This window comes from Henckelia pumila, chromosome 3, assembly GCF_033568475.1.
Source record: "Henckelia pumila isolate YLH828 chromosome 3, ASM3356847v2, whole genome shotgun sequence".
NCBI classification, from domain to species: domain Eukaryota; kingdom Viridiplantae; phylum Streptophyta; class Magnoliopsida; order Lamiales; family Gesneriaceae; genus Henckelia; species Henckelia pumila.
The window spans coordinates 145,849,675-145,921,763 of record NC_133122.1 but is presented as its reverse complement, the minus strand read 5'-3'; the positions used below and the strand labels follow the sequence as shown (position 1 = coordinate 145,921,763).

At 35.6% G+C, this 72,089-nt stretch overlaps 3 protein-coding genes across 5 annotated transcripts; 1 reads left to right on the top strand and 2 right to left on the bottom strand.

Annotated features, from left to right (window-relative positions):
• The first annotated feature begins 11,021 nt into the window (after window positions 1–11,021).
• Window positions 11,022–12,865, top strand: LOC140892609 (pEARLI1-like lipid transfer protein 1). Its single transcript, XM_073301552.1, has 2 exons — window positions 11,022–11,627; window positions 12,668–12,865. The coding sequence occupies exon 1, from the start codon at window positions 11,074–11,076 to the stop codon at window positions 11,614–11,616; it is 543 nt and encodes a 180-aa protein (XP_073157653.1). The 5' UTR covers window positions 11,022–11,073; the 3' UTR covers window positions 11,617–11,627; window positions 12,668–12,865.
• A 4,801-nt stretch (window positions 12,866–17,666) lies between these two features.
• LOC140887129 (uncharacterized) lies at window positions 17,667–36,254 on the bottom strand. Of its 3 annotated transcripts, none has more exons than XM_073294185.1 (16): window positions 35,960–36,254; window positions 34,966–35,033; window positions 33,942–34,097; window positions 33,686–33,853; window positions 32,028–32,178; window positions 31,345–31,419; window positions 30,036–30,316; window positions 29,819–29,962; window positions 26,246–26,380; window positions 25,951–26,049; window positions 22,432–22,488; window positions 20,809–21,013; window positions 19,080–19,198; window positions 18,694–18,762; window positions 18,302–18,400; window positions 17,667–18,226 (listed from the first exon to the last, which is right to left on the bottom strand). In XM_073294185.1, the coding sequence occupies exons 1-16, from the start codon at window positions 36,081–36,083 to the stop codon at window positions 17,987–17,989; spliced, it is 2,190 nt and encodes a 729-aa protein (XP_073150286.1). In that variant the 5' UTR covers window positions 36,084–36,254; the 3' UTR covers window positions 17,667–17,986. The 3 variants fall into 3 exon arrangements, with proteins under 3 accessions (XP_073150286.1, XP_073150287.1, XP_073150285.1); XM_073294184.1 differs by having other exon boundaries at window positions 17,668–18,226; window positions 30,036–30,311; window positions 31,340–31,419; XM_073294186.1 differs by lacking the exons at window positions 25,951–26,049; window positions 26,246–26,380 and having other exon boundaries at window positions 30,036–30,311; window positions 31,340–31,419.
• Window positions 36,255–53,939: 17,685 nt separating this feature from the next.
• On the bottom strand, window positions 53,940–61,942 carry LOC140892521 (probable sucrose-phosphate synthase 1). The gene is made up of 13 exons (XM_073301443.1): window positions 61,617–61,942; window positions 61,421–61,510; window positions 60,042–60,283; window positions 59,790–59,853; window positions 58,914–59,612; window positions 58,328–58,441; window positions 58,042–58,173; window positions 57,785–57,961; window positions 56,714–56,767; window positions 56,570–56,632; window positions 55,540–56,466; window positions 55,206–55,333; window positions 53,940–54,567 (listed from the first exon to the last, which is right to left on the bottom strand). The coding sequence occupies exons 1-13, from the start codon at window positions 61,797–61,799 to the stop codon at window positions 54,288–54,290; spliced, it is 3,153 nt and encodes a 1,050-aa protein (XP_073157544.1). The 5' UTR covers window positions 61,800–61,942; the 3' UTR covers window positions 53,940–54,287.
• Window positions 61,943–72,089: the final 10,147 nt, after the last annotated feature.

The window sequence follows — 72,089 nt, the reverse complement described above, 5'->3', positions numbered from 1 at the left end:
CCTTCAGAGCCGATACAAGTGGCATCAGAGGTCGCGCACCCTCACCATAAAAGTACCAGCTATCACCCTCATCCGGATGAAACTGTACCAGACGCTGATAACAATCCACAATAGCGTGATGCAAAGTCAGCATATATATTCCCAAAATACAATCAAAATTGGCCATCGTTAATATCATCAGATTAGCCGATAACACATTACCCTCAAACTCTAGAAGGCAATCCATCACTAGACGCTTAGTTACTACCTCCTGATCCAGCGGAGTAGATACAACTAAATTCTTATCTAATGATACATAAGGTAATCTATGTCTCTTAACAAAACGACTAGAAATAAAGGAATGCGACGCTCTAGTATCAATTAAGACAAGTGCAGGAATACCACATAACAGAAAGGTACATGCCAACATGCGATCGCTTCCCTCCGTAGCCTGCTCCTGAGACAGAGCAAATACCTGCCCTTGAGTCTGTGGACGGTAACCAGAAGAACTCTGTGGTGCTGTCTGCTGACGTGGAAAAGTAGAAGCTTGAGATCCAACCTATGATCTCGATCCACTAGCAGAACCCATATGCTGAAGACAATCTCTCCGCAGATGTCCCTGCTCACCACAAATATAACAAGCACCAGTAGCCTTCCGACACGAAGCCGCAGGATGCTTCCCACCACAATGGCTGCAAAATTCCTCCTTCTTCTTCTTCTTCCCGAAACGGAAAGTACCTCATGAACCACGAGAACCAGATGAAGTAGTAGGAGTAGAAGAATACATAGGTCCAGATTGCACAAAATATTGAGCCCTAGGCCCAAGAGATCCACTAGGTTGTCCTGGCATCATCAACAGTGCCCGCCTATTACTATTCTTCACTTGACGGCAACGGTTCACCAAAGTCTCATAAGATGTCGGATTATCACATACGATAACTTGTGAGTAGATATCTTGATTCATGCCTTGCAGAAAGATATCATACTTGGACGCATCACTGTCATTGATATGAGGACTAAAAGGTAGCAAATCAAGAAATCGTTGCTGATATTGATCAATAGTCATTGATCCTTGCCTCAGAGTCAGCAACTCCATAGATCGTGCCTGACGAACAGCTGGAGGAAAATATAGTTTCTGAAACTACTGACAGAAATCCCCCCAAGTCACCTGTCCTCTCTCAGTACGTGCCTGAGTAGCCTTGGCATCCCACCATAAGCGTGCTCTATCTTCTAGAACAAATTCTAGAACATCCAGCTTCTGCTCCTCAGTGCACTCGAAAGCTCGAAAAGCACTCTCGAGTTTAGACATCCAACCAATTGCCTGTTCAGGATTCTCACCTCCCAACAAGGGTTTCGGTTCTACTTGCATGAACTTATTGATAGAGTAACGACGTCTACCCTCATGAGGACGATGTCGATCATCCTGATGGCGATGGTGACGATGATGATGACCACCTCCCTGGCCAACACTACCATGACTCTCATCAGCCATATCCTGAAAAGAATTGCACATTAAAATCTCAAATGCGCAATAATTACTTAAGACTAGAGTAAATCCCAAGTACTAATTCCCAAAATCTATGCATTCTCTGATACCAAAAATGTAGTGACCCTGCATGGAATCACCTACTAACTGGCAACTAATAGCATGCATTAAACTTAATACAGCAAAATTCTTAAACAGATTAAAAACGTGCGGAAATATAATCCATACTTTACATAACAGCTTAGTAAAACATATCCAATCTTAAATCTGTAGTGATACAACCATATTGAAATGCTTAAAATAAACTGTCTAAAACATTTATACAGCTAAACAAATCATGATGTATAAAATCCCCTGAAAAGCTCTGGCTCCCTAATCCTGCCTCGAGCTACCGGCTCCGTCCATCCTGCGACTTGCCCCGTGGAATGTGTGTTCAAGATAACAACTAGGACGTGAGAGCTAACGCCCAGTACATAAACATGAGTAAACATATGTATATGATGCATGCAACATGATGACTGGTAAAGGATCATCTGAAAAGTCGTGCTCAGTACCGGCGCCACATGAGTACTGCCACCGCACGGATCAATCTCTGGGTGCAACCACACTCGTCTAGTACACCAGAGTAGTCAGACATACATGTCCACGCTGTCGCGGTACTCTCAGTGACAGACTATCGAGTATAGATATGAGCGGCTCTATAATCAGGTATAACAAGATATAGGCTCAACGTGTATGTGCACATGATATATGAATATAGAAAGTGGTAAAACATACATCATGCCACATAATAATGCCAAATAAATGCAACATATAAACATGTATACTCGCTGGCAATCTCAGTCAATGTGTATGTACCTAACACCGAAGTCTGAACTAAGCTGGAAAAAGACAACCCCTAGCTGTCCTAGGTCAACTCCCGACCCAACCTGGCCTCTTGGTCCAACCCCGAGCTACTCCTTCCCGAGCAGAAATATGAAGTGAGATGGAAGTGATGTGTAAATAACCGAACTACCAGCTCCTATTTATAGATTTTGAACTGGGATAGGTGTCACTGAAATGCACGAGACCTTGACATCTGGAAGGACACTAAGCATCGCATCACTTGAATGCTTGACACCTCGCCTAACAGCTCGGCTTATACATGCACTGATTTTGGTTAAGACACGTGTTCATTCCCGACCTGAACATAATGTGCTCTTCCCATGACCGAACACTACCTTGGCCTTGCACTTCACTTTTTTGAGCACCCTAGGACCCGACCCGAGCCATGTTTTTCCTTGACCGAGCCCCTCGTGTCCGAACCCTCCCTTGGTTCACCATGACCGACCCGAGCCCCAAGGAAACATCCGAGCTCAAACCAAGCTCCATGCCCGAGCTAAATCCACCTCCACGCCCGAGCCCTAGCTCAATGCCACACACACACGGCCAAGCTCTTGATGCTCAACCATGTCCGACCCGAGCCACTCATGACCGACCCGAGCCCATGGTCAAATCCATCAAACCCTAGCTCATTCTCATACCATGTGTTCTTGATCTTGACTTGTTTAATTAGTAACCCTTAATCATGTTTAACATATTATTATCTTAAAATGGAACCTGGGTTACTACAGAACCTCTTCGTCCGGTTCTGGATCCGACCCGGAACCGGATCCGGAATCGGTCAAAAATTAAAAAAAAAATTGACAACGACTACAAATTGTAGCCGTTGGCAATTGTACCATCAGTAGCCGTTCAATGGCTACTAATGGTTTAATTGCACTTTAGGGGGCCAATTAAAAAAAATTATTTTTTAAACCCTAAAATTAACTATAAATAGTAGATAGTTTTTATCATTTTGACACAATAATTTGCTCTCAATTCTCTACTCTACTTGCTCTATAATTATATCTCAAATATATACTTATTTAAATTATAATTTCTTTATAATTATATCTCAAATATATATTTATTTAAATTCTAATTTCTCTACAATCAATGGCATCATCTTCAAACCGTGGTGTGGTCGTGGCGGTGAACGTGTCTTTGTTCTTGGTCAAGATTTTGCCTATATACCCGACTTTTATGAAGTCGAACCTGGGCAGGAGGAGGAAGAAGCAATGCAAATCCCTAATTTAGATGTTGGGACACCATCGTCCGCTCGGGAAAGCAACACGATGTCAACAAGTACGACGACAAGCCGAGCAAAACGAAGTAAAATTTGGGATCACTTTGATATCGAACAACAAGGTACGAACAACTCTTTTTCCGTATGTAAAATTTGTAAAACCAAATATTCTTACAAAACTGGTGGTGGTTTCGGTGGTACCGGTACTTTGAAAAAACATTTAGTCAAGGTAAATAAACTTGACCCGGATACTCTACAACCATTTGGTAGAGAACCAACTCAACAACAAATTAATCTTTTAAGTGGTAGAGCTTTTACGATTACTAAAGATATTTCTCAAAAAGTCGTTGTTAAATTTGTTACAAAATGTTGTCAACCTTTCATACTAGCCGAACAAGAAGGTTTTGTTGAATTTACTAGTACTATTCAACCGGGTTTTCATAATATTTCTAGGCACACACTTAAAAAATATTGTTTCGATATGTATAAGGAATATAAGGAAACACTAAAATTGCATCTTTCAAATATTTCGTGTAGAGTTAGTTTGACGACTGATATTTGAACTAATGTGAAATTTGAATCTTATCTTGTTGTTATATGTCATTGGATTGATGAAACTTGGTGTATGCAAAAAAGAATTTTATCACTAGATTATTTAGAATCGTCACACAATGGATACACTATAGCTAGATATGTTTGTAATGTTGCTAAGAATTATGGAATACAAAATAAAATAATTTCAATTACATTAGATAATGCGAGTGCTAATAATCTTTCAATAAGATACATAAAAGATTCATTAAAACCGATTTTAGATGGAAAACTGCTTCATGTTAGATGTGCTTGTCATGTTATTAACTTATGTGTTAAATGTGCATTGGATGATCGTTTGTGTAATGTAATAGAAAAATTCAAAACATGTGGAAAATTATTACGTGAAAGAAGATATGGACGTGATTGGAAAAAACTAGTTGAATCAAATGGGATTAGATTTAAAAAAATTTCTGCACCGGTTGAGACTCGATGAAATTCTTTATATCATTTGCTTCAAACTTTATTACGTTTTAAAGATTTAGTTACTCCATACTATAATAATATTGCTGTAGATGCTTTAATATTGATTGATGATGATTGGAAAATTTTGAGTCATTGTGTTTCTTTGTTAGAAATTTTTAAAAAAGCAACCGAAAAATTTTCTGGCATTCATTACCCTACTTCTCCCATGTTTTTGCCTTTGATTTTCAATATGATTTTTAAATTTATGGAACATCGTGATCATTCATTTATGAATGATTTTATTTCTAATATGGAAGATAAATTTTTTAAATATTGGGAGAATATCCCAATTTCGCATGGTTTAGCAACACTACTTGATCCAAGTCAAAGCTAAGGTGGGTTGGACATATTTTTTGAATATTTCTCTAAATTTCTTGGGAAGAATGTTGACGATCAAAAGAAGTCAATAACACATTCTCTCCAAGATTTGTTTGATTTGTATGCTAGAGAACAGGATGAACCGAGTGCACAGTCGGATGAGAGACCAATGGAGATAGGCAAAAGTGGAGCAATTAACTTCTTCCAAAGTTTGAAAAGACAAAAGTTGAAGGAAAAAGCGACAACAACTAATTACAATGAATCCAAATTTATCTGAGCCAGTATATTGAGACTAACGAGAGTTTTGATGTTCTAGATTGGTAGAAAGTAAATTCTCAGCTTTATCCAGTGCTAGCGGCAATTGCGCGAGATGTCCTAGTCATTCAAAGTTCTAGTGTTGCTTCCGAATCGGCATTTTCAGTATGTGGAAGAATCATTGGTGATCAAAGAACCAATTTAAAGCCAGAAACACTTAGTATGTTGACATGTCTCCAAGATTGGTTTGCAGCAGAAAAAAAGAATAGGACCGCTGGAGCATTCGACGAGTTTCAAAGTTCAAGCTCCGACGAAGATCCGGAATATTCAAAGTATATTTTAGTTAATCGTGATAAATTTTAGATGTTAAATTATGTAATTCGAAATTTAAATTACTTTGAAAATGAATAAATTTGTGTTTAAAAATTCAAAATGCGTATATAACTGATAGAACCCAAAAAGCTGGAGGCAGAAGTTTTCACGCCTAGGCGTGAAATGGTTTATTTTAGAAGATGGAAACAGAGCTTTTCACGCTATGGCTTAAGATTTCCTACGCCATGGCGTAAACCGATGATTTTGAAGAAGTGAGAACAGAGATTTTCACGTCATGGCGTGACTTTTCTTACGCCTAGGCGCGAGTCGCTGAGTCAAAAAAGAGAAATTTTGGTCGATTAAGTGGGAAGGAAAGTTGAAATTCATGGACTCTTGGAGATATATAATGATCGATTTTTAGGTTAGAAGGGGACTTTTGGCATATTGCTTGGTGACTGCAACATCACAAACAAGAGAGACGAAGCTGAAAGCGGGGGAGATGATTTAGAAACAAATATATATATTTTTAAAAAAAATACAAACCGGCTGGAACCGATCCAGAACCGGACCGGAACCCATAAAAATGGGTTCTGGTTTGAATTGGTTCCAAGCTTTTAGCTTGGAACCGTACCGGTTCAGACCGGTTCCGGGACCAGACGGATCGGAACCGGAACCGTACCGGTTCATGACCGGTTCCGGGACCAGACGAACCGGAACCGGCCGGAACCGGACCGAAATCGGACCGTCGGGACCGTTGAGCATGCCTCTTGGTGATGGATGGCTTACGCGCGATGTATTTGCTTGAATCGTTGGAAGAACAATGTTGGATCCATATCCTCCAACTAGTGGTCGATGAAGTACAATCATAGTATCATTCACCTCTTCTTTTTAGTTATTTCTTCGGATTTCTCTTCAAATTTTGGCTTGCAAACTATGTCATGACAATCTTCTTCAGATTCAAATTTAATTAAGAGTCAAGTTATTCTGTCTTTGGACTCTATATATATGACGAAGCGTGTTTTCATTCTCCAAATCAAGTAGCACAAGGTTTCTTATGTCACTAGCACAGCTCATATAAACTGATCTCTTTCGGTTGAAGGAAAAAAAATTACGCTTAATATGAATAAGCAAGTGAATGAAAAATCTGATAATTTCTCAAATGATCTTTGATATCTTATTTTTAATTAATGTTTTTTAAGTCTGAAATGACATATTGTTTCAACATTAATATATGAGTTGTCTCTTGGACCAAACAATCTGCAGAAACCATCAAAAGAAACATTTGAATGAAAAGATATTAGAAAATCCACTAAAAGTTCCCTTAATTTTGTGAAAACAGTACAAATGACGCCTCCGTGCAGCCTAATATGTCTGGGAAAATCTCGGTCATAAGCTGAAGCATAGGGGCACTCGATATTGAGCGCACCAGGGCGCTACAACGTCTCTCGTCGCCTAGAATTTCCAGGCAACATTTTGGCACGAGTCTTCCTCCGATGCTTTCATTTCGAATTTTTTTTTTTTTTTGCTTAATTTTAATTCATTAGCCTTAAAATTAATTTCCAACAGTTACATTGCATACTAGCTCCTAAGGTTATCATGATTCATGCTTAAAGGATCACGTTTAAGCTTATAAATGTCTGATTTATTCAGAAAATGAAATATAAATATCTACTTTAAAATTTGGGGAAAATGAAAAAAGAAAAAAGAGATCCACCAGATTTCCCAAGTCCATGTCCACATGATCCATCAACTTGCTGAAACCAGTTAAAAGTCTGTGATATATATTATTGGACGAGAATGTGTCGTTGATTTCATGTCCTAAAAATCTTTTCAATGGTCGTATATATTTTAGACGTACACTTACCAGCACAATATTAAAACAAGATATCGTGGTAACATATCTATATATTAACCAATAGGAGCCACGCATTTTTTTTAAATATATTAATTTTTAACTTTTTTATATGTGTATGCATGCATATATATATACGCACCGGTTAGTACCAAATTGTGTGGCTTCAAATCGCCGCGGCTTCTCTGCGGTGCTTTGTGGCTCATCATCTCTCACATTATATATATCCATTAATATTATTAATTTTCTCCGGAAGTTTCTAAAGCGTTTGATAATCTAAGTAATCAAAATTTCATCCTAGTACAATAACTTTTTTTTTTCTTGTGCTTGTAGTTTAATTTAATCCAATTGCTAAGATGATATAAGAAATTGTTAGAGGTCAATACCATAATTTTTTTTGAAAAAAAAAACCCATACTAAATACATTAAGATCAAAATTTGACTACTTTAGTTAAGAAACTAATTAAACAAACTTACGGACCAATTTCATTATTTTTCCTATATATTGCATCTAAAAATTTCATAGTTCTATATATTTGGATTAGCTTTGCCTTTATGATATTTTTATGGGAGTGACAAGAGCCTCTCATTTGATCTGTCTTTGGAATTGGGCCCAATGCATACTTCAGTCCAATCGTCTGAGTTACGTAAAAGCTTATTATTATTATTATTATTATTATTATTATTATTATTATTAAACATTTAATATATTATCTAAATTTCTTATATATATATATATATTTGTGTGTGTGTGTGCATGCGTGAGTTTTGATACGATGAACGCTCATCGTATATGTGAACTTATATGACATCAGCTGGGTGGCGTTCACCGTATTGTATATATAGAATGTTCACAGTATCAAAACTATATATATATATATGTATGCATGTATATATACATATATGTGTATAGTGTGTGTGTCTATATATGCGTGTGAAAAAAATATTAATTAATATTTAAAAAATTATGCGAAAGGATATATCACTGCTCTCACCTATGCATGTAATTTAGTTTAACATATTTCACAAAAATACTTGTTAGACTGTTTCACACGATAATATTAATTTTTTAAATCAAAAATATTATTTTTCACTTTAAAAATAGATTTAAGACGACCCATCTTATAAATATAAATATACAAAATTATCTCGTAAGACTAACTCGACATATTTTTATACAGTATAAGATAAACTGAATGTGTCAAATATAGTAATTCTCAACCCATTTCTCTCCTTAAAAAAAATAAAATTCTCAACCCATTTCTCCAAATTTGTAGTTGGCACCATAAAGGTAAATAAGTATTTACATTTTTTTAACAAAAAAAAACAAATTAAATAGTGTTTTAATTTCGAAGAAAAATGAGTGGTGCATGCATGTATATATATATAACAAGTGAATAAGAATTTAATCAATTAAAGAAAAAACATAAAAGGGAAGAGGGACAAAAAAAATGGAAGGGGGGCCTATGGCAGCAGAGATGATGAGGCAAAAATTCACGGATGGCACAACCTTACAAAATAATCCAGCATCGAATTCACGAGACTAACTTCAGAAACAATTATCAGTTAAATTATATATAGCGTAAAAATCATAACGTATGATAAGGAATATTCACAAAAAAAAAAAAAAAAAAAAGATTTATAATTAAATTTAAATAATATTTTATAAATGGAGTACTGGTGAGAAGAGGTAAATAACTTGGGGCACTCGTGATCCACCTTGACATTTGCACTGCTATAACTAAACACCGTGAGACTGATCGAAAGGTGATGTTTCATTTATTTGTATTATTGTACATATTAAAATATTGGAATTACAACATTACCACTTAATTATATTTTTTTTTTTGTAAAACGATAAATATTTAATCATAGATGATACTTATAAAATCTTATGCCTTAGGCTTTAAAACGTGAAAAAATAGCAGTTTTTATTTTAAGGCCATTATTTATAAAGCATTGTCTGCTTTAACGTAATGATAAATGTATCACCATTATTAGGAAAAACTGAAAATTTGGTTTTGTATGTTTGTCACTTTACGATTTTGATCCTCTATGTTTCCATATTTTTAGTTTTAGTCCTGCATGTTCTGATTTTTGGCAATTTCGGTCCTTTTTATTCAAAAATGCTTACGTGGCACTGTACACGTCAGCTCCACATCAGCACTGAATTGGTGTCACGCCGGAAAAAAGACTAAAATTGCCAAAAAAAAATAAAGATTACGGACTAAAACTGAAATCTGAAAATATAAAAAACTGAAATCGCAAAATAACAAACATATAGGACCAAAAAAACAATTTTTCCCCATTATTATGTAACTTACAAAGACAAAAAAAAATTATTTCTTCAACTCTGATTCGTGATAAATTAACTATCTCGACTAAAAATATATATAATTTGAAGTAATATTTAATTATTTATTTGACTAATTCTCTGAATAAACAGATATTCATTACAGTTTGCAAATTAAACTACTTGTACTGCTCTCACGTCTACATGACTATATCGATCTCTCAATTCCCTCGAAGTCTCTCGTCTCTTCACTCCATTTGATGCAACCATTCAAATTTCATGCATGAAAAAATATACAATATATATTGTAAATTAATTCAATATTGTTAAGTAATTTCTTGAATCCGAGATCATATTGAATAACAAAAAAAACAATTTTGATCAGATCATCTCGAAAGACAATTTTGTAAAACGAATTTCTAATTCGATAAAAATTATTATGTTTGTGTCAAAAGTATTAATTTTTTTTATAAATATGAATCGTGACATTATCTGGCAAGACACATACACAAAGGCATCCAATAATAGCTTAAACTTTTTCAAAGAAGAAAAAGAAGAAGAAAACACAAACAAGAAATCGTGAAACATGGAAGCTGACAAGTATACAACGACACCCATTCACGTGTTCTCTCTCTTTTTATTTTCTCTTTTTTTTTCACCATTTTATATTTTAAACCATAAATTGATTTTTACCAGCAAATTAATATATGCTCAGTATATTAAAAATAATATTAAGTAAGAATTATATATATATATATATATATACAATGTTTTAAAAAAACGCTAGGCGGTAGGCGGGCGGCGACCCACCGCCTAGCGCCTAGCCGCCTAGCCGATTTTTATTTTTAAACCTAAATAATAAATAATTTGAAATATTCATTAGTTTTACTATAAAATATAAATTTTATGTCTTATATTTTTCAGTTTTTGTACGAAACTATTATAAAATTTTATTAATAATAATAATAATAATAGTAACAACAACAACAATTACATAGATATTAATAGATATCAAGTTTTCATATGTAATATGAGATTTAATTTTTTGCTCGACTTTTTTTTTGCGCTTCTTCTTTCTTTTCGTGTTTGTTTCTCTCTTCGCCACTCTCTCTTTTAGTTTTTTATTTATTTTTTTTTAAAAAAAATAGTAACTGCCTAAGCGGATTTTTGTCAGCCTAGCTAGGTGACGTTTTGTCAGCTTAGGCGGCTTGGGCGATGCCTAGGCGGATAGCGTCTAGAAACATAGCCTAGCAAAAACGCTGAGCAACAGCCTAGCGCCTAAGCGTCGCTTTTTAGAACACTATATATATATAATAAAAATTGTTGTCCAAACATGGGACGAGGATCTATAAAAGACAGCACAGATTGTGTAGTCCTTTGCGCCATTCACAATAATATTCTCTCAAAATTCAATCATGGAGTCCTCCTCCGCCACTCTCCTCCTCCTTCTCCTAACACTCTCCGTGCTCTCCATTTCCTCCTCCGGCGCCGCCACCTTCGAACCCGAATGCGGCTCCTGCTCCAAGCCCCATCCCACCGTCAAGCCACCCACCACCGTGCCGTTGCCGCCGGTGACTCTTCCACCCGTCACCCTCCCTCCGGTGACCGTTCCCAACGTGCCACTGTTGCCGCCCGCCATAGTTCCTCCGGTGCTCACCCCGCCGAAAGGGACACCGTGCGCGCCACCGTCTCCTCCCGCCAGTTGCCCGATCGACACGCTGAAGCTGGGTGCCTGCGTGGATCTTCTGGGTGGTCTGGTGCATGCGGTGGTGGGGGATCCGGCGGTGCACGAGTGTTGCCCGGTGCTGTCGGGGCTGGTTGAGCTGGAAGCGGCGGCGTGCTTGTGCACAACTCTCAAGATTAAAGCCCTTAATCTCAACATTTACGTTCCCATTGCTCTTCAAGTGTTGGCCACCTGCGGCAAGACTCCGCCGCCTGGCTACACTTGCTCTATCTAGCTTCTTCATGCGTAAGTACATGCATGCATGCATCGTTAATTTCCTAACTCACACTACTATATTCATTAATTATTATTATTATTATTATTATTATTATTATTATTCGATTTTCTGTGTACACACCGTGGTTAATATGGCTCGGGCTAAGCTACATCGGGTGATCTTCACCCGGTGCAGCATCTGCCCTTGATTGGGCACTTGGGCTCACAATAAAATGGGCCAGGGTGCCCAATATTGTGGGCCCAGGTGCCCAATCAAGGGCAGATGATGCACCGGGTGAAGATCACCCGGTGCATCATAGCATCTCTCAGTTAATATATATTAGGTTTGTTCTAATTGTCGTCATCGCGGGAGCTGATGTGGCTTTTATATATATATATATATATAAAACATCACATCGCTAATGTAAATAAAAAAGGGTGGGTGTCCAATATATCAAAACATGTAAAAAAAAAAAAAAAAAAAAACTAAAAAAACAAGAGTTCACGCGAGTCAAGAATTAGGTATAAGAGATAGCGCACTACGTAACATACACGAAAATCCTAAATTTTATATATAAACATCGTGCGAAAGGTAAAATAATTAAAAAAAAAAATTAGCGCATATTCGTAGATTTTACAATTATTATGAAACTTATTTCATCTGATCATAAAGTTCTATTTTTCTAATATATATATATATATATTTAACTTTAAAATATTTTTTTTCCACCTGATTACTCTTTTGACAAAAATATATTGATCGAATCCTTCAATAAATAATTAAAGAAAAAATCTTGATTGTTTACTGATTCCACTTATATTTTTTTGTCAGCAGGAATTTAACTCAATCCAATTGTATTATTTTGACCCGAATTGTATTTTTTAAAAAATATTTCGAAATCAAAAATATTGTTGATATATTTTCGTTGGAGGAAATAATTGATTGTTAATTTAGATATTTTAAACCGTGTCAAACTTTACATGATATATTCACAACTAATAGCAGACATTTATGATACTTATTATATATACACTTTTTTTTAATTAAAAAATTATTTTTATTCATGCAGGTGTACGTTGATTCCACGAATTCAAGTGGACGTACGAGGATATAAGTCAAGCTAATTGTTTGGGTTTAATTCGTTTCTTCTCCCTTTTTTTGTCAATTTGTATTTACTGGAATTGTTATCAATTGTGTATCACTGTTGAACACCATTTCATTGTGTAAAATTATCTTTTGAATGCAATTTTAAAGATGTTTTGTTTCCTATATATATATATATATATATATATATATATATATATTAAGGATTATCTCAAGGGTTTATAACTCACTCTTTGTTAGTTTTATTATTCAATGTGGGACAATTGTAACAATTATGTTATTTATCGATCCATGAGACGATTCGAATCGATCCATATACAGAATAAAAAGTAATATTTTTGTTATAAAAAGTAATATTTTTTTATGGATCAAATCAAACGAGAGATTCGTCTTACAATATTAACCTGTGAAAGTCACGAGAGTTTTTATGATTATACTAATGTGCTAGCTACATCGAATCGATTAATTAATATATAAGCAGGAATTTTATTTTCTTTAATTTCTCGACATTAACTAATAAAAAAAAATACAACAACTATTCACGACGCAAATTAAATGGAATGACAATTATTTTTCAAAAAAAAAAAATGGACTGATTATTCAATTTTTACGGTTCAAGATACCGTTATTTATATGATAGAAAATCATAAAAGCACATATATATACGTTTCAAAAAAAAATCGCATATATATAATTAACCTGAAAATTGAATGTGGCATATACAACAAATTAAATTAAATAGTAAATACAAATGCTCATAAGCGTTTGGCATAAGTTTACGACCAAATATCATATGGCAAAATCATACTAATTATATAATAAATTACCTTCAACGACACAAATTAACAAAACTTAAATGAGATCGAAAAATCGAATTAAAGTTAAAGTTGAAATGTGGCCTCCAATAATTATTACCGTCGCATTCGGGTAATTGTACGTGTGCTTGTTGGAGTATTCAGTAATTCTAGTATTTAGTATGGGTCATCACTCATATGGGTGACTCATGGTTTCTAATAATAAAACAAAATTTGTTATGAAAAATCTCTTTAATTTTATTTTTTTTATGAAAAATCTCTTTTATAAAAAAGTTCGTATGCAAAGAGTTTTCAGAAATATTCCAAAAATAAATTGTACGTTATAAAAACACTAGGTTTTGTTTGATTATGTTTTTTGGTTTTTTGGAGGTTTAGTAATAATAAGTTTTCTAAAAAATGTTGGGGGAAATGAAACCATATGTTTGTCTGGTAAATGATTGATTTTGTAATATTATAATACTGTATTTATAAATTTTTATAAACTTAACGTTCCTTTGGACAAGTATATTTATAAAAAAAAAATTACAAAAATATTTTTTAAAAAAAATAACTTTTTTTAAGAATAAAAATTCGTCCGAACAACTGTTTTATAAAAATATTTGTATCATTAAAAGGTAGTATACTTTATTTTAAATAATTTCTTTCATTTCTAAAAACATTAAAAAACATATCTTAATTATTCTTCAAAAACTATACTTAAATAACACTTTTTTAAAAATTATACTTGATTAACACTTAAATATTAAAATTAACATGATGGATGCCATTTTAGCAATTCAGATACTCAATCCACATGGTACGATTATTTTGTAATCCGATCTTGACTGGAATCTCCGGTTCCTCTCATTTCGACATATGAAAAATCGACAAATAGGGACTCGTCATCTTGCGAGTTAAGTTTAAGTCCGAGTCTAACTTCGAATAATTGTGCATGCCTTACCATATTCGTTTATGGATATTGTATCGTCACTATTTGAAGATGTTTTTATAGAAGGTTGTGGTTTATCCATAATAATAATAATAAAATAAAATCCACAAATTCCCCATTTTGACACCTTTATTCATGAAAAACGAAAGATAACGAAACAAAATTTCAACAATATGCATGAAGATAAAAAATAATCCAACATAATTACACATCATATAAAAATAAACAACATAAAATTCTATTTCATATTAAATATCACCATCTACTAAAGATCACTAGCTTATATAAATATCATCATCTGCACCATGTTAAAAAATTGACTAGAACCTAACTCACCTCAAAAGCTAGCTTAAGAGGTGAGAGTTGCCCTTGTCTATATTAAGAGCTCCCAGAAACTTTATCCTACTGATGTGGGACAATATTTCAACACACCCTCCACAAGCCCAGAAATGAACATCTGGAGTGTGGAGATATTAACTGGCGACCTAACTATAGGCAACCCAATAATGGGCAGTCCAACACACACGAAAGGTCTGGGCTCTGCTATCATATTAAAAAATGAGACTTGGATCTAACTCACTTCAAAACAGGGGGGATCTAGGATTTCAGCCACGGGGAGGCCGCTTACAAAATATAGACAAAATATTAAAAGATAAAAAGATAAAAAAAAAAAATTACACTGCTTTTAACAAATATATTTTTCGCTAAAAGAGACGTTCCATAAAATTTTCAATGATATCATCAATACATTCGAGAGAAAATCATCATTTATTTTGCTTTGAAGCCTAGTTTTGACGATATTCATAGTTGAATGACAGTTCTGTTGAAGCTGTAGAAACTGAAAGAATTGCACAAACACTATCACCCTAAAAACAAGGTCGTGTGTAGTAGTTTTTTTAGTCTTTACCAACTATTGACACAATAAATAAAATCTAGACAGTTGATCAAGACAATATTACAAATGTTAAATTCTAATATATCAAATTTTAGCAACAGATGTAATTTTAATTGAGTAGAAAAAAAATTTCAAAAAAAAATAATCTAAGTATAACAATGAAAATCTGAATGAATGTGATATTTTGTTTGCTACTAGCTAATGTTTTTCAATCCAACAAGAAAATTTTTATTAATTAATAGTTTGCATGAATCCCAACAAAATCTAGACAAAATCATCTTTCATTCGCTACTCGTCTTTTGCTTTTAATTTCTAAAATTTGATACAGCACTCATCCGACTCAATTTTTAATTTGGAGAGTGGAAAATATTAATATATTATAATTAAAAAATTTCACGTAAAGAAGATTGATCGAAATATATATATATATATATATATATATATAAATTATAAAAAAATCATTGAAATGAGAACGCAACTAATAATTATTAAAAAAATTTAATTTCATCCAAAACATTAACCGAACAAAATCAAAAAAAACTCAACCAAACAAAGTTAGCAGAAAACATGTATAAAGACCGAAAATACCCACAATTAGCATGCAAAAAAAATCTTTTGGGAATTTAGAAAACTTGGTGTAGCCGTGCAAGCAGGTGAGACTTTTCCAAACCTCTTAATTAAAAAGAAAGAAATTAGAAGAGTATGACTTTTTACTTTTCAAAATGAACTGTCCTTTTATTTATATTAGTTTGAAATTTTTTTATTATATATATATAAACTTAGAGGAAAGCATATGTATTTTTTATTCACGGTGAATTTCCATTTTATTTTTATTTTTATTAGTTTGAAATTTTTTATTTTATATAATTTCAGAAAAAATTTAGAAGAAGAAAATTAGAAGAATAGGGGTTTACACTTTTTATTTATTAGTTTGAATGAATAGACCATTTTATTTTTATTTTTATTTGTATTAGTTTGCAAATTTTTATTTTATACTAGTGAAAAATGCACATCCTTTGTATGTGTAAAATAGAGATTTTTTTATATGTAATTTTTTTAAAAAAACAAAAAATGGAGTGAGTGGGAGGTTTAGTGGGATAGTGGATAAGAAAGGGTAATTACGGAATAAGAAAATTTTATACTAGCGTATTTGCACACCCGTTGTGTGCGATGAAAAAATTGATTTTTTTTATTAAAATTAATTTTAGAAAAAAAATCTAATAAATTTATGAGAACAAAAAATGAATTTTTCTTGAGTTAAATATTAGACATAAGTTTATTAAAAATAGTTAAAAGATCATGAATTATATATTTATATTAGTTATTTCCCACCATTTTTTTCCAAATAATTTGAAATTCAAATTAAGGGCATACCAAGAGATCATGTTGGTTTTTCTAAGGTCTTCTCACTTAATAAATAGGTATAGATAATAGTATAGATATATTGAAAAAAATAATTTACATATTTTAATAAAAAAAATGGGAAAAGGGGAAAAAAATTTGGTACAACAAGATTCGAACATGAGCACTTCAAGGCTCAAGCCTAAAACACGGTAGGCTACCATTAAGCCACATGTAACATTCATTCAATTTCGGGGACCAAGAATTTATATAATACAGTTTCACAAAATATATACATAAATCCTAAAACAAATATCAAAATTTTTGGGGAACCATGGCCCACCTTCGGCCTATGGTGGGGTCGCCACTGCCTCAAAAGCTAGCTCAAGAAGAAAGTTTTGTCCTTGTCTGTATATTAAATTCTCATACTATTTACCCAACCGATTTGAAACAAACTAAACTTACCAACAGAGATCACTAGTGTATAAACAGAAAATGCCATTTTTTAAAAAAAAAACTTGAGATTTCTCTCATCAAAAACAAAACCAAAACCAAAAATCTTAGTTAACAAAGTATCACCATTGAATATCAAAATTTTAGCTCATTCAGAAACTATTTCAACACCAGGCGGAATAATTAAAACACGTACAAATGATTTTTCTTTTTTTCTTTTTTCTTTTTTGGGTTACAGCTAGTCTGAATAGGCCTCGTTCCAAATTCGAGATCGTCATATTAGATGAGCTATAAGCCGCACACTTAAGTAGTGTTTGAGAGAACTTTTTAAAAGCACTTCTCAGCTTTTCCGTTAACAAAAATTTGAAATTTTGTAAAATTTTATTAACGAAAAGCTGAGAAGTGCTTCCTAGAAGCTCTCTCAAACACTACCTTACATTCGCACAACGATATCTTATATCCAACAAAATTACAAAATTTCACCAAGCAAACCAAGGGAATGAAGCACCAAATAAAAAATAATCCATTGCAAGTTATAATCTGTACACCAGGTACTTGAGATTCCGGACTCTTGTGTAACTTGGAAGAGCATTGATATCAAGCTTCCATTTGCTATTACGTACCATAAAAGGCTAAAAGCTCTATGATTATATCATATAATGTACATGATCGTATACAATTTTGAACAATCGAAATCACACCATTATATTATATTTATACCTTATTTTTTTGGTGGGGGGGGAAGGGCTTAAAGGAGGAAAATTCAATGATGAGATTATAAATATTCTATGTTACAGAAAGAGAAGGGAATAAATAAAATATCAAAATTGTTGAGGTCATCGAGGGATTCCATCAAGACCTCTTCACAGAAGCAACAGCAAAATGTGGATGGTGGATAAACTCAAAGGAAATTCTAAGGGATGGGTCAAGAGTCCCTAACCGGCAAAGAAGGCTAAGTGCAACATCATTATGTTCGGCCACCTGCTGTAGCCGGCGAAGTTCGGCCATTCTCTCTGGATCACCAGCAAAATTTGCCTGTAGTTCTTTTGCAATCTTCTGTGCGTCCTTGAAGCAATTATGCATTGCCAGAGTCTGCCAATTGCAATGAAAATATCACATACAAAGCTATGAACGGCAGTGGATCGCTGATCCATCATAAATACTTACAGAGAAATGAACGTGATCTGTAGTTTCTCTGAACGAAAAGTAAGAGGCGTGATTAGGAAGGGAAGCCTTCTGTAATAGCTCAAAGTGTTGGATAAATATCTGCGATGATTATGAATGACATGCAAATGCAGTCGGTTATTCTTTCACTATCCAAAACACAAACAAGTGACTAATACCACATGAAACTACAGGCCTTGAAAAAGTATAAATCCTCCTGTCATTTCAATTAAAAAAATCTGTTTTAGGTATTTTGTAAGATGAGTTTTTTTTTTAAAAAAAAAAAAAGATGTCTTTTTATAGTCAATCTTTTGATAACAGGTCAACAGAAAGCTTGGCATTTTTCTTATATGAAGAATATGCCGCAAAATTTTAAATGAAAAGGACAATGATACCTCTTGCTCGCTATTGAAAGGACCCGCACAAGGAAAGACTGTGTGCTGATTCCTTGAAGAAGCAAGCATCTGAAAGTCATTAAAAAGTTAGGACTTCCGGTCTTGGACAAAAAAGTTCGAGCTATATTCAAATTGGCCTAATTAATTATTCACAAATTCGTGCTCAATTCAAAATCTCCGGTATTTTCATAAAACTAATCCAATGCAGGCACCATCCTTCCTCATATCAATTTTGAAATTGAGCTTCAATCACACGATAAATATAAACGTCAAAGTTGTAAAGGATGGCAACTGCTCTCCATCCGTAGGCATCAAAATGGCAGATGGCCACACGTTCGCGTTACAGGATGAGAACACGTTCCAGAAATCAATTATGCAATAATTACCATCATAAGACCTTGGGCGACATAGATGTAACACTGAAGTAATAAGACTGGAGGTGGAATCTGATATTCCTTTCCTGTCTCCTTCATCAAATCTTTCTTCTTCTTTGCTTTCCGTCGAGCTGCATCAAAAGCAGAAGGTTTGATCATATGTCATTCCAACCATGCGAAATGCATACTGAAAGCAGCAAAGAAAATTATACATCATGAAACAATTTCTGCAAAAGGTATAAAAGTGGAAGGGGAAGTTCAGTGCCACATCAAAGTCATCATAGCATATCTCCAGTCACGTGCATGGGCATTCAAGTTCGAAACAATCAAATAGGAATTTTTCATATGGTACAAATTGACTAGCCCCCTGCACTCCCACAAGTAGGTGAATTTAGAGAGAGATTGTCTTTGGAAACCAATTTAAGGAAAGAATCACAATAAATAGACACAATTCAGTGATTCAGTGCGTGAGGTAAAAATAAAACTTCTATCCACCGGCTTAAAGAGAGAAGCAGCAAAAGTGAATAATACAAAAGCTGCATAGATCTTGGAAATTAATTTTCCAGCATCAAAAATTCAGTAAAAAAGTACAACGCATAGTTTTTTCATTGATAGGAAACAAAATATATGCTCATGGTCCTTTTGCGAAGAGCTTTAACCCCACTATTTTTCAGGGTTCTATAATTCGACCTAGACGCCAGCCGACTAGCACTTTCCGGCCGACCGCACTGAAATAGTCGGCCAGCCTAGGCGTCCTTACGCAGCCGTAGGTGACGACTAATCAGTCCGGGCAGCCTTAGGCGCCGAGGAAGGCTTTCAGCCCTAGGCCCTAAATTAACGTCTAACAAGAAAACCTATTTGTTGGCCTGTCCTAACACCAAACTTCATCTTCAACTGGGGTGTATGTGTTAACACAATACAATTGATAATGCCAGATTAATGTTTCAATTTCTGCTTGATCCGTGGAATCCGAATAGTCCCCGCCTAAGCGGCCTGGGCACTGGTCTGTCGTCCGACTAGCGCCTAGCGAATTTTAGAACCTTGCTATTTTTGCTGCAATTTGTAGAACATATAAAATGAATGCCACAACTTTGACACATAATCGCTTGTAATGAAACAAGCGAATGCCAAACTAGTTAAGATGAATTGCATTGCATGTTGATTCAAAGTTGCAAAATGATATGTGACTCTACTGTCTAGATGATAATACGTATAACTTGGGATACAAAAGCTGTACTCCAACTCAATCATATTTTTCTATTTTGTATCACTTAATAAGTTAGAGAGCAATCCCTATAATAGCTTGTTTTTGACATTTCAAACAAAAATCTCAAATATCTTTATTTCCAAAAAACCAAATAGAATTTCATTGATTATCCTGTATATATTGCTGATGCATTCCTCGCCCTTTCAAGACTAGGTTTGCTTATTCCGTAAATTGCTGATGCATTCCTTATCCTTTCAAGAATAGGTTTGCTTACCGTATTTCCTCTGGATGAAATTTGGAATCAATTTTTTTTTTTTTTGAAAAAAACATCTGAAAATTTTGCATTAAGATTGTTTTTAATGCAGTTGGAAAAGGAAAAAGAACAAGAAGACAGCACCATGAAGCATGACATAGGTCACCTGCAGATAGCATGAGTTCAAATGCAAATGCCACTCCCCCACCCACAAATACTTTAATAAATAAACAACGGATAGTTTCAAAAAAACCAAAAAAAAAAAAACAACGGACACTCACCAGAGTCATTTCCCAGCATCATTTTGAGATGTGTTTTCTCAGCAAGTTTGATCAGGATAACATTAATGTACCAATACACCATGCAATATTCATTCGGAGAATATAGCTCCAACTCAAAGCCAAGCATGAGGAAACGCAAAGCTATCCAATATGTTTGCTCCTCCACCCAAATGAGAATGTGTTTGCATATCTTGAGACACACGTCCTGGAGGAAGTAAAAATGAGAGATTTAGAGATGAGAATGCACATGCATATCAAAATAGCATAAAATAAAAATGTCACAGAGCGACCATACACTGGTGCGGATAATAACAATGTTCATAGAGTTTTAAGATGTTCATTCAGCAATTTTGAAAAATAGGAGATTTCTTTCCACAGCCCAACCATATGTAGTGCAGTGGAAGAAGTAGCTGGTAAAAAGTTTGACAATAATCAATTATTCCAGGAACACCAAACATCATCAGCACATAACAGAATGGATTATTTGGCTAACAATTAAAAAAATCGCCTTATACAGTAACACTCACTAATATTTATATCAGATCCTAAATAGAAAATATCAAGAGAACATGTGAAGACAGATGCAGCTAGCAGCTAATCCTACCTAATAGACACAAACAAGAACATGGTTGAAAAATTGGATTTCGGACTGGGCCTAGAACAGAATTGATTAGCATGATTCGGTGTATAATTAATTCAGAACTCCAGCTCACATCAAATGTTAAGCCGTTCGGTCTTAAATTTATACAAGAATACCAATTCTTAGGAGTTAGATACAACGGTTACTTCAAATGTTGGTATTTCACGTGTGTTCCATCTTCCGCGAATTAGCATCACCTTTGACCGACTTTTTTGGACTTCTATAGTCTATACCACAAATATAGAAAGGCAGGTCGATTACATATACACACACACAGTACTTCCGAATTTATATTCCAAGATTACATATAGACGACGGACGTTTTGTATTGTTCCCATTCTTATAAAGTGACTCGTGGCCTCTCACCACATTCATTATGAAGTCTATCCAGTAATAGAACATGAATGTGGTAAAGATCAATCTATCATAATTCATCAATAGCCATTAAACAACTTCTTTGGAAAATCCATGACAAGAGAATTGAAGACACCGCAACAAGGTATTGCCACCAAAAATCAACCACAAAATTTTGCAACATATGCTCCAGTACCACTTTTGTGAGGGCATGTTAGGAATCAGCAAAGAAATCATAAATAATTATGTCCTTTACAAGTGTACAAGTAACACGAATGTAGAGATCAGTCTTGGTTATGCACATGGAGAATCATTTACAGTATATTTAAGAAAGAAGCCTCTTAATAATAAACCCCATTTATCTTGAGTCACCAATGAAACTATCTGCCACAATACTTTTTTTTTATAAGAAACTTTATTTATTATATACGAGAATAAAATCTGACAAAAGGCGGACAAGATATCCGCTAATTACAAAAGAAATTAACGACTCCCTAATCATATCAACAAAAAAACAAAAGACCAATCCCTTAATAAATCCGAGATTGCTATCTGCCACAATACTCAATAGGGCTGCGAGAAAGTGGCATGTGACTAAAGATAAGATGGCATGAGATGAGACCATTAACCTGATCAATTGAAGTGCTTGCTATATCCCCAAACTTCTCTCTGAAAGCCAATTCAAGCTGTTTAGCAAACATCAGTTAAAACTTAAATCAGAAAGGTTATTAGTTGAAGCGAAGAAAGTGAAGTTTAAAACAAATACATCTGATCTATCATATCATCCAAAGAGGAAAACATTAATTTTATACCAAATTCAAGGTGCAAACAGTTAAATTGTTGTTTTGAAGATGAAATGCTTAACACAATTATGCGGAGCTCACCGCTCAAACTTAACTCCGTTGGGACCACTTTTTTGGCTTAGTATGAAATATAAAATTAGTCCCTCGACCATAGAATGAGTGAACATTTTTGTACAATATTTAAGGAACTTGGATTACCTCCTCATTTATAACATTATCTTTTTTTAAATTTGTTCCCAAAATTTTGGGATCTTAGCTGTAAAAATAAGGAAATTGGATACTCCATCTAAAATATATAAATTGTTGGAACTCTAATCATGCATTAATAAGTAAGAAATCCTCTTTTTCATTTGATTCATAGTGTCAGCCAGGATTTCCTCCAAATATAATTCAGTAACTTGCAATTTTCAAATGGCATGACGGGCAACATCTATGACTCAGATTGGTTCCAACCCAATTATCTCTTGTTCCACCTCATTCCTAGAATCCATCAAATAGCATCACAATACATAGGTTGTTATTAGGAGATAATTGATAATGGTACCTGGTTACATCACTGGTGATTACAAGGACAGGAAAGATGGGATATTTGACAAAATCAACACCAATTCGTAAAATGAGTGCATCTAAAGCACCTAGGAAGAAGCAGGCTCGATCTCAATGGCTCGGCCAATCAATTTGTGGAGCCAGAGACAGGACAGTTATGTCCTCTTTTATGAAATAATACCAAAAAATGTAGATGTGAAAAAGGCATTTATTCTGATTCTAACAATATCTAACAAAGCTTTGAGGTCCATTCTCCCATCAGAAATATCAACAAGGTAACACATTTGCCGTAGAATACTTCAAAACTCTATACTAAATATGGCAAAAAGTTTCATACGAAGACCTGGAAATTCCCAAAATCGTGGCATTGCGTACATCAAAATACTGGATAAAGTTGGAATTTTCAACTTCATACAAGAGTGTGTGAGTGCATTCTTGGCACAGAACCTCATCCAGAGAATTTGCAGAAGTTGGTTGATAAGAATCTCCCTGCAACTAACATCTAAAACCAAGTTTTTGAATCACAACACACAGGTATTAGGTTAAAGGTGTGAGCTCTCTAAATCAATAATTGTTTACTCCATGAGACATCGAGCTACAATACAAACTCCAAAATCCCAGCCTATTAAGCTCATGATTAGACTCTCAAAAGGATCTTCTTGAAAATTAAGAAAAGGATGATTGGAGAAAATCTCCTTTAGGAAAACCATGTTTCACTCATTTCCACACTCTGATCAAACGTCTCAACTACAAAGAAAGGCACTTAAATCACACCTCAATGGTTAAAAAATACAGGGATCTTATTGTTATGTAGATGATATTATAGAAGATGTGGACTTCAGATTGAGAACCCAAAAGAAGAAATCTCTATCTGAATTTAAAGAGAGAAACATGGGAAACATTAAATACATCTTCGGCATTGAAATAGCAAGAAACATAAAGAGAATTTTCATCTCATAAACAAAGTATGCTCTTAATTTTCTCAAGGACATTGGTAAGCTTGAAAGTTGATCAGATGGAATGCCATAAAATTGGAAGTGAAAGCAGAAATATATGACCTAATCCTCTAGTGGAAATGATCAATCGAAATACTTGATTTCTTTGGACCAACTATTGATTGAGGAAGGGACTTGGCCGTACATGACTCCCTTTCAGTGTTCTAAATGGCGGTCGAGGCGGCCGCCTAGGTACCGCCTAGGCGGTAGGCGGCCCTCGACCGCCCCGCCTTAGTCTAAGGCGGTCTCTGCAGGCGGTCTGAGGCCATCCGGCGGCGGAGGCAGGCAAGCAGGCGGTTGAGGCGGGCAAGAAGGCGGCTGAGGCGGTCAATGATTTTAAAATTCCAATCAACTATCAAAGTCAAATAATTTTAAAAACCAGTCAAAGTCAATCAATTTTAAAAATCTTAGATATAATAAAAACAACTCTCACTCTTTTTTGTATTTACTTTTGGTTTCAAATGTCCTCCACCACCTGCCACCACCTGCCTCAAACCGCCTCCATCCGCCCTCCGCCGCTGCAGCCATCTGCCACCACCTTAATTATCTTGTTAGTTTACATTTATATATTTATTTGCACTTTGTCTAGATTGTATATATTGTATAAAGTTTCTTTAGGCATAAACATTATTTAATTACATATATTACACAAAAAAATTTGACTATTTGTAATTACATTGCATGATTATACATAATTGCCTATTAAAAATTTCTAAAAAAATTCAACCGCCTAGGCACTACCTTGGCGGCCGACGCGGTAGACGGTCACTGACCGCCCCGCCACCGCCTCCCGCCATTTACAACATTGCTTCCTTTGTTCGGTTCAATAGCCACATTAGTTGCAGTTTATGGGATTGACCCACAGATGAAAACAGAGGATAAAATAGGTGAGCTAAGAAATTCAAATAAAAAGCCACTTTGCTAATTGAAGGTGGAATTTCCAATAATGCTAGAACTCATTTTGCTGAAACGTAGGAAACCTTCTCAAGTCGTTGTAGCTGCTAGTTGTTCCCCTTTAAATTTATATTGAGCCCGTACACACGCTTCTGCCGGTACTTTTACCGCAGTGCAAAGAGAGCATTAAATGAGGGGGCATTCTCTCCTTAGTTTCTTGAAACCTCTCACAAGAGTAGAAGTTGGGAAACTAAGCACGATGGAAGTTCAGATCCCCAATCTCAATGATCTAATTCCCACACAAGATATGAACTGAACTGTCTCACAGCGTTCTAAACCCGGCCCACATACTGCTTTGACGCGCTTGCCGAACCCTTCAAACATACTATAGCCCAAGTGTGAAAAGTCGACAGGTGACATCAAGGTTTTGTTTGATTCCGTTAGTTATCAATGGGAATACAGTTATATCCACCTGGATATATATCTAACAGAGAAACAATCAGTGCCAGATTTGCAGAAATCAAAATTTTCAGAAGCTTGATTGAAAAATTAGCCTTTTGTGTTTATACCGACAATATCTTTTTTAAATAGAGGAATTAGTCCAAACGACCAAATGGATAATGGAGCAAAACTAATCTTATTATGATCCTCACTTTTCTTTAGTTTTTACTTGCTAGCTTCATTTGTACATGTATCACATCTATATTTTTCAGAGCAAAGTCAACTTGAGATATGAGATATTACTTGGTGGCTCAACAAAGACCTAAAAATCAGATAAGACGCACCAAAAAAAGGCATTAGCTGAATTCAACCATCGAGAGTGGAAGTGTTAAAACCACAAAAGCAGCACAATCTTTAAAAGGTGCTTGCTGCAAAGGTATATATGGATTGCACATCTACATTGTCAAACCTGAACATATATTATCCGCCAATCCTGTACAAGCTTCCCAAGTTTACGCCTTTGCCATGCAGTGTTTGTACATAAGACTCTAAGCAAGCTGATTAATAACTGATTGCACAAGCAAGTGATTTCAATTAGAACGCAGTTAACCATTGCATCAAAAACCGATATGAAATGAGCAACAAACCCAAAAACCTATAAGAGAGGGCTGAACAAGATATCATGGTAACTGTTTACATGCTGATCAATGTGCATAAGCTTTATTGACATGGTTTTAGTATGAAGATCATATCTGGTAATTCACCTGCCCTAGTTGTACAACAGCTTCATTCTTCTGGATATCATGATTTTTCGCTCCGTCGGGTAGAAGGGAAGCTTTGCAGATAACAGCAAATATAGGGTCACGTCCATAGAGCTTCCCATCTTGAACCAGTAGAAGCTGTCCATTAGTTTTAGCATGAGAATTGATGGCACAACTATACATTTATCAGAAGAAAGGGAAACCATAAAAGAACTTGATCGGTTAATTTAAGTATTTCTTCCTTAGAAAGCCACATATGCATTGACATGAAAAGGAAATCTGACAAAAATCCACTTCACAAACCCAAGACAGGGATTTTAGACTATAGGTCCATCTAAACCATTGCCTGCCTAGATGTATATATCATATCATCTTATATGTTATGAAATTTGTCAGATTTTTGGCAGACTTTTACTCATCTTGAAACTTACGTAAGGCAAGACAAACCAGACTCATAAGCAAAAATAAAAAAGCTGGTTGGGCCAGTGTTATTGAATGAAATCAACGCTGGGTTTTTTTTCATGGTCTGCAACACATAGATTCGTTATGGAAGGTTTAACAACAATAAATATTTAATTTTAGGAATTACCTGAATAAAAACGGGTTGTCAGATCTATTTTCAAGAAAACTCAAAGGCTACGTTTGGTAGGGGTTATTAAAGTAGGATACCAAAATAGTCATTTGTTTGACTGGGTTTTGACCAAAAATGTGATAACCTCGGTCCCGGTAAAAAGGCACTGTTGAAGCTTGAATAAGGCGTAAAAGAATCCATATTTCGAGGAGGTATTCTGAATCTCCATCTGCACAGTGCACGGGACCACCACTTTCCATTCCTAAATTACCTCGCCCTAGAAAACCCACATTTACAATCGCCTTTTCTCTCTACAGAAATGTCCGCCGCTGCTTGTGGAGTTCCATTCACGTTGACCGCTGAAGTAAATCTTCTTCAAATTGCTGTCTGAAATCAACACTTATTTCAGGTTAACTTTTGTAATTTCTGGAGGTTCCTTTGATTTTGCTCATCACATCTTTATCATCGTGCACATAGTTGGGCAAGCTTTGGTTATAATAGCTTTGAAATTAATTCCTATAATAATGTGTGAGCTCCATTCGTGTTTCTACCGCCACATTGATTAATTTTCGTTGTGTTCAAATTTTCGTTGTGTTTTCTACCGCCACACAGAAACAAAAATTTGTGCCCAAGAACTCACCTTACTCATTCATCTTACCCCGGTCTATTGCGGATACATGCACGAATTAAAATCGACGGAATCAGAGGACTCTTCGTCGAGCGAGAAGAATTGTGAGGTACAGGGGACTCACGTTGTTCTTGAGATTTAGGTTTTCGTTATTTAGGGGAATGTCGTAATAGCTAGGGGTAATTTGGGGAAAGAGACAGTTATCCAACGTTGAAACATACGCCCAAAAAACCAATCAAACACAATATATGTTATCTCATCTCAAGTACTAAAAATCATTTTAAATTAAATTTACTTATCCTAAATATTACCCTTCCATTAATAATATCATCCTATGTACCAAGCGTAGCCTACAAGTATAAGTACTTGTATTTCTGCTGAGCAAGAGCTAGGTTGAAGTCTAACATATCTCGAAGGATTTGAGATGTCTAACTAAATTTGTGTGTGAATGTGTTTCTACTAAAAAAACCATTTCCCCAACTGGCCAACAGTCATCTACATATATTCTACTCATCCTTCCTCTGTGAACACTTGAGAACCAATATTCTTGGTTTTGCCATTCCAGGTGACACTAGGTGGCCCAAAGATGCCAGTATATTTCATAATTAGTCCCTGCCAATGGAACTATCCATGATCAAATCTAGTCAATTAGTTTCCGACTGTCTAATGTCAATGACTATCTGAATCTCTACGTGCATATGACCATGCCTGCGGCCCTGCATTCTATATTTTCTTGTTTTTCCACAAATTCAGCTCACCATAAAGCTGGGGTTGTTCCTCAGATTTAGCTGCTATTTGGTATCTTCTAGAATTTTATATCTGTGTAGCCTTGATTAAGTACTATATATAATGTCTAAATACACCACCCTAACTGAGTCTAATTACTTGAACATGTTCATTCTGGATGTTTCACTAATTCAGATTTTCATGCCTTGCTTCTGCGTGTACACCAATCTTCATGAAAAATACAGTATTACTGAAACAGCCTTTAGTGAACACTATCTTCACCAAACCTGCAATGGCTCATTCAAGTTGTGCCCCAGGGCACGAAATTCATGGCTTTGAATGCCCTCTTTTAATCCCGCACACTCAGCACATTACTTTCTCTCTCATGGACTCGTCCTTATGCCTTCAATAGGTCCTCCTGACCTTTTCTCTGCCTCCGTTCGTCCACGAATGCCACACTTCTAAATTGGAGGCCAAAAAAGGAAAATTTGGGAGAGCATACTATGGCGATTCCCAGTGCAGAATTATTGGTTATACCAATAAGGAGAAACAAAAGGGTAAGACAAAATCATCAGTCTGTATTGCATTTTGCTAAGTGCAAATTGAGTGGGTTTTGAGTATGTTTCCAACAAAAAGAACCAAAGAATGAGAGCAAAAAATCAATCTGGATAGCATTTTATTAGACATTATAGCATAAGACCAAAAATCATTCGGGATTTCCGGGATGCTAAAATGAGGTAAGAAAAGGCATTGAGAAAATCTGAAATGAACCCAAATTATGCACTGCTTGGCAAGGTAAACCCACTGATGCTGGTACATCATGGTTCTATAATTATCAACTGGGTAACGAACCCATTATAGCTTCTAAACCACCAGATACTCCCTCTCCCCACCCAAATAAACTTGAAAGTAGAATAGTAGATACCTAATTTCTTCAATGACTTATGTCAATTCATCAAGAGCTCAATGAATGTGTCTGTGCACAATATCCACACAAATAAGCATAGTGGAATCATCAAAAAGTTGTCTGCTCTAGTTCCCAAACCTGCAGTAGCCCAACAAATAAGTGGCTCTTATGCAGTTGCGGGTAAAACCTTTGCATACAATTTGAACTAAACTACATAATCAAGAGTAGATGATATGGAACATGCTCAAAGACGAGACCATTCTTGATAGATGTGAAATTGGACTCAACCAAAAATTAATCAATTAATACTCAACCACATCAAACACTGCATCCTCATTCCTCACGACTATCTAAGAAAACATTTGAATGAAATTTTATTTTGACCAAAAAAGTTTTGATAGTTGGACCTCCCTCCAAGCTATTCGAATTCAATTAATTTCTGAATTTACTCATCTTCTCCAGACAAAACTGAATTAGATCCAAGCAGTTTAGTCCAGACATTTTTATCTCAGTTCCCAGCTCTCCTATCCTACTACAGAAGTATAGACGAATCGCAGCCGTAGTGACGCCATGTCGCCAGTTTACCATCTTCTCAGCGAAAACTACTTCACAAAAAGCATGACACGGAATTTTCATCTATTAGCGGGTCATCGTGTCAAACTCAAACTTCCTCATTTAAATCATCTTGCTATATTAATTACTGTGGAGGGGAGAAACAGAAAATTCAAACAAGAGCAATCCTACCTGAATATGAGCTCTAGCAACCAAATCAGGTTGAAATTTCTGAAAGTCAACCACAAAGCGTAAAGCACCTTCAAAAACCGGATCCAAAGTGTAGGAACATAGAATATCTAGATCATGAAGAAGCTTCTGGAAATAATTAACCGCCTGAAACAGGAAAAGCAGAACTTTGATTCAGAATATGAATAAATGAAACTTTCATGAGTCACTCAGCATTTACCTCTTTCCAGCTAAGGAGTCTAATTGCGCGAGGAGGAGTTGGTGCTGCTGATCTACTGTTCAAAGTGGAATCAAAACCAATTGGTTGACAACCAGAGGCAGTTGTTTTATGTTCTAACCAATCCTCTAAAGTACCACAAGCACGGGTTGTTCTCAGAAATTTCTCTGATTTAAGAATGGAATCTAGCTCTGATAAGCAGGAAACAATATGTTTCTTAGCCAACTCCAAACCTTTGCCTTGAGGTCTCCTCATACATGTCAGCACATGGTAAAAGTGCTGAGCTAACAAAGAGTATATCAAATGTTACTCAAGGAAAAACAATGGGCTCACAACATGCGTTTTATATAATGAGATACAACACAGGAAAAAAGGTCAAGTAATAGAACGGAATAAAGTAACGGGTAATAAATGAATGATAATATTACCACAAGAAACATATTTGAGAAACACAAATTCAAAAAATAAATTTCTTTGGTTCTTCTAAAATTTGATTTGTATGACTGTCCACAACCTTTTTTTAAATATGAAACTCAAATATTATATATAAAATTATGGAAGATAATTACAAGTGTGGACCACAGGTCAACACACTACGAAAAGCCAGCAGCTCAAAAAGCTACTCAAAATAATGCTCCAACCCCTATACGCTGACACCGAAAAAGATTTAAAGTCCGCAGACGATTGAAGCAACCAAGGAACCCTAAACTTAATCATATCCCCGCAGACTTTCCATAACTATATGCGAAGGCCAAATCATTTTTAGAAATTGATTGGTGGGTGTAATCTAACCTTCGTGCTTTAAAATTTTGATAGAATTCTCTCCATTTTCTCCCTTCCTCAGCTGCATTCTCTATAAGTTTGAATAGGGAAATCTGAGAATGATGTGATTTGATCCCAAGGAGTGCAGAGTTATAAAGCGGGTTTGGCTTATGGAATTATTTAGTAGAGAATCTAGGGCACTGATTGGTTGAAATCCTAAAAAAGGTAAATCTATCAAAAAAGCAACACAAGATTTGTGTTATTTGAAATTTTTTGAAAATAACCCGATCCTATTAATTTTTTTTATAGATCGCTCAACTATTTTTTTCATAAGAAGCGATAGTAAATATGCAAGAACCATTTCAGCACAACTATTCAAAACATAATGATTGCATAAGTTGCCCAAGTGGAGTTTATGGCCTTTAAAACCGAATCAAGTTTGATTCGCAATCAAGCCATTGTGAAAACAAGATTTGTTTATCAGATTAGATGCATTAATTTAAAGTGGCTGATAACATGAAGAAAGATATGCTAAAAGATAAGACCTTACGAAAGCGTAAACGACACAATAGTGCTTTACAAAATCCTTCTTCAAGTCTGAGATCAGTTTGCAGTGGCTCCACATCTGCATAATCAGACAGAATACCTCATCATTGAGATGTAAGCAGCCTTTGATGAAGAAACAAATAAGAAAGGTATTATTTAGTAAGGTGTTAAGAGCAAGAAAGAGGTTATTAGTTACCAATGCAGATTAGGCGTGGGGCCTATAAAAAAGTATAAATGAAAAAACTAAAAAGAAAAGGGGTTCTGGAGAAGGTAATAGTGCAAACCCAGTTGAGTATTCTCAAGTATTGGTACATATCAAATATGGCTAATAACTACAAAAAATAACGCCAAGTACAACATGTAGCATATGATAAAGTACCTCCTCTAGAGATACGTACATAAGCACGATGCACGATAATCCAAATGTAAACAGAACATTCAGATAGATGACGCGCGCTCTAGTGTATAGGAAAAAGGAGAACATCATGGATACCAACAAGGGGAATAAATTTGGCAGACTAAACCACTCTTTCAGCAAAAGAGTACTTCCATCTTACTTGATAAGTGTATGGTCCTCGTCTATCAAATCTGCTACGCGGCTACGCCATAACAATCGTATACACAAACTATATTACCTGAAACATACCTAAACTAATATCAGTGCAAAAAATCTAATGAGTTGAGTACCTTCTACAACTATCTTTTTCGACAACTGTGCTTTACAAGCCTTTAGCTGACGCAAAATAGTTTCTTCCACTGCATGCAACATTGATAAGCATTTTTCATCTCCATCTCCCTTCAATGGAAGACCATATGCCATTGTGAAAAGATCGTCTTCCTGAAAATGAGCAATGGAATGAAACCCCGGCATGATTGGAAAATGTAAGAAACCTTAGGTGAGGAGAACCAAATATGTATAAGGAGAAATGCGATAATTCCAATCAATTGGGCATCTTAATCATGTTACTAAGTAAATCTTCCTCTAGGGACCAAATGCCTTTATATATAACAATATAAATCACACGACTGCGATACTCAATTATGTTACGACACCCTTACGACCATGTTATGAATTGACATTAACGGTAACTATCAACCAAAATTTTCAATGGTGTATCATTAGTCACAGCATGTATTATTCGTTAGAAGAAACAAACTTCATTGATGACCATAAAACTGTACAATTGAACAATAAAAAAGATTCTCCATACAAAATATAAAAGCATCATTTATGTTCCTGCACATGAAATAAAATGGCATAAGACTCTTGAATTATGCTAAAATGCACCATCAATTAATTTAAACTGAAGTAAACGGAATGCAAACCAAAATATGATATTGTCCACAACTGATTCTCCTATTCTTTTACAAAAAATCTGTTTCTTTTTCTCTCTCCAGACCATCTAAAATACTTGCTAATGCTTTAGGGATTGGAGATTGATTTTGAGTTAGCATAATCCTAGAGAGACTTGAGAGTTTTTGTGGACCATTGGTCCACCTATAATTGTAACTCCTATATTATTTTAATAATATTTGTGTTTCTTATCCAAAAAAAAAAATACTTGCTAATGCCACTAACTTCCATATTTTCTGCATTTTCTCTTTTCGAAATATTTATTCAGTATCCCATGATTGTGCTACTTTTAAAGAACAAACCAAATGGAAAACAAATTACTTCAAAATCTGACATCAATTGATTTAAATTTTAAGGGACTCCACATTCTTTCAAGATTAACAGAGCACATACCATTTGGTGATACCGTGATATCATAATGGCATAATGCAATCAAAGTACCATGTAATGTGCAATAAAATCCAACTAAACACTTCAACTTAGTTTTCATTAGAGGGAAGAAAGTGTATAATGAGAGGAATGGATTTTTAATCAACATAATATGTATGTTTCATGCTAAGGTATCTGAGCTCTCCCCAAACCATGAATATATATCACTCTTGCTCAAAAAGTGTTAGGACATCTCTCCAATAGAAACCGACCCCAGCCCAACCATCTTCTAGATTCCTAATGCATGCTGATTCTGCACTTTCTAGTTAACTTGTCCTTTTGTGAGCACTCCATTATTGTGCATGCATCGATCGGAGACAACTGTCTCGACAATTTCAGATTCATTATAGTCGGAAAACCTCTATAATACCATCGACATAATTCTATATTTCTATCCTTGGGTGAAAAAGATACGTAGAACTGCTTTATTTTGTTTCTACACAGATGGGACAAAAGCCAAAAATTGCTTGAGGAAAATTACTGTAAACTGAGGAGATTAATATAATGTTCACATGATTCCATCTCAAACGAAAAGAGCTAACGAACAATTGAAGTACTTTACTTCATTTGTACGTGCATCTGAAACAGCTGAAACAACAGCATTGCAAGTTGCGCGTATAACTCTGCTGAAAGAATGTAGCAAAGCATGAGACGATGTTCTCTCCGGCCTTAAAAGATAGAGGCATGAAAAAACTGTCTGGGCCAATGATCCTCCTTTATGCCATGTCGCCTGCAACAGAAGAAGAAGTCAAGGACAACTATTCTTAACCTGTCATGAGAAAACTCTATCACTCTCCTAAAAGGTAATACAGTAACACCTCACAAGATAGAAGATGGTCCATGATGTCAATAAGACCTTGAATATCCATAGTTCGATCAAAGCTTAATGGAACAGGAGCAGCACCATTTTCAATGGCTTCATCAACAGAATAATATGTTGAAACAATGCCTGAATCCATCTTTGGGTCCATAATCTATTTAAGAAGGATGAATTTCAAAACAGAAAATAATAAGAAATACAATAAATTGTATAGTTCATGCAATATGAATTGATTCTAAAGTCATAAATTGTACACCTTAAAAAAAGAATTTGTTATAAACAATGTGTATATGCAATTAAAACAGCAATGAGTCAGCTAAGCTGAGACCTTGTGCTACCGCATCTAGGCATGTAAGAGAAACAAAATCCAGAGTAGATTTGTTTAACACCCATTTCTATAAAACATTCACGAAAAGAGAGGTCTAACAAATCATTAAGACTTGAGAGAAGCAATACCATCAGATTCACATTGCGTAACATTACAGTCGTGCAAGCAAAACCAATTAACATAGGCATAAGATGTCAAGTCTACAAAGGCATAAGATGTCAAGTCTACAAAATGAGCCATCAATTAACAAGACTAAGCAAACATTACCAGGAAAATTCAACAAGAAAGAAATTTGTGTACTGGCAAGTATATAATGTTCTTCTAGCTTTCCATAATCTTTCATTCTTTTTAACTAGTTCTTTCATGGATTTATTTCCACATCTTAAAACTTAAAAAGTATAATGTAAAATTTATTTGGCCCATTTCAAACAACAAAAATTTCAAAAAGATTTTTCTTCAAAAAGGATTTCAATTCACTGCTGGCAACGATGCAGCTTTAGACAATCATTTACTACTGCATGTAAATAGGAGAAAAGGGAAGACAATTATTTTTTAAAAAAAACAGTGCTTTTGTACAGATATCCCTATAACAAATTGTTTTTAAGCTCAGAAATTATGTTTAGTTAGTTAGAAACTTATCACTTCAACAATATAACTTTAGTATGAGAACTATTGAACAAATATGATGTATTACCTCCAATGCAGACATAGCAGCGAAAAGATTAAAATTCTCTCCATGTATTAGCTCATCATTTTGAAGATCTGTGGCCAAATTCGAAAATGAAAGATTTAGCTATGAGTACGAAATGCATAAAAGTAAAAGCTACATGACCAGAGATAGTATTTCCCAAGCAAAGAGTATAATAAAAATCTCAACGAATAGATAATTTAATCCCACGTCTTAAAACAGAAAAACCCACTACACATTATATTCAATTATTGTAATAAAAATGTCAGAACATCAGAACGAGTACGATGGTAAGGAAAGTAATTGGTTATCTGGTTCTCATCCCTCTCCTTTTCTAACAAAAACCAAGGCTTTGGTTAGTTAGAGCACTTGACCCGCTTGGAAAGTCATTACTCCCATTAGGTTTCTCTCACTGGGTAGTATTTTCATCACCATTTTTTAGCACTTCCACCATTCAAAAAAAGCAGCATGAGGCGTCAATCTACACCGTTGACGTGATCCTCAGACAAAGACAGAAGCATGATGGAGACTGGAGAGTGGCTTCTTACATAGGCATGGGCCATGGAAAGTTTACCAAGGCCACAGGCCAGCCGAGTATGATCGTGAAACAAATCAATATTTTTGTTCTTTAACAAATCAAAAAAATTCGTCTTTACTGTTGTTTTGGGCAAGCACATTAACATCAATCTAACAGCGGAATAATCACATGAAAGCATTTTCCCTACCTTTGGATCAATCAATAAAACAAGATAGTGATGCTATCTATTAGTCCATCAAAAACTTCCTTACTTATTGTTTTTCAACAATCATATGAGTAACCCATTTAGACAGACTAATCAATCTTGGAATGTGAATCCACGGGAACCAAATCGCCCAAAAAGGACTAGTAAAACAGCAGAGACTACTACCGCAAGCATACAAGCCAGTAAAATTTAAAATTAAAATCATCAATTCGAGACACAGAAAAAAGGACAATTGCAATGAGATAAACAGAAAGAACCGTTGCAAGTGAGGTCGAGGAGGTAGGAGACATCCGCCCAAACGGTGCCGTCGGTGGAAGGTATGGAAGGGCTTATAAGTTCTTCCGCGTCTCCAATGCTCTCCGATTCGCTCTTCTTAGCCATAAAATCTGCTGAGTTTCTGGAGTGGTTTCGATTCTGAGATTGATTTTGAACTGTGGGTGGAGTTTCCAATCCAATCAAATCCAATCGTCTCGTACGAATCTCTGTACTTCGCTGGATGGGAGTGTGCGTGTGCTCCAGAGCATGGTTGTGCTTGGAAGACGATTTATTACTACAAAGTACAAACAAGGTTTCTGAAAGGGAAGAAACTTCGAGCTAGGTTTTATAGCTCGATCGTTTTTATTGTAATTTAAATTTTAATTAAATTGATATTTATATTAAATAAAACATAAATACAAAACTTTAGAATATATAATATAATTTTTCAAGTTTCGAAATCGCAAATTATATGGAGGTAAAAGAAAGAGTTTTGGATTTATTTCGATATCTTTAGGATTTTAAAAAAATTAATATCAAATATTCATTGTTTAAAATCCAAAAGTTAATTTTATCATAAACATTAAAAGTTAATATAGAATTTTATTTAAAAATACTCTCTTTTTTTTTTTGGCTTACATAGAGGGTACTGATTCCAATGCTTTGTATCACAACTTTGACGATTATAATATTTATGATTTTATGCGGAATTGTGATACCCTACGCAGGGGTTTTGTATAACCAGTCAATCAGGACGAAGAGTAGCTTCAGTAGATCAACTGCTCCTTATGTATCTAATTCAGTAAAATTTGGGTTGTTATTTGCGTCACGAAATGAGGTTAAAGGTGCCGGGAACGGGATGCAGCTATGAGTGAGCATTCGGTTAATTCGGTCAAAAATCGAATCAAATTAACAGAATTATTTTTAAGCTAACCGAACCGAACCGAATTTATGCTAAAATCGAGTTAACCGAATCAAATTAAAATCGGTTAATTCCGTCGGTCACCGAATTAACCGATTTTTTTTACAAAGTAAATTAAAAAATACAAAATTTTATAAAATTAATGATTGAAATATGATATTTTTATCATAATAAAACACATTAAGCTTTTAAAAAAATTAAAATAACAAAAATTAAGTACAATATTAAATATAAACACATTAAAAAATATAAAAATTATATAATCCTAAAAAAAAAATTCAAAATTTAAGTATTTATAATTCGGTTAACCAATTAACCGATTTTTTTATGAAAATCAAAAATCGAACCGAATTAACCGATTTAACCGAAATTTCTTAACACTAAAATCGAATTTTCGAATTAACCGAACCGAATTTTCGAATTCAATCAGTTCGATCGGTTAATTTGGTTTAACCGAAATAATGATCACCCCTAGATGTCGCGAAAACTTCCGACGCTCAATTATAGGGATGATAATGAGTCGGGTCTAAACCCGGCCCCGCATTGAACCCGCCCCCGCGAAGCCGGTTTAGACCCGGCCAAGCGGGTCCACATGCGAGTCCGGGGCGGGTCTCGGGTTTGATCGGACCCGCCCCGCCAAAAATATATATATTAAATATAAATATAAAATATATATGTATATATATTAATAATATATTTATATTATTTATATTACATAATCAATACTTTATCTTTAATTTGAGTTTATAATATTTTTGGATTTAAATAATTTAAATTTATTATGATATTTTTAATATGAAAATATATTATTATGATTTTTTTGTTATTATTTTTTAATTAAATAAAAATGATATATTTTAACTTGTAAGAATATTTTTTTCTCCTAAATATTATTAATATAAATTTAAGAAATAAATTTAATGATGATTTGTTATTTTTTTAACTTATTTAAGTTTTTTTATTTAATAAATTTAAATTATATTTAATTTGGCGGATCCAACGAGTCTAACTCGGATTGGATCCGTCGGGTCCATGGGGCGGGGCGAAACGGGTCCCAGGTTTGCCCGAACCCGCCCGAACCCGTCTTGTTGTCATCCCTACTCAAGTATCACCGCAAAATATGTACTCATAAAAATTAAAAAAAAATAGAGCATAAATTGAGAGAGAATGAGAGTGTAAGTTTGATTTGAAGGTGGGTCTTCTATTTATAGATTTTTCCAAGATGGCCATGGGGTCGAAAATCTATGGGTTTGGGCTAAATGCCCTCAATCACGGGTCCACTTGTGGGCTCAAATCTCAATGAACTTGATTTAATTTTAATGCTTAGGTCATCTCCAACTCATTACACTATTTTGGTGTAATACTAACTTTAAGATAGAGTAATTCCTACACCAAATACAAAAATCATCTCCAACTCATTCACTCTAAACTCTACGATAAAAAGAATATAAATATAAATATAAAATATATATGTATATATATTAATAATATATTTATATTATTTATATTACATAATCAATACATTATCCTTAATTTGAGTTTATAATATTTTTGGATTTAAATAATTAAAATTTATTATGATATATTTAATATGAAAATATATTATTATGATTTTTTTGTTATTATTTTTTAATTAAATAAAAATGATATATTTTAACTTGTTAGAATATTTTTTGTCCTAAATATTATTAATATAAATTTGATAAATAAATTTAATGATGATTTGTTAATTTTTTAACTTATTTCAGTTTTTTTATTTAATAAAATTTAAATTATATTTAATTTGGCGGATCCAACGAGTCGAACTCAGATTGGATTCGTCGGGTCCACGGGGCGGGACGGGTCCCAGGTTTGCCCGAACCCGCCCGAACCCGTCTTGTTGTCATCCCTACTCAAGTATCACAGCAAAATATGTACTCATAAAAATTTAAAAAATAGAGCATAAATTGAGAGAACGAGAGTGTAAGTTTGATTTGAAGGTGGGTCTTCTATTTATAGATTTTTTCAAGATGGTCATGGGGTCGAAAATCTATGGGTTTGGGCTAAGTGCCCTCAATCACTGGTTCACTTGTGGGCTCAAATCTCAATGAACTTGATATAATTTTAATGCTTAGGTCATCTCCAACGGTAGGTTAGATCCTACCCCATGGGGTAGATGACAATCAATGGTTGATTCAAATCATGTGGGTCCCGCTGAATTATATGGGGCCTACATGATTTGAACAAATAAAATACATACACATGTCCCATGGGATAATACCCATGGGGTAGGTTGAAATTTTTCCATCTCGAACCTATTACGCTATCTTGGTGTAATACTAACTTTAAGATAGAGTAATTCTTACACCAAATACAAAAACCATCTCCAACTCATTCACTCTAAACTCTACGCTAAAAAGAATATTATCGGAATATTCTTTATTATTTTATTTACAACAACTAATTTATTCCATCAAATATTTTTAACATAATAATTAAATATCATTAATATCTAAATAATAATTTCTATATAAATACTCATTAGAAATATTAACGAATTAAAAAATTAACTAAATATATTTTAAGAATTATTAAAACATTTAATTTTATTTATTTTAATATTTAAACTTATTATTTATTTTATGATTTTTAATTTTATTTTAAATCATTAAACTTTATTAATAATTACAATCACACATAAAAATAATCTGAAGATAAAATACTAGAATACAAAAAATATTAAAATGATGCTCACAAAATATAAAGTAAACACAAATAAGTAAGTTTTAATTAACCGAATTACTATATAAATCCCATAAATGGTCGATTAGTGCATCTTGTAGTGTGAAGTGAGCCTCTCTATCCCTTACTTTTTTATATCGAGCAAGAAATTCTTGAAATCTTATATTTTGATATGTAACCACTTTCACATTCGGAGTCGGTGCTTCCATCGCACCTTGTATTGGTGTATCCAAGTCACGCTCATCCTCGATGATCATGTTGTGCATTATAATACATGCAGTCATTATATCATGCAACTGTTGCTTCTGGCAAGCACGTGTCGGAGATGCTACAATTGCAAATCGTGATTGAAGTACTCCAAATGCGCGTTCAACGTCTTTTCTACACGATTCTTGTTTCATTGCAAAAAAAAAAATTTGGGACCATGTAGATCATGAATAGTTTGCACAAGAGTTGACCATTTAGGATATATATACTATCAGCTAAGTAATATCCTTGATGGTACTCTTTTCCCCCAATAAAGTAGTTTGCCGTAGGAGCGATGCCTTGTGCAAGATTTGAAAATAGATTGGATGCCTCGAGAACATTAATGTCATTGTTAGACCCCCGGCATACCAAAAAATGCATGTCATATCCATAGATCATAATCAGCAACTGCTTCTAAAATAATGGCCGGAGAACCACTACGGCCCGCATATTGTCCTGCCCATGCTGTTGGACAATTTTTCCATCTCCAATGCATACAATCCAAGCTTCCCAACATTCCAGAAAATCCACGTTTTTCACCAATACGCAGTAGTCTATCAATATCAGTGGGGGTAGCCGGGTAGGTGACCTTAGGTATCGCTCTGCAAACACCTCTACAATATCTCGAGAAAAACGTTGAAGACATTGAATTGTAGTTGATTCTCCTATCTTAATATATTCATCAGCAGCATCCGCAGGTGTATCGTTAGGGATGGCAATGGGCCGGGTTTTCAAACCCGGTCAAACGGGTTTCGGGGGGGCGGGTCCGAGTCAGCGGGTCCTATAGGGGGTCCGGGGCGGGTCTCGGGTTTGGCCTGACCCGCCCCATATATATGCATTATATACATATATATATATATATATATATATATATATATTATATATGATATATAAATATATGATAAATATATGCTATATATGTACTGTACGTATTATATATTAGTACGTGCTTATTAATATGATATATGTAAACGTACATATATGATATATTATTAAATATATATGGTTTATATACACACACAATATATTATGTATATATATATATATATATTTCATATAATATACATGCATATTTATAAATAATTATAATTATTAATAATATATTAAAGTGTTTAATTAAATATAAAGCGGGTTCACGGGTCCAACCCGGGTTTTGAAGCGGGGCGGGGCGGGTCTAAAATTGAGGCGGTTCGGGTCCGGGTTTTTCTTGGCGAGGAGGGTCTCGGGTTCGGCCAAACCCGCCCGAACCCGCCCCGTTGTAGAGCCGTCAATTTGGGTTAGGCCAGCCGGGTCGGCCCGGCCCGGCACACAATTTAAGTGGGTTGGGTTAAAATTTTTTCATCCCAACAAAAGGTGGGCCTAAATGGGCCAACCCGCCTAGGCCCGCGACCCGCGCGGTGGCCTGCCACGGGCCTGGGTTGGCCCGCGGGCCTGAAAAATTAATATTTTATTTTTATTTATATTGTGAAATATGTATTTTATAATAAAAGTTGTGAATTTTTTTTGTATTAATTACTTTATATAAAATTTACACATATGAAATCAATATTTAAAATTTTTATTAATATGTTTATATTAATATTTATTTATGAAATTATATTTATAATTAATTATAATAATTTTTATTTATTTTTATTTGTAATGATCCAATCCTTGGGCCGGCCCGCCTGACCCGCAACCCACCTTGGGTTGGGTTGGGCTGAGGATTTTCAGCCCGCTGGGATGGTGGGTCGGCCTGCCCTCAACCCGCCAAAAGGTGGGTTTTTGGTAGGCCGGCCCGCCCCGCCATGGGTTGGCCTGTCTGACAGCTCTACCCCGTTGTCATCACTATGTACCGTATGCCAACATCCGCATTGAAGCTGTAATTTTTTTATTAGTAGAGATTCCAATTCGACCAAGACCATCTACCCGTTGTGTGAAATAGCGATCCTGATTCTTCACAGCATCAGCAATACGAGAAAAAAAGGCCCCGTGACATTCGAAAACGTCTTTGAAACATTACTTCATTGTATCTTGGATTCTCAGCGAAATAATCGTTGAATAGATTACGATCAGTCATTTCTCTATCACGTCGAATTACAATATGCCCGGGAATCGATCCTCCATGTTTGACTTCAGATTCATATTGCTCATCATATGAAGCTGCTAAATTTGTGTTATTGGTGGTTAGGCTCCCTAACAAATTTTTGTTTCATTAATGGATTCAAATTCATCAGATGAGCTGGATGATGCTAAATGAAAAAAATGGAAATTTTGAAAATTCATGGTTCATGTTGTATATTGATAGTTCGAAATTGGTAAGTATGAAATCTAACTCTCTGTATGATTTACATATATAGCAAAACTAAAGCTATTAACATTATCTTCATCAATAATCCAATCTGATTTATACACCATCATATTAGATATCATTTAATCGGAACCGTGTGATCTTTATCTTATATCCAATAAATCTTTTACATTGTCAGAGCACATTGGAATTGCTGTTGCATGGGTATGAATGTCACTCCAATTAAGTCTTTCTCTTTTTTATGTATATAAATTTTTTTAATATATGCTTTATATTAAAATATTATTAAAAATTTATAATATAATTATTTAATATTATATAATAATGTACACAACAACACGTGTAATAATAAATTTATAATATAATTATATATAAATTAAAATTATTTCATAAGCATTTATTTATTTATATATCTTTATCGTATATCCAAATAATCTAATCATATATATTAACTGTCGGATTAGATTTCATAAAGATAGAAACCATAGGATCTTTATCTTATATTTCGGAAATCTGATCTGATTTATACACCGTCTGAGTATATTACATTCAATCACAACCATCAACTTCATATCATCTAGCTTCAATAAATTGATACGACCTAATTTATTTTTGATTCACCATTTCCATTTCTTATCTCCCAACATATTTTACTTTTAATGGCTACGAATGCACGATCTGCTTCTTATTAATTTCAAGAAGATATACACCTTTGTCATGTTTATCTTGACATTTTTCAAGATCCTATCATAGACATAAACCAATCGCGAAATCAATTATGGGATCGTGTCGAGCAAAGCTACAACAATTCCAGAGCACCCGACATTACAAAAGTTCGTAACAAAATATCTGTGCAATCTCGTATGGGGTTAATATTGTCGGCAATTAGTAAATTAAGAGTCTGCATCCAACAAGTTGAACTACTCCATCCAAGCGGTGCTTCAGAAATGGATATTGTGAGTTTTGTGTCATGACATTTCTACACTTATATATTACTATAATTAATTTATTATATTTATCTTTACTTTAACTTTATGTACATATAATCCGCACGAAAGAGTTAATGAAACAAGATGCTAATTTCAAGAAAGGTTTTAAGTTTGATCATGTATGGACTATTATAAAAGATATGGAGAAATTTACAGCTTCACCTAACCCGTCACGAACACCAATTCAAAGAGGTATTGAATTTTTCGAATCTCCACAATCAGACACACAAGCAACAGATTCTCCCAAATCAGCGTCCCCTGGATTATCACCATTTGAGATTAACTCAAGTGATGAAAATAGTGGTGGTAGTTCATCACAGTGACAACTTGGAGTGAAAAAATCCAAATTGAAAAAGAAAAAAAATGAATATATGTCACAAAAAATCGAATCAATGAAATTAGGACAAGAAAAAATTCTTAAGATTATCCAACATGGAAATGCTTATTGTAGTGACTCTGCATGGAATCACCTACTAACTGGCAACTAATAGCATGCATTAAACTTAATACAGCAAAATACTTAACAGAGTAAAAACGTGCGGAAACATAATCCATAATTTACATATCAGCTTAGTAATATAATCCAGGCTTAAATCTGTAGTGATACAACCATATCGAAATTCTTAAAAGTAAACATTATACAGCTAATAAATCGTGCTGTATAAAAATTTTCAAAGCTCCTGCTCCCTAGTCCTGCCTTGAACTACCAGCTCCGTCCATCCTGCGACCTGCCCCATGGAATAGGGTGTCCAAGATAACAACTAGGACGTGAGCGCTATGCCCAGTACATAGACATGAGTAAACATATGTATATAATGCATGCAACATGATGACTGGTACAGGGTCATCTGAAAAGTCATGCTCAGTACCGGCGCCATATGAGTGCTGCCACCGCACGGATCAACCTTTGGGTGCAACCACACTCGTCTAGTACACCAGAGTAGACAGACATAAATGCCCCCGCCGTCGCGGTACTCTCAGTGACAGACTATCGAGTATAGAGATGAGCGGCTCTATAATCAGGTATAACAAGGAATAGGCTCAACGTGTATATGCACATGACATATGAGTATAAAAAAACGGTAAATCATACATCATGCCATATAATAATGCCAAATAAATGCAACATATAAACATGTATACTCGCTGGCAATCTCAGTCAATGTGTACGTACCTCTAGGCTAGTTCAAGTATAAAAGGATCCTAGGTTCCAAGCCTATATTCAAAAGTTCACCGTATCACTACATAAATTCTATAAGCCTTAACTAAGCTAATAAGTACTCCCAAAAATTAAATAGATTCCCGGACCATACCTTCGTCCGTCGATGGCCCTTTGAAGTCGCTAGTCCCGGATGACTATAACCACACCTTGGTTATTCCAGAACCTCTATTATAACCGATAGGGCCCTCAAGTGTATAACTCACACTATATAACTGAAGAAGGAAACTCGGGAATTCGTAATTGAAAATGAACTCTGAACGGCCCTATTTATAGCCAAATTTCTCGGCCAGGATCGGAACTTTCGATTTCGGGACCAAAATGAAAAAGCCCAAATTTTACTTCTGAAGTCCAATAACACTCCGAAAATGGTTAAATACCAACCCTTAATCATGTTTAACATATTATTATCTTAAAATGGTATCTGGGTTACTACATTCTCCCCACCTTTAGATATTTCGTCCGCGAAATAACATCTAAAGATAAATCAAGATAACAATATGAAACATCAAATCATGTCTTATTACAACAACGGTAATTACATCTTATATGGTAATCAAAAATACAAAGCAAACAACTCAGGATATTCTGCTCGCATACGACTCTCAGTTTCCCAAGTTGCTTCTTCAACACCTCGGCGCTGCCACTGTACCATCACAAGTGGTATAGTCTTGTTCCGAAGAACTTTCTCCTTCCTGTCTAGGATACGAATTGGTCGTTCAACAAAAGACAGATCTGGCTCTAGCTGAATATCAGTAGACTGAATCACATGAGATTCATCAGCTATGTACTGTCGAAGAAACGACACATGAAAAACATTGTGTATACTGGAAAGAGATGGCGGTAAAGCCAAACGATAAGCAACATCTCCGATCTTCTCCATTATCTGGAAAGGCCCAATGTAACGAGGAGACAACTTGCCTTTCACACCAAATCTCATCACCTTCCTGAAAGGTGATACTCGCAGAAAAACATATTCACCAGGCTCAAACTGAAGTGGCCTGCGGTGAATATTCGCATAACTGGCTTGTCTATCTTGAGCAACTTTGATCCTATGCTTGATCAAATCTACCTTGTCTACAATCTGCTGCACCAATTCAGGACCCTCGACTTGCCGTTCCCCGACTTCATCCCAGAATAACGGAGTACGACACCGTCGACCATACAATGCCTCGAAAGGTGCCATATCAATACTACGATGATAACTGTTATTGTAGGCAAATTCAATCAAAGGTAACTGATCCTGCCAAGATAAATCAAAGTCCATGACAGAAGAACGTAGCATATCCTCCAGCGTACGAATAGTGCGCTCTGACTGCCCGTCAGTCTCCGGATGATACGCAGTGCTCAAACTCAGAGTGGTACCCAACGCCTGCTGAAAACTACCCCAAAAACATGAAGTAAATCGCGGATCTCTATCACTGACGATACTTACTGGAATCCCATGTAATCGCACAATCTCCTGGATATATAAGCGTGCCATGCGATCATAAGAATACTCCCGGTTATAAGGAATGAAATGTGCTGATTTTGTCAAACGGTCAACGACAACCCAGATAGCATCACACTGACGTGAAGTCATAGGCAAGTGGGTAACAAAATCCATAGTCACGTGCTCCCACTTCCATTCGGGAATCTCAAGATTCTGCAGTAATCCACCTGGTCGTCGATGTTCAGTCTTGACCTGTTGACAAACCAAACATCTCGAAATAAATTGATACACACTTCGCTTCATCCCCTTCCACCAGAATCTAGTTCGCAAGTCCTTATACATTTTCATACTTCCAGGATGAACTGATAATCGATTCCTGTGAGCTTGAGATAGAATATCATTCCTGAGCTCCGCAACATTAGATACAACCACTCTATTGGATAGGCACAATAAACCATCTGCCTGAAAATGGAATCCAGATGTATTAACTCCATTGGCTAGACGTGCCAATCGCTGAGTCTTAACATCAGATATCTGAGCATCTCTGATCCGAGAATACAATGCTGGCTCAGATAGAATAGTATACAAACGAATCTCATTCCTCCCTTTCTTGTGCTTAAGCGTAAAACTCAATGAACAACACTCTTGAATCATATGAGATATTTCATTAGTCTGAAGTGCAGACAGTCTCACCTACCGACTCAAGGCATCAGCAGTAAGATTAGCAGAACCTGGATGATATTTGATTTCACAATCATAATCCTTCAGGAGATCCATCCAGCGTCTCTGTCGCATATTCAACTCTGCCTGAGTGAATAAATACTTCAAACTCTTGTGATCCGTAAATATCTCAAATTTCTCGTCATAAAGATAATGTCTCCAAATCTTGAGCGCAAATACAATGGCGGCTAACTCGAGATCATGCACTGGATAGTTATTCTCATGCGTCTTCAACTGTCGAGAAGCATAGGCAATAACATGTCCATGCTGTGTCAACACACATCCCAACCCCTGACCAGAGGCATCAGTATAAACAACATAACCTCCTGATCCAGAAGGTAGAGCTAGCACAGGTGCAGTAGTAAGACGTCTACGCAGCTCGTGAAATGACTCCTCACAATCCGAGGACCAAATGAAGGCAACATATTTCCGTGTAAGCTGAGTCAAAGGCCTGGCCAACTGTGAAAAATTCTCGATGAACCGACGGTAATATCCCGCTAGACCCAAGAAACTACGAATCTCAGCAACCGTTGTCGGTCGAGACCAGTTCAGCACTGCCTCTATCTTACTAGGATCAACAGATATCCCTTCATTAGAAATCACATGACCGAGAAATACTACCCGATCAAGCCAGAATTCACACTTGCTCAATTTCGCATATAGCTGCTTATCTCGTAACGTCTGTAGAACAATTCTCAAATGTTGTGCATGCTCATCCTTATTATGAGAATAGACAAAAATATCATCTATGAAAACGATGACAAATCTATCCAGATAATCTCGAAATACCTGATTCATTAGATTCATAAAGACTGCCGGTGCATTCGTCAAACCGAATGGCATCACCAGAAACTCATAATGCCCGTATCTGGTCCTGAAAGCAGTCGTAGATATATCTGAGTCTCGTACCCGCATCTGATGGTATCCAGATCTCAGATCTATCTTCGAATAAACAGAAGTACCCTGTAGTTGATCGAACAGATCATCAATCCGCGGCAAAGAATACTTATTCTTGATGGTGACACGATTCAACTGCCTGTAATCAATACATAATCGCATCGATCCATCTTTTTTCTTGACAAACAAAACAGGTGCTCCCCATGGAGAAACACTCGGACGAATATATCCCTTATCAAGAAGATCTTGCAACTGCTGTTTCAATTCCCTCATCTCTGACGGTGCCAGACGATAAGGTGCTCGGGATATAGGCGTAGTTCCTGGTACTAGATCAATACCAAATTCAACCTCTCGAACCGGAGGAAAACCAGGAATCTCATCAGGGAATACGTCAGAAAACTCGCTGACAACCGGTAGCTGATCAATACCCGTACTACTCATGGACATATCAACTGCATAGATGAGGTAGCCCTCCCCACCTGACTCCAAGACATGACATGCCTTCAGAGCCGAAACAAGTGGCATCGGAGGTCGCGCACCCTCACCATAAAAGTACCAACTATCACTCTCAACGGGATGAAACTGTACCAGACGCTGATAACAATCCACAGTAGCGTGATACAAAGTCAGCATATCTATTCCCAAGATACAGTCAAAATCCATCATCGCTAATATCATCAAATTAGCCGATAACACATTACCCTCAAACTCCAGAAGGCAACCCATCACTAGACGCTTAGTTACTACCTTCTGCTCCAACGGAGTAGATACAACTAAATCCATATCTAATGATACGTAAGGTAATCTATGTCTTTTAACGAAGCGACTAGAAATAAAGGAGTGCGATGCTCCAGTATCAATTAATATAAGTGCAGGAATACCACATAACAAGAAGTTACCTGCCAACATGCGATCGCTTCCCTCAGTAGCCTGCTCCTGAGACAGAGCAAACACTTGCCCTTGAGTCTGGGGACGATAACCAGAAGAACTCTGTGGTGCTGGCTGCTGACGTGGAAAAGTAGAAGCCTGAGATCCAACCTGGGATCCCGATCCACTAGCAGAACCCATGCGCTGAGGACAATCTCTCCGCAGATGTCCCTGCTGACCGCAAATATAACAAGCACCAGTAGCTCTCCGACATGAAGCTGCAGGATGCTTCCCACCACAATGGCTACAAAACTCCTCCTTCTTCTTCTTCTTCCCAAAACGGAACATACCTCGTGAACCACGAGATCCAGATGAAGTAGTAGGAGTAGAAGAAGACGTAGGTCCGGATTGCACAACAGATTGAGCTCGAGGCTCAACAAATCCACTAGGCTGTGCTGGCATCATCAACTGTCCATGCCTGTTGCTGGTCTCCACAAGACGGCAACGGTTTACCAAAGTCTCATAAGATACCGGGTCATCACAGACGACAACCTGAGAGTAGATATCTTGGTTCAGGCCTTGCAGAAAGATATCATATTTCGACGCATCACTCTCATTGATATGAGGACTGAAAGGTAGCAGATCAAGAAATCGCTGTTGATACTGATCAATAGTCATTGATCCTTGCCTCAAAGTAAGCAACTCCATAGATCGTGCTTGGCGAACAGCCGGAGGAAAATATAATTTCTGAAACTCCCGATAGAAATCCCCCCAAGTCACCTGTCCTCTCTCAGTACGTGCCTGAGCAACCTTGGCATCCCACCAAAAACGTGCTCTATCCTCTAGAACGAATTCTAGAACTTCCAGTTTCTGCTCCTCAGTACACTCAAAAGCTCGGAACGTGCTCTCAAGTTTAGACATCCAGCTTCTAGCTTGTTCACGATTCTCGCCTCCCACTAAGGGTTTCGGTCCTACCTGCATAAACTTATTGATATAGTAGCGACGTCTACCCTCATGATGACGATGTTGATCATCCTGATGATGATGGCGACGATGATGATGACCACCTCCCTGGTCAACACTACCGTGACTCTCGTCAGCCATATCCTGAAAAGAATTGCACATTAAAATCCCAAATGCGCAAGAATTACTCAAAACTAAACTAAATCACAAGTACTAATCCCAAAATCTATGCATGCTCTGATACCAAAAATGTAGTGACCCTGCATGGAATCACCTACTAACTGGCAACTAATAGCATGCATTAAACTTAATACAACAAAATACTTAACAGAGTAAAAACGTGCGGAAACATAATCCATAATTTACATATCAGCTTAGTAATATAATCCAGGCTTAAATCTGTAGTGATACAACCATATCGAAATTCTTAAAAGTAAACATTATACAGCTAATAAATCGTGCTGTATAAAAACTTTCAAAGCTCCTGCTCCCTAGTCCTGCCTTGAACTACCAGCTCCGTCCATCCTGCGACCTGCCCCATGGAATAGGGTGTCCAAGATAACAACTAGGATGTGAGCGCTACGCCCAGTACATAGACATGAGTAAACATATGTATATAATGCATGCAACATGATGACTGGTACAGGGTCATCTGAAAAGTCATGCTCAGTACCGGCGCCATATGAGTGCTGCCACCGCACGGATCAACCTTTGGGTGCAACCACACTCGTCTAGTACACCAGAGTAGACAGACATAAATGCCCCCGCCGTCGCGGTACTCTCAGTGACAGACTATCGAGTATAGAGATGAGCGGCTCTATAATCAGGTATAACAAGGAATAGGCTCAACGTGTATATGCACATGACATATGAGTATAAAAAAAACGGTAAATCATACATCATGCCATATAATAATGCCAAATAAATGCAACATATAAACATGTATACTCGCTGGCAATCTCAGTCAATGTGTACGTACCTCTAGGCTAGTTCAAGTATAAAAGGATCCTAGGTTCCAAGCCTATATTCAAAAGTTCACCGTATCACTACATAAATTCTATAAGCCTTAACTAAGCTAATAAGTACTCCCAAAAATTAAATAGATTCCCGGACCATACCTTCGTCCGTCGATGGCCCTTTGAAGTCGCTAGTCCCGGATGACTATAACCACACCTTGGTTATTCCATAACCTCTATTATAACCGATAGGGCCCTCAAGTATATAACTCACACTATATAACTGAAGAAGGAAACTCGGGAATTCGTAATTGAAAATGAACTCTGAACGGCCCTATTTATAGCCAAATTTCTCGGCCAGGATCGGAACTTCCGATTTCGGGACCAAAATGAAAAAGCCCAAATTTTACTTCTAAAGTCCAATAACACTCCGAAATGGGTTAAATACCAACCCTTAATCATGTTTAACATATTATTATCTTAAAATGGTATCTGGGTTACTACACTTATAGTAAACAAAACAATGAATTACAACTGAAACGGATGCAACAAACTGAACGAAAATTGGAACAAAATGAAACAAAAATAGAACAAAATCGACAAATGTTGGATCTGACCCGGTTTCAAGAAGAAAACAAAATTTTAGTAATAGATCTCAACTCTATTCAAGATCGATCTTTGCGTGAAAAATTTCGGGCCGAACAATCAAGAATTTTGAATGAGAGGGAAGAAAGGAAACGTGCACATGATAGTCTCAACTATGGCAAATATTTTGGAAATATTGGAGGATCCGGATCCAGCTTACCGCCTTTTTAAAGTTTCATTAATGCTTGTCATCCAATGTATTTTGTTGTATTATGGTGTGATTTTTAATAATTTGTTGTTTATTATATTTTTTAAGTTTGTTTAAGTTTATGTTGTATCGTTATTTTTGATTTTAAGTGTTGGTTAGTTTATTTTATTTTATGTTGTATTGTATTGTGATTTTTGAAAATTTAATGTTTTGTTATGTTTGTTTATTTCATTTTGTATCATTATCTTTGATTTTCAATAAATTTAGTGTTTGTAATCTTAATTTTTTTTTCTCAAAATTGTATTTTTCTATTCGATGTTAATTAATTAAATTAAAGTTACATAATTTAAAGAATTAAAATTATTATTAAAATACATTACACATAAAAAATAATATTAAAAACAATTACATATAACATTCATAATTATCAAATTAAACTTTTATTATTTTATTCAACTAATAATATAATTCAAAACTTAAATTTACTTATTTATTACCAAATAAATTTTTTAACTAATTTATTTCATAAAATATTTATAAAGACAATAATTTATATATTTATTAATTAATATTGTATCATAAAATAATAATTAAGTAATGTGGTTATCTATTAAATTTTTTTTTAAAAAAAATTAATTATACATTTATTAAAAATATGATAAGATTATTCAAATTTTAAATCAAAAATATCTTATAATTAATAATTACAACAAATAAATTATAATGGTAAAGGCATAAAATTAAAAAAAGTATAAAATAAAAGAAGAACAAACAAAATTATGTTTTTTTTTAAGAAAAGAATAAAAAACTTACGCTATTGCAACAGTGTTGCACCAAATTTGGTGCAACACTGTTGCAATACGCCAACGTTTCACACCAACATAATGTTGGGTTGGAGGTGCTCTTATTATTCAATTATTTCCAAACTAGTATCCAACAATTTATAAGTTAGAATTGAGCAAGCTACATAAATCATAACTCGATATGTGCTATTTAATATCAACAACAATGTATAATTTATAACAGGGGCGGAGTTAGAAATTTTGTTTAGTGTAGGCGATGATATGCCATAATTAATAAAGCAAAAAATATAAATCTTATAATCATAAAACATCAAAATAATTAACTTACAATTGTTTCTTTCAAGTTTCATATTTTGATCTACTAAAAACTAATATTGTTTCACCTTTCAACTTTCAACTTTCAACAAACAAACCCAATAATTATATATCAAAATTCAAAACACAAACCAAAAAAAAAAAAACCCAACTCATTGTAACCGGAAAAAAAAATTAATGCTAAATTGTAATTGGCCCTCACATCCATTCACATTTTTTTTATTTTTTTTTTTTGTAAATTTGGTATATAATCTACATATAATAAAAACTATTAACAATAAATAAGAAGTTCAATTTGAAACCTAATATCTAATCACAAACAAATTATAAGCTTATTTACATTTTTACATACCTTTTACTTAAAAATAGAGACCAATCTAGAGTAAAAACAGAAAAATGATGGGCATCACTGGTCCCGGACGAGGATCTTTGATTTTTGAAAGATGGGACTCGAGAGCAGTGAGTTGTGGCCGACAGAATTTAGAAAGGTCCCGACTCCCGACTCTTTGAGTTATCGCAGAAAAATATTTTCGCAAGGACCATGAAATTGAAATTATTATGAAAACAGAATTTGGGTCGATCCAAATGTGTAGTGGGCTGTGGGCTTCACATTTTTTTTAAATTAACTAGTGTAGTAGTGGGTTGGTTAGATAACTAAGCCAATATATAACATATCCCCCTTTTTTTTGGCCCAGTGAGGGCAAGTGCCCACACCACACCACACTGAGCCTGAATTAGTTCCGCCCCTGATTTATAACTTAGTGACTCGGTACGCACGTTGTGTATTTTTACAATCTTTAAGTTGTCGAAAATTTTATTTTTGTTTACTCAATTATTTGTATAATTATTGTAAATTGAGAGAGGACGTTATGATAATGAAGGAAGAAAATTCCCAAATGAAAAAAAAAAGAAAACATAATAATAAACAGTCACGCCACCATATCAAAAGTGGGCATAACATTATAAATACAAACAGAAAAAAGACGAATATTGAGTATTGAGTTGGCTTTTCATTTTAATAATGTACAAAGTGTTTTTATGAACGCGTTGTATGTATAATCATGACATGAAATGTGATTTTTCATTTTCTAAATTCATTAATTTTTTTTATGAAAATAGTATTTATTACGTACTTCGTGCGCTATGGTTTGGTGTAAATATTGAATATCAAATGTAATTTCAGCAGCTTAACTTGAAGGTATAATGAAACCTTTTGTTATTGTGTTGGACTAATTCAGGTGTTGACACAAGGTTCAGTACGAAAGTAAAATAACAACTCAAAAATAAAAATTTGGAGCTGAAACTCAATAAAAAAATGCATGACGTAGGACCGTAAGTATAACCAAGTATGGATACAATATATGTTCTACTACATATCTTCTAAAAAGCTTGTTAAGCTTTAATACGTTTAAACTCGATCAAACAACAGTTTTTTAAAACGGAAGATTTCATTTTTTTTTTTAAATGAAAACAGTTATATAAATATATATATTTATAGTTTAAAACTTGAAATATATATTAAATCTTATATTTATGATTAATATGTCATTTCATTTTATATTTGCTTTAAAATAATAAAAAACACAGTAAAAATAAAAACACGTTTTTTCCCGCTTAAGCTTGTACGAAACTTGCTTAAGCTTTAAAATTTTGAAACTTTACAATTAACCTTCACGACTTTTTAGAAGCTGTGGTTATTTCTATTAATATTGTACTAAAACTTAAACATCAAATATACCATCAATAAAAAAAAATAGCAAAATAAATTATGCAATTGAAAATAAAAAATGGCGCTGGACGAGTAATTGTGTATTTGATACAAAAAATTCAACAGATTCCCATATCCATGTAAACCATTTAAGCCAACAAAATTCGCAAAGAAAATTTCATCATCAAACACGTCCATATCAATTTCTCAGACTTTTCACTCAAAATCTGATGTGTCAGTTGCTTGAAGAGATCTTCCGGGTTCAATATAATTATTATTACATATATATACAAATTTACCCCCCCGCAGCGATTATTTTCTATGTAAACAAAAGCATTAAAGGCCGACTTTTCTCCAAGAGTTCTTTCTTGATCATATAGTAACAAATACAAAGTGAAATTTAAGCTTTTAACCATGTAGTAAAATACCTTGCAAGTAGCAGGAAGCGACGTACAATATCAGGCCATTATCGGGCTAGTATTGGAAATGTTAGTCCTTGAAGACCTGCGAATCCTCCAACAAGGCTCGGAGATCAGAACTGTTGAAATCTTGGGAGGTTTTGACGATATTAGGGCTGTCATAAGATACAACATCTGTAAGTGGGTAGCTTCTGTTAGCATGAAGTTGGCTGCTCGCGTTGCTGCAAACTCCAGTCAACACTACAGACTTGTGCACACCGCCGAGCATTTCTTCATAGTCAGTGTCACCACTTTCCCCGACAAAAACCACCACTTTTGACAACTCCATACCCCAACGAAGATACAAGTACCTGCGAAGCAAGTTTTCTCCACTAATTGAATTGATAGCAGGAGTATTGAACTTTGCAAGAAATATTACACCTAGTCTCCTATCATCTGAATTGGACCTTTGAGTTACAACAAGAGGCATGTGGTCATACAAAATATGTGCAAGTTGTGGTCTTGTGGGTGGCCAAGAAGTGTAGTCAGTGGCCCACATACATGGATAACAACCCCCCTAATTATTTGAATTAGATGGCCGAGGCTACACAGCATACATTAAAGATTTGTCACTGGCGCGAGTCCATGAAAGACTGTTACAAGTTTGGTGTCAAACAACGCTACTAAATCAGGAACATATGAAGTGGCATGATACATCTAGAGCAGTAGAATCCTCAATATGCCACATCAGCAGCAGAACATCATAAGTGGAATCACAGCACCATCAATACTATCATGCGATGAGATGAGATACTCGTACAAAATTACAGATAAGTAACTTAATTTTTCTTTTGGTCATACTATTTATTTGCAAGGGTTAATGTTCTGTATTTTCAACACTTAAAACTACATTATACTCGAGCAGACAACTAAGATGAAGCTGTTAGCCTTGCTTGTCATAAAATCTTTGTTTTTGTCTAAATGTCATAAACGTTAATAAAAGTAGTACCTCAAGGCTTGGGAACGTGAAGCCAGGACTGGGATTACGTTAATCTTATTTCCATCTTGACAATGGATCACATGGCAACGTAATGCCTGAATTCTCATCATTTTCCTCAGTTCCTTCACTGGGGGAACCTGCAACACAAAATAAAGTTATTATGTTATACAATAAAAGGTGTAATAGTTCAAGAGTGACAACAAAACTGTAAGAGCCTAATCCTAAACCGGATGTAATTCAATATATCAATAATATGCTAAGACCTGCAACACATTTTTAAGTTGTTAACAGGCTCAATACTCTGAATGAAATGGAATTAAATATATAAAGGTAAATATCATACCACTCCATGCTTTTTAATTTTGAAAGAATAACAGTAGTCAGCTGAAGTTTCTTCATCTTCAACAACAGCAGGTCCATCCTTTCCTCCCTTCTTATCTGTTGTAGAATTTGCCCACCTGACCAAAGTCTTTCTCAATCCTTCACCACCCCATCGGTATTCAATATGTGAATGGTAATATAAGTCTACTACAAAGGGGTTATCTTCCGAATGAATAGATGAATAATAAAGATCACCACCACTGTTGCAAATAAATGCATCAAAGTTGCTAGGATTCAAGCCTTCTGAAATCAGAAAAGACCGTACTTCTGTGATGTTGAAGGATGTTGATAAAATAAATCCTATTGAACCTTCAGTCCTTTCTTTCTCTGCAGCCCCAAATATTGTTTTAATGCTTTCAGAGAGGCCAGAACTTGCATCACAATCTACGGCGATCACGAAAATGTGCTTCCTCCTCCTCAATGCTGGAAACTTACTAGAATTAGAAATTTGTTCTCCTTTATCAATAGACACGGATCTTTGTGCACTCTTCGCAACACCCTTGGACCACGTCAACACAGCATTTTCTAGCTTATTTTTTAATTCGACAGAACCATCCATGTTTTCTTGGCTCTCATTCTTATCTCCATCCAAGGAGAATTTCAAGTTCAAAGATATATCCTGTATATCCCTCAAGGAATCACTTGGAGAATCTGATTCTGAATTTTCATCTTCTTCTTCGTCTCTCAACCAACGAGGTTGTCTTGGTTTGCAACTAGCTATTCTAGAGAGGTAAGTTTTACAATGTTCTGGCCACGAGAATAGATGAATATTTTTCAATCCATTTGCTCTACATTTTGCCCAGAGATGCTTATCTGCTACCAGCTTCAGAAGAGCATCAGCAATAGATTGCTGGTCATGTGGATCTACAAGGACACCATTGTCTAACACCTACCATCAACATGGATAAACAATATCAGACACAATATACCAAGATAACCTTATATTGAATGGAATCCTTGCGAGTCCATCTTCGGAAAAAGAACAAAAATACCCTGTGTATGTCGACAGGGCCACCATTCTTCGTGGCGACAATGGGCAGACCATGTGCTGCTGCCTGTTTTATGTCAAAGCAATCACATTAGCCACCAGAATAATTGTACTAGCCAAAAGTTAATAAATGTGAAGGCAGGCGCACCTCGATTAGAGTAAGTCCAAAAGGTTCAATAAAAGCTGGATTTATGAAAACACCCTGTCAAAAAAAATGAATTCATGCTCAAACAATCCTGCGAAACTATCCAGTGATATTATAACTTCAGCGAAAGTACTCACAACCTCTTTCAAAAATGTAGACATCCAAAAGAACCCAAAAAACCTACCTTTCCCTCCTAGAAACTCATCCTCCCATTTCACACCAAAAGTCATTCATGTCAAAATGTAGTAATTTCTTGCCCAAGATGCCTTAACTTATTCTGTCAATATTATAATTTAAACCTTTTTGGTTGTTAATCCAATAATATTTAAATCAGAAAAGTTGATTGAATTTTTTTTATCTTCCCCATTCAATGAAACAGTTGATCAATCATGCCAATGCACACAAAATTTATTTTTACTACAACGATACAACCTAGAATTTTGTATTGTTTGAAAGGATAATACAAACCTAGAACTGGTAAAACTACTTAGTTAAGTATAAATAGTCTTACATTCATGCCTAGGATGTACTAAAATCAATTTCATTTCAATATAACTAACGTAAAAATTTTATAAAAATGACTTTGTAAAAAAAAACAATTTCCTATTTCATTCATAATTTTGCTGTTATTCTTTTTGAAAACCAAATAAATTATTGAATTTTGACGTGTTGAGTCCTATGGTATGAAAAACATTACACTGGGTGGTGTGTAGATGAAAAAAACTTATTGGCATTTTTTTGGAATGACGGTTTTTTGAAAACTTTTCATTTTCCTTTCCCAAATTTCATTCCCAGGCTTGCTAAAATTATTATTTTAGAACACAAAATTTTAAAAGAAAACTAAAAGCGGTGCCAATGTATTCTGTCAAAAGTTTTGAAACACTCATCCAGCTCAGCTAAGCAAAGATTTAAACATAGCAACAGAGAGCTTCACCACACGCAGTTTGGTTTTCCATTCAAGGGAACATGAAAAAAGATACCCAAAAAGGAAAATTAGCAAGCATACTATTGACTTTATGGGTCTGTCCCAAATGAGTTAATATTGCCATTGATGTATGCAAAGCATGAGAATACCTTAGTCTTTGCCGCTAGACGGTAGATGTCAGGAACGTCATGCTGCTTGTGATGTTTTGGGTATGCCACTTGGCCATATAGATCATACTTATCAATCAGCTTGAGGATTGATAAAAGAACAGAAGCATTCGTGCTCGACATTTCATCAATATTATCTCGATTCCCCATTATTAAGGTCTGTTATCACAATTGAAAATGGTAACACTAGTGCATTCTCAGAATTCACTAAACATTTATGCACTATTAATCCAACTTACAAGATTAGCGAGCTCCCTCAGTGGTCGACATTCCCCAAATGCTTTAACCAAGGTAGTAAGGTTTTTCTTTGGATCAGGCCTGGCAAGTGCAAGTATCATAGGCTTCCTGGGGTTTGAAAAGAAGCGCATTACCTGTTTGCAGATGCAGATCACTCTTAGAAAGTGCCATGAACTTTGAAAACACTAGAGGCCGTACAAAATATAGAGGAAATATATTTAAATAGTGGGAAAATTCAGAAATAAAATCGTCACACATGAATGAGACTGCAGATTTAACGAGTTTAACCTCAGCCCAAATAAGTGGGTCTGGAGACTTCCCGTCTGTGTTTGCTTCTGGTTCAGTATCCATGTCACCATCATGTGGAACAATGTGATGAAATTCCATCCCAGGTGGAATCGCCTGAAAGCACAAAATCATGATCTTATTACATCACCGTGGCAGAGTAAAACTGACGGTTAAGATGGATACCGCTTTTATCTGAAACTTAAGTTCACGATGAGACTACGATTTCTTTCATGCTCATAATTGAAGCAACACATAGTTCGTTCGAGTTCATGAACAAAAGGATTGAAAAATAAAATTGATTTAGCTTAAAATATTAGACCCGGTCATTAAATGGTAAATTAAGTCATATAATTGTGATTCTTTCAATTACTTCCCAACTAAAATATGGAAAAATCTTCTTGACGGTTTCATCAAGACACATAGAGCCACTATAAAAACATGATGATAAACGTGACTTCAGTAACAGCATGCTAAATTATTCTGTATTAGCTAAAAAAGATGTCGTGAAGAAAGAGCAAGATACACAATCATGTGTACTTATGATTTCAGAAAAAAAACATTCGAGATTCAAGTAATAAGTACTTACAACCATGCGAGGCATGAACCTTCCATAACAGCTCACATTACGCCTAATCCTAGCACGTAGTTTACGCTCCAATATAGGATCAAAACCATCATACAATCGCCACTGCTCCTCTATCTCCTGTCTTGTGCTGGTAATGACTATTTCAGAGGCATCAAGAGATAATTCTTCTGCCTCTATTCTACGCATTATCTTGTAAGTAGAATTGATTTCATCTCTTGACTGTCGGCCCTGCCTCAAAAGTTGCTCTAATTTATCACGGCCAAGAGAATGGCCAGTGAAAAGCATTGGTACATTTAGAGCACCAGATAAAAGAGCAGCAGAGTCACCTGCATCTGCATAATGCCCATGGATAGCAACAGGCCAAACTGGGCGTCCATTACCGATTTGCTCACCAAGTACCTTTGACATCTGTACAATGTGGTTAAGAGCGCCATCAACAAATTCAGGGATGTGTGGCCACAGTAATTCTTTTGGAACATATGCATCTTTTGGACCAAACGGGATGCGAACTATATAAGCACCACTACTCTCTCCCATCTCATGCATCAAACCTTCTGAACTTCGTGGAGGCAGCATCTCGGTCGGTTCACCATAGCTCCAATCTACTTCTGACGATGATAACTGTCTAGTAAGCAAATCGACGCGATACACACCTGGCATTGAACCCAAAGCCCTTGCGAGTTCGACAACATATTTCACCTAAAGAAAATAAAGGACAGAAGTCATCTACAAGCATGAAAAGAGTAAATGAAACGAATTAAACCACATTCAAGACAGTGCTACATAATGCGGTTGAGAATTTGATAAAAAGCTAGCACAAAAGGACATGATTAGGAAAATAACTGTTGGATGAGCATTCCTTGAAACCAGACCTACCTGACCACCAGTATCAGAATCTCGGCCAAGCTCCATGTTTTCACCACGTATCAAACCATGAAGGCTGCAAGAGAACTATCGTCAAGAAAGCAAGGTAATTATGTTTTCACCTTTTGAAGATCACAATCTCAGACAGAACAACAAATAAGAAAATTTTGAAAGATCATATTCCCTTCAGCCATGAGAAAACAATTTTTATCTATGTCAACTCCTTTTTGTCACTACTCAAACTTTACAATATTAATTCCATACCTAATCAGTACAATGTACAGCCTTTTCCCCTTTTGTTGACTACTCCAGGCCTCCATCGCATCAACAGAACTAATTCTAGGCAGTCGACTTCTAATGCTTTCAGCATGAGTTGAAAGGTCACCAACTGTATCCCCCTTCTCCCCCTCAGATAAGTCTTCAGACATGTCAGCAACAGCTTCTCTGCGACCTCTTTCACGCTCAAGACGACGTTTAGCCATCCTCTGGGCTTGCTCTCCTTCAAGCTACACTTATAAGTCATTGAAAGAAATGATGAGCATAGAGCTAAAGTATCACAGATGTACGACAAAACCAACAAAGTATGTAAAAAGTTTTTTCTAATCAAAGCTCCAGGTAGTTGGCCTCTTCCTGAACCTTAAATGTTAAAAGTCAATATTAGTGAAAATTTATAAAAAGAAGTCAATTAAACAAAGTAAATCCCAGAATCTGCAGTCATTAATTTTTGGTTTATGAAACAAAATTGTACCATGCTAAACATTAAAGGCAATTTCAGGGAATAAACCAAGTAGAAAAACTGAGGGGAAGTTTCAGGGTCGATTTGGAATCACAATCACAGCACATAAGAAAATCAGAAAGATGTCAAATAAAATCATGCAGTGGCAATTCTGCAAATGGTTGAATCATACAAGTTGTGACCAATGAGATAGTTAAATGTTGCATATCCAAACAAAAATCAGGAATTTATTTCAAAATATATTTCAAGAAAGCATACAATCACATCGAATAGGATTGCGAAGTTGAGTTCCGCTAGGACGTGCAGTTGACCAGTGGCCAATCAAATCTTTGATCTCCCACCTGGAGCTCGAATTTTTGGGATCTAGTGAATACTAAAGTAGCAAAATTGATAAAACAGTTGGGAGAAAGCTTTAATCTCTTGACGGTGAGGTGCCGGAAACGTGAAAAGTAAATGGAGTCACTGCACATGCCATTGACCAAAAGAATGTAGGAAATTTTATGATATAAAGCATTTTAGAGTCCCACGACTATTATGACCGCCTGCGATCAAAGATTATGATCATGAAAATGCATTTCACAGCGAATAACCAGCGGTGAAACTAGTATAGAAGTTTCGCCCATACATTTTATCTCCTGGTTAATTACAAATATTCTAGCCAGTGGCTTTCAGAAGAACAAATCTAGTCCACTTGCACTGCCCCTTATCAGTTACTGCATCACATCCTTAACAATCACCACATTTCCATTGAAAACAAACTTTCAAACCGTCAACTATTGCATCCATCAAATAGATAAAGTATGACCATAAAAAGCATAAGAAATCAAAGACGCACAGATACCCGCAATAGAGATCATAAGCGAAGCACTCCCCTCAATATTCGAAGATTTAAAAAAAAAAAAAACACCTGCTTTTTCTGACGAGCCAAATTCCATATCCGCCAGCACATGTTCTCCAGCCTCGTGTTCCTCTCCTGCGGACTCCTCGTAGCTTGAGCCTACATTCACATACGAACAGACACACGCAATCAGAAGCATCTAAACACAAATACAGGCACAAGCAATAGAAGAAAAGAAGAAGAACACACACACACACAGACATACCCTGGCCCAAGAGCGGTGCAGATCGGTCTCATCGAATCCAGTAATCACCTCCTCCACAAAATACCTAGTGGGACTGAATCTCCCCCTCTCCCGTAGCAGCAAAGATGACTTCTTATCCTCAATCGGAGGGCCAACGTCCAGAATCGCCTCCAAGTAGCTGCTAATCCAATCATTTCCCGCCATTACAGTGCAATTGCGTATGAATCCGTGTATATCTTGCAATCTAATATCCCCGCGAACGAGTATGGATGCGAATGCACATGCGTAGAGACAGACTGTGAATCCAAAAAGAGAGCATGATATGATATAAAGAGAGACCGATTCTAGAAATTTTGCAGTGAGAGACAAAAAACGGATGGTCACTTTTTTCTTTTCAAATAAATATAAAATCTTTTTTTAAATAAAAAAAATTATTTATAAATTCCCCCTAACCAAATTTAAGGAATAGGTGGTCTCTTGTAATAGGCCTCTCGAATATTTATTTATTAGCTTGTAAAACGATAACTAAGTAGTAATATTTTTTTATGGAGTTAATTCACGTTGGAGATTTATTTTAAAAAATTAACTGAAACCGCCTTACGAAAGTTTTTTTGAATAAAAAAAATGTGTGAGAATATCCCTTCCACCAAATTATGTTAAATAAGATTTACGCTATGTAAGAATGACAATTATCGCGGTTCCATCGTCATTTAAAAATTAAACTTCATGCTAAACAAAAATAAATAAGTAAAAATGTTCATTATGTGGCATGTGCATGTATTAATGGAGGTGGGGGCCTCTTTCTTTCTTCTCTTGTTTCCCTTTCTAGGTTTCTACTTTTTCCAAGAGTTGTGCAGATGACGTGTAGGGTTTTAACTTTAATTTACATTTTCCATTGCTTTCTATCTTTCTTACTTTTCAATGTCAACTAACATTGAATATGTGTCTAATAATTTTGTTTGAATAAAATTATGCCTAATACTATTGGAACACTTTTTAAATAGATATTTATTATAGCATTGTAAGAACAAAATTGTATTGATTTCAAGAATCAAGTATGATTCAAGATATAGAGGTGGTTTTGTTATGTTTTAATTTTAATGGGTATGGATATTAATTTTTCAGCAAATATATAAGTCAATAATCCTTCAGAAAATTCAAATATAGCCATTAAGCCCTCAAGTTATTCAAAAAGGTCAGGATACTATTGTTGGTTATATCAAATATGGTTAAATATTGTAAGTGACAATTAGCTTATTTGACATCAAGATTTCAAAAATATGGGACGAAATGTTGAGTTCAAAAATCAATTATGATGATCTCCTCCCTTAATTTTAAAAAATGGTTAAATATATAATCACAAAAACTTGAATTACACATATGACACTAACCAACTATCTTATATAAGTATACGATTCTTCTATCAATATTTTTTTGAAATGAATTTGATGATTGTGATTTGTACATTATTACATCGATTTGACATATACTCATAACAAATATACATGTGGTAAAACATGCATCTTTATCGTGCTTGATATTTCCAATAAGTGTGATTTATTTATTCTTAATTTTTTTCCGGTGGAACTAAAGATTTGAGAATATATTAGTATTATTAGTTAGTTCTTAAATATAGGACACTTATAAAAAACGTGGGTGTAAGATCACACAACATTAATAATGATGAATGATAGTGGTTATATTTTTATATTCCTTGGCACCTTGCCAAGGAATATTAATTAAACAAAATAATGAAAATGAACATTCAAGTACCACACAACTGGGACTGAGTGGGCCCATTTCGTCATTGAATTGGACCCATTTTCTGAGCCCTTTTGTAGATTCTATTTTTGTCGAATAGTTTATTTGGGCTGTTATTATTGCGTGGCACTAATCTTGTTTGGCCACATCCCGTGTTCCATGCTTTACATGCTACGTGTCCTAAGGATGACAAATATTAAATATACCAATTTGTTAAATCAAAGCACTATTGCCTCGAAAGCTACTTGTATGCCTGTACATTTATCATATAATTAATAATATATTAATCGTTTTCACATTATTGTTCTCAAAGGCATCAAGTTTTTTCAGGAATTTTGTTTCTCAAAAGTGGGGATGAGGATTTTGATCCAACAAAAAAAGTGAGGGTGTGAATTGAATTTAAATACTTAAACATAAATTTAAATTTATGTTCGGTCTCTCTCAGAAAATAAGTGTCTAACTCACTGATCTGAAAAAAATTATGTTCTTCATGGTCCCACATGTTTTTTCTCGGATGAAATTTGGTACAAGATATTGAAAATATAGTACAAATATATGATATTTTAATAACAATTGTTTCAAATATGGTACTCATGTATGATTTTTTAGTATTTATTGATGTTCCCATAAATAATTGGTCTGGTCTGACCCGAACCCGATAACCCATGTCCGGGAAAGATACCCCAAAATCCACAAGATCTATTAGGTGTCAAGGCCCAACCTTAATAAGTGCCCAATCAACACAGAAAGGTAATATTTATGGTCCAAGCCTTAACCGCTGAGCCCATTGGACGGAGACCTATCTGGGCACGGTAAAAGCCCGACCCGAGCCCAACATCTAGAAGTTTCGATCAGTGAAAATATTTGAGGATCTTTAACAGATAATGATAAGATCCAACAAATCTATGATTTGATATGGTTTGTAAGTCGGTTCAAGAGTCCTAGTCGTCATCCTAATTGAGTCATACTCTAACACAAATTCTATCTCAACAAGATAACTTACCCCTCCAGCCTCTATAAATACCAGGTATTTCTTATGGTTTGACACATTTATCTCTTCTATTCACTTCTAACTCGCACATTCACGCACACATATTCTCTTGCTCTTACTCTTGTTCTCTCGTTTTCCTTTCCTGAGAACTGACTTAGGCATCGGAGGGGTCATGCCGAAAACACCTTCGCCGCCCCTAACCTAGCTTCTGTCTGTGCAGAACACGTGCTACTCGACCCGGTTTATTGAAGATATGGAGATCCGCTCTACCAGACCCAACCCGAGGTAAATTTTTTATATCATCAATTGGCGCCGTCTGTGGGAATTTCAAAACAAAGGGTTAAGATGATGAGTACAAGATAAGAAACAAATTTCGGATTCTCGCATGGCTTGCGCATCAGAAACTTGCGAAAATCATTGAAATGAATTGAACTGTCGGATCGGGTTCAAATTTTGTATGCACACTCATTAATATGTTTTTCTGAACGGTGGAGATCGTGATTGGTGGCTTGTAGAATCAGATCTGGACCGCCGAACAGACGCTGCTCGCTCGCACAACTTCTATGTGTTATTCGCAGAGCTTGCATATCAGAATCTTGAAAAAATCATATGAATTAATTGAACAGTCGGATCGAGTTCAAATTTGGTATGCATATTTGTAATCATGTTGTCAAGAATATGAATGGTGAAGATTGTGATTGGTGGCTTGTACAATCAGATCTGGACCGTCGAACAAACGCTGCTCGCTCGCACAGCTTCTATGTGTTTTTCGCATGACTTGCATATCAGAATTTTGCAAAAATCATTGAAATTAATTGAACCGTCGAATCGGGTTCAAATTTTGTATGCAAACTCATTAATATGTTTTTATGAACGGTGGAGATCATGATTGGTGGCTTGTAGAATCAGATCTGGACCGCCGAACAGACGCTGCTCACTCGCACAGCTTCTATGTGTTCTTCGCAGGGCTTGCATATCAAAATACTGAAAAATCATAGGAATTAATTGAACCGTCGGATCAAGTTCAAATTTGGTATGCATATTTTTAATTATGTTGTAAAGAATATGAACGGTGCAGATTGAGATTGGTGGCATTTACAATCAGATATGGACCTCCAAACAAACGCTGCTCCCTCGCACAGCTTCTGTGTATTTTTCGCATGGCTTGCATATAAGAGTTTTGCAAAAATCATAGGAATTAATTGAACCGTCGGATCGAGTTCAAATTTAGTATGCATATTTATGATCATGTTATCAAGTATCTGAATGGTTAAGATCTTGATCTGAATTTTGGGGCTTGGGGAAAAGTGGCTTGGACCGCCGAGACACAATCTGCTCGCATAATTTTTGAGCCGTGTTCTTGAAAAAATCATTCCGAAAAATCTACCGTTGAAATTATTTGAAATTTTTATCATGAGTTCAGAACATCTTAATACACATTCTGGACAGTGGAGATCAATTTTCGCTTGCTACATCAAGTCGGTTCTTTGGTCAAAGAATAGAAGATGTTATCTTACAATACATCCAAAGACATGCATCGACAACACATTAACGAGATAAGTATTTCAATTATCTTTATGTTAAAATTAAATTATTAAATTTTTATTTTTGAAATTTATTATCATTTTTTAAATAATATTCTGAGGCATTTTCTACTATCAAAATTATATGTTTGTCTTCTTGTGATCAAATTTGTTGGACTTCTATTGCCTTTTATTTTTTGTTTGGGTATTTTTACAGATATCGGGCAAACAATCTATCAATATGGTCCAATCTATGACTTGAAATTTTACAAAGCCCGATCCGTTCGGCACTCACCGCACAATACGTGGTCAAATCAAAGCCCGATTCGTTCGGCACTCACCGCGCAATACGTGGTCAAAATCAAAGCCCGATCAGTTCGGCATCCACTGCGAAATATGTGGTCAAAATCAAAGCCCGATCCGTTCGACACTCACCGTGCAATACGTGGTCAAAATCAAAGCCTGATCAGCTCAGGACTCACCACACAATATGTGGTCAAAATCAAAGCCCGATCAGTTCGGCTTCCATCGCGCAATACATGGTCAAAATCAAAGCCCGATCAGTTCGGCACTCACCGCGCAATACGTGGTCAAAATCAAAGCCCGACCAGCTCGGCACTCACCACGCACTACGTGGTCAAAATCAAAGCCCGATAAGTTCGGCATCCACCGTGCAATATGTGGTCAAAATGAAATCCCGATTAGTTCGGCATCCACCGCGCAATACGTGGTCAAAATCAAAGCCCGATCAGTTCGACACTCACCGCGCAATACGTGGTCAAAATCAAAGCCCGATCCGTTCGGCACTCACCGCGCAATACGTGGTCAAAATCAAAGTTCGACCAGCTCGGCACTCACCACGCACTACGTGGTCAAAATCAAAGCCCGATCAGTTCGGCATCCACAACGCAATACGTGGTCAAAATCAAAGCTCGATCAGTTCGGTAGCCACCACGAACTACGTGGTCAAAATAAAATCCCGATCAGTTCGGCACTCACTGCGCACTATGCCCGATTAGTTCGGCACTCACCACGCACTACGTGGTCAAAATAAAAGCCCGACCAGCTCGGCACGATGTAATTGTCTCAAAATTCTTCGAAAAATAATCTTGTTTGACTATTGTTGGAAAGTGTATGGTCCTGTCATCACACAGTTCAGGATTGTTACTTATGCTCGGTCTTCATAGTTTTCATGTAAGACCAAAAGTGGTCACCATCCGGTTCGGAAATATTATGGGCATTTGGTTAATTTAAGAGTTCTTACATGGGCTCGGGATTCGACCAGACCACATGGTCTAAACTCCATACTTCTTTTATACCATAAGAGGGAGGTACTATTGATGTCCCATAAATAATTAGGTCTGGTCCGACCCAAACCCGATAACTCATGTTCGGGAAAGATACCCCAAAATCCACAAGCTCTATAAGGTGTCAAGGCCCAAGATTAATAAATGCCCAATCAACACAGAAAGGTAATATTTATGGTCCAAGCCTTAACCGCTGAGCCCATTGGACGGAGACATATCTGGGCACGGTAAAAGCCCGATCTGGGCCCAATATCTAGAAGTTTCGATCAGTGGAAATATTTGAGGATCCTTAACAGATAAGGATAAGATCCAACAAATCTATGATTTGATATGGTTTGTAAGTCGGTTCAAGAGTCCTAGCCGTCGTCCTAATTGAGTCCTACTCTAACACAAATTCTACATCAACAAGGCAACTTACCCCTCCAGCCTCTATAAATACCAGGTATTTCTTATAGTTTGACACATTCATCTCTTCTATTCACTTCTGACTCGCACATTCACGCACGCATATTCTCTTGCTCTTACTCTTGTTCTCTCGTTTTCCTTTCCTGGGAGCTGACTTAGGCATCGGAGGGGTCACGCCGAAAACACCTTCGGCGCCCCCTAACCTAGCTTCTATCTGTGCAAAACACATGCTACCCTACCCGACCCAATTTATTGAAGATTTGGAGATCTGCTCTACCAGACCGAACCCGAGGTAAATTTTTGGTATCATCATTATTCAAACATGTATGCAAGTATTGATATTAATGACACATTTCTCTTATTCGCATGAAAATCGGTACCAACATTGGAAATATGGTACTAATATATTATATTTGAGTACCAAATGTGTTAGAAATGATAAAATTATATGATTTTTGAGTATTCAAACATACGTGGCAAGTGCTGATATATTAATAAAGTTGTTCATATGTTATAATCAAAATCTTATCTTTTGTACTGGATCTCAACCAATTAGTGCTTGAATATCATATATTAGTATCATGTTTTCAATATTTTTTTACCGAATTTTACCCGTGAAAAGACATGTGGGGTCTTATGATCATACTATTATTTTGGATAAAATTTAGTTAAATAATATTTATTATTATTTTATTTTGTACAAACCTACCGCTCGTGCGCAGCTCTCCACCCGCGGGACAGAAGATTGGCTGCCCGAGCGGTAAAATCTTACCGCTCGAGCGTAGTTCTTGTGCAACAGAGCATTTGCCGCTCGAGCGGTAAAAACTTACCGCTCGAGCGCACTGTTTGTATTCCGAAAAGTCACGATTCTTTTTGGGCTTCTTCTGTCATAGGTTGCATCTTTAGGCTATAAGACGTGTTCTTTGGGACTCAGTCTATATACATGATAAGTTATAACGCAAAATATATATATCTTTAACATCTGATAACGCGAAACATCAGATTTCATATTTCTCTGCAAATTCTTTCCTCTCTCTCACAAAAGTCAATTTGACACATATTTTCGTTCTTCGAAGATTGAGATATTTTTTGTGCTACTATATCTCCGTCGTGAAGTCGTTCTATCTTATAGACGATTTTCGCCTACGTTGAGCACTGTTAACGGGAAATTTTGTCTTGCGGATAGAGAGATTCTCTCGTCTCGACTAACTCATTGTTCGTTGTTGCTGCTGCTGTTGTGTTGTTCAGAATTCGGAATACATATCCTTTAACAATCGCAAGACGAAATTTTGTATTTCTCGAATTTTGAAAACGTCTACTGTCTCGTTCACACCGCTTGCTTCAGCCCCCGCACATGGAGAAAAGCCGCCAAAGTTTTCTGGTGCCGACTTCAAACGTTGGCAGCAGAAGATGTTGTTCTATCTGACTACACTCAATCTGTCCAGATTTCTCAAGAATGATCCCCATGTCGTTGTTGAAGGCGATTCTGACACACAAAGAAGGACCGCGGTTGATGCATGAAACCACAACGATTTCTTGTGTAGAAACTACATCTTAAATGGCCTTGATGACACTCTCTATAGTGTCTAATCTTCTTTCAAGACTGCCAAGGAACTCTGGGATTCCTTGTAAAAGAAATACAAAACTGAAGATGCAGACATAAAGAAGTTTGTGGTTGGCAAATTTCTGGACTTCAAGATGGTAGACTCAAAAACTGTGATTAGTCAAGTGCAAGAGATAAAAATTATCTTGCATGACTTGTTGGCCGAAGGGATGGAGATCAACGAACTGTTCCAAGTCACTTCTATCATCGAGAAGTTGCCACCGCAATGGAAGGACTTCAAAAACTACCTTAAACACAAACGTAAGGAGTTAAAACTTGAAGACATTATTGTGAGGCTTCGCATCGAGGAGGACAACAAAAACACCGAGGCCAAGTCACATAAAAAGATAATGGAAACCGAGGCGTAAGCAAATTTGGCAGAGTCAAGTATGAGTCACAAGAGAAAGCGCCACCATGATGAAAAGCAAAAGGGAAAAGCTAAGAAATTCTAAGGAAGTTTCTACAACTGTGGCAAACCGAATCACATGGCAAGAGACTGCCGACTTACAAAGAAAAACAATAAAAATCAAAAGCAAAAGCAAGCAAACATGGTTGAACAAAGGTATGTGCCTTTAGAAATTTCTGATATTGATCTAAGTGATGTTATTTGCGAGACCAACATGATGGATGATCCAAGAGGATGGTGGATCGATACTGGCTCTACGAGCCACATTTGTGCAGATAACGATATGTATTCCACCTACGCCACCATTGGAGATAGAAAGTTGTTCATGGAAAACTCTGCAACATCGGATGTCATTGGAGTTGTTAATGTAGTGCTGAAAATGACGTCGGGCAAGGAGATGACGCTCAAGAATGCACTACATGGGCCAGACATTCGTAAAAATTTAGTTTCGGGCTCTCTTTTGAGCAAGACAGGGTTTAGATTGGTGTTTGAGTCTGATAAGTTTGTATTGACAAAGTCTGGTGTACTTGTTGGAAAAGGGTACCAATATAGTGGTATCTTTAAATTGAATGTAATGAATGTTAACCGCCATGAGACGAAGAATAAAATTGTTGGTTCAACTTAATTGACTGAAAGTTATGATTTATGACATGAACGATTAGGACATGTTAACTTCAACACGTTGTAAAGACTTTCAAATTTTAATGTAATACCTATGTTTAAAAGAAATCCACAAAACAAGTGTGAGATTTGTGTTGAAGTAAAAATGGCAAAAGCTCCATTTCATACTGTCACGAGAAGTACTAAGCCACTTGAATTAATACACACTGATGTATGTGATTTAAAAATTGTACAAACACGAGGTGGAAATAAATACTTTATAACATTCATTGATGACTGCACCAGATTTTGTTATGTATATTTATTGAAAAGCAAAAATAAAGCAATCGAATCTTTAAAGAAATATAAGACTGAGATTGAAAATCAACGAAGTTCAAAGATAAATGATTCGAAGTGATCGAGGTGGAGAATATGTGGCTCATTTTGGAGAATTTTTCTCAAATTCGGGAATAATTCATCAAACGACAGCCCCATACTCTCCTCAATCTAATGGCGTTGCAGAACGCAAAAATCGAACCTTAAAGTAAATGATGAACGCGTTGTTAATAAATTCTGGCTTACCTCAAAACATGTGGGGTGAAGCGATTCTCTCAGCAACTCACATTCTAAACAAGATACCAATCAAAGAAAAAGATGAAATACCCTATGAACAGTGGAAAAGTCGTAAACCTTCTTACAAATACCTCAAAGTGTGGGGGTTTTTGGCTAAAGTAGAAGTACCTAAGCCAAAACAAATAAAAATTAGGCCTAAAATGGTTGATTGCATATTTATTGGTTATGCATACAATAGTAGTACATATTGACCGCTTAAATCGGTGTGATAAAAATCTACTGGCAAGCGTACCAGGTCAAGTAATAGTAAAGTGGACAAAGGTTCAGATGTCGAACCCACAAAGACTGTATAAGTATGAGTATCAAAATATGATTATTTTCACTTAATCTAGACTAATCAATAAAAGCGATTTTAGATTTTAAACTAAGAAATTATATTGCAAATAAAATTTAACTCAATAAGGACACAACAGAAATTTGGATTTACTTCAAATATAGGAAAAACTCGATCAAGGACACAAGTAGGTACCGGACAAAACATGTAACATGTAGTCGATTCAGGACTCAGATTTAATCTTAAATTACGAGAATTATCCTAACTTGTTCAAATATCTATTTCTAGAACAATCAAACCTATTCAAATATTGACGGATTAATATTTTGTAATTCTAATCAAATTTGAATGCATTAAATATTTGTGAAAAATCAGTTTTCACCTAAACCGCACACTGAAGCCGAATTCTATTTCTAGTCAGTTTTACCATGTGTTGATTATCAAAGTGATCGAAATCAATACCTCATCTGTTGACTTGGAATCGATTAACATGCAAGCAAACAGTTGATCAGGCTATTCACAAGACAAATATAAATCTGACAATCAATAAAATAAAATCAAGTCTGAAAAATCCCAAACAAACATCCAAGTTTTTTTACTTAAATTTGTCCGGCCCAATCACGTGGCCTTGATCGAAAAGAAAGAACTACTCCATAACCGAAATCATGATTTAAACAATGTTTTTAATCATGAAAAAAAATAAAAATAAGAAAAGAAGAATAAAACGAGAAATCTTCTCTTCCAAGCGTGTAGTAGCCGCCTCCTCTATTCTCTGTGTTATGGAACCCTTAATCTGATGCTGAAAACGATATTTATATGGCCAAAGGTATTCAAAAGATAATATCCTTCCCGAGCAAGAGTTTCCAATTTTAAAAAGTCTGCCCGTGCAGCTCACTCGAGCGAGCAACTTTCTGCTCCGAAAATTTCTTGACCCGTCTTTCTTGCTCGAGCAAGCACAAAGTGCGCTAGAGCGAGAACTTTTCTTCCTCGA

Excerpts from the sequence above, each read along its gene's own strand:
- LOC140892609 (XM_073301552.1), top strand. The coding sequence starts at position 11,074 with ATGGAGTCCTCCTCCGCCACTCTCCTCCTCCTTCTCCTAACACTCTCC.
- LOC140892521 (XM_073301443.1), bottom strand. The coding sequence starts at position 61,799 with ATGGCGGGAAATGATTGGATTAGCAGCTACTTGGAGGCGATTCTGGAC. Across the intron at positions 59,854-60,041 it reads CTGTACATTGTACTGATTAG|CCTTCATGGTTTGATACGTG; the intron begins GTATGGAATTAA and ends GTTCTCTTGCAG. Across the intron at positions 57,962-58,041 it reads TGAGGGAGCTCGCTAATCTT|ACCTTAATAATGGGGAATCG; the intron begins GTAAGTTGGATT and ends TTGTGATAACAG.
- LOC140887129 (XM_073294185.1), bottom strand. The coding sequence starts at position 36,083 with ATGGCTAAGAAGAGCGAATCGGAGAGCATTGGAGACGCGGAAGAACTT. Across the intron at positions 26,381-29,818 it reads TTGCTAGAGCTCATATTCAG|CTTCTACTGGTTCAAGATGG; the intron begins GTAGGATTGCTC and ends ACTAATGGACAG. Across the intron at positions 22,489-25,950 it reads GGCGGATAATATATGTTCAG|CTTGAATTGGCTTTCAGAGA; the intron begins GTTTGACAATGT and ends TTTGCTAAACAG.